The 72,089-nt window shown below is 36.7% G+C and overlaps 3 protein-coding genes across 3 annotated transcripts; 1 reads left to right on the forward strand and 2 right to left on the reverse strand.

Moving 5' to 3' along the window:
* The first annotated feature begins 7,768 nt into the window (after positions 1 to 7,768).
* LOC136813079 (CDGSH iron-sulfur domain-containing protein 3, mitochondrial-like) lies at positions 7,769 to 27,433 on the forward strand. Its single transcript, XM_067069605.1, has 4 exons — positions 7,769 to 7,919; positions 23,896 to 23,966; positions 26,181 to 26,300; positions 26,471 to 27,433. Exons 1-4 carry the CDS (start codon positions 7,916 to 7,918, stop codon positions 26,645 to 26,647), a joined length of 372 nt encoding a protein of 123 aa, XP_066925706.1. The 5' UTR covers positions 7,769 to 7,915; the 3' UTR covers positions 26,648 to 27,433.
* A 2,655-nt stretch (positions 27,434 to 30,088) lies between these two features.
* LOC136812914 (uncharacterized) lies at positions 30,089 to 31,369 on the reverse strand. The gene is made up of 3 exons (XM_067069431.1): positions 31,130 to 31,369; positions 30,470 to 30,564; positions 30,089 to 30,273 (listed from the first exon to the last, which is right to left on the reverse strand). Exons 1-3 carry the CDS (start codon positions 31,276 to 31,278, stop codon positions 30,194 to 30,196), a joined length of 324 nt encoding a protein of 107 aa, XP_066925532.1. The 5' UTR covers positions 31,279 to 31,369; the 3' UTR covers positions 30,089 to 30,193.
* Positions 31,370 to 34,877: 3,508 nt separating this feature from the next.
* On the reverse strand, positions 34,878 to 51,720 carry LOC136812979 (condensin complex subunit 1-like). Its single transcript, XM_067069485.1, is given in 33 exon segments — positions 34,878 to 35,563; positions 36,046 to 36,157; positions 36,327 to 36,510; positions 36,870 to 36,950; positions 37,089 to 37,183; positions 37,330 to 37,507; positions 37,904 to 38,007; positions 38,252 to 38,303; positions 38,480 to 38,603; positions 39,055 to 39,154; positions 39,745 to 40,022; positions 40,415 to 40,943; positions 41,073 to 41,157; positions 41,359 to 41,612; positions 41,805 to 41,929; positions 42,274 to 42,323; positions 42,603 to 42,809; positions 43,039 to 43,204; positions 43,937 to 44,036; positions 44,168 to 44,302; positions 44,484 to 44,495; positions 44,498 to 44,560; positions 44,692 to 44,814; positions 46,434 to 46,581; positions 46,676 to 46,799; positions 48,723 to 48,844; positions 49,070 to 49,215; positions 49,535 to 49,618; positions 50,057 to 50,148; positions 50,258 to 50,316; positions 50,678 to 50,753; positions 50,967 to 51,111; positions 51,454 to 51,720. Coding segments are annotated over 32 exon segments (4,428 nt in total). The 5' UTR covers positions 51,085 to 51,111; positions 51,454 to 51,720; the 3' UTR covers positions 34,878 to 35,261.
* Positions 51,721 to 72,089: the final 20,369 nt, after the last annotated feature.

Genomic DNA, 72,089 nt, shown 5'->3' on the forward strand with positions numbered 1-72,089 from the left:
GCCTAAAGTAATTACTGCCTCACTCCGACTATATTCGGCGTACTATGCACCCTTTCTAGCCTGGGCTATCAGTGAAAGTTAATATATCGTGACATGTTATGACAGAAAGTATGATTGATAAACTTGGTGGAGTTATCAAAACAAATTTGTTGTCAAAGAGATTTAACTTTAAAAGTGAAAATACAGGCCATATATCAACAAGTCCCATGTTGCGTACACTCGTCTCAAGTTGGAGCAGTTGACGGTAAAAGTTAAATACAGTCGAGGATTATGCCCTAAATAAGAGATATACTCTATTTAAGAGAAGGTCTCTTTTAAGTAGGAGATTTCTTTCTCTTAATTAGGAGACTATTCTTTCTTTGTTAATTTTTGGCCTTCTCATCATTTTGCGCAAGTTTTGAACTTCATAGTTCGACTCAGCACGTTTTTTTCTCCCTTCTAGCAAAATTTGGTTGAGTTCTGCTTTTGTTTCGTGGACCTACTTACTTTTGGATACTTTTTGGATGTGTTTGAGCGTACCGCTCTGGCAAGAATCTTTTGATCCACACCACACTCTTCATTCAATCCATAATTCCTGAAGGAAGAAATGGATCAGCAGGGAGATTTCATGTCTAAAATTGAGTTTGAGTCAACTCTCCTGCACCCTGTATAACCACGGATTTGGGGTTCATCGGGAATTTTTTGCAAGTGTTTGTCAAGTGCATTTTTGAATTTGTCAACAGTTAAATTTTTCAAGTTTCTAATGCTCTTTGGCATTGCATTGAAAAGTTTTGCTCCTTGTATAGTCAGGGTACTGTCGCGTAATTTTGAATTGTTTGGACCGGCGTATTTGCTAAAACACATTCGTCCTAATCTTGGATGGTCTTTAGATTTGAAGCAATCATTGATATTTGGCACAAGATTTTCCAATATTTTCCAGGTGTATATGATCCTGTAGCGTTCTCTCCTTCTTTGAAGTGAGTATATTCTAAGCTTCTTTAGACTTTCCCAATAATTTTGGTGTGTTCCTTTTATTTGTTTCAAGAATGATTTCTGGATCTCTTCAAGTCTTTGAATAAGACTAATAGTACTGGGGCTCCATAACGCTGAGCAATATTCCAGTATAGGGATCACAAGTGATTTATAGAGAGTGATCATGGTATGTGTAGAGCGGGAAGTGAAGGTGCGTAATATCCAAGAAATGATGTTTTTGGCTTTTTCAATTATTGATTCAATTTGATGTTTAAATAGACAATCATTGGACATAAGAACTCCCAGGTCTTTAACATATTCCTTTCCTTCAATTTTATCTCCTGATGGTGAGGTATAGTGAGATTCATTTTTGATTTCTGTATTTGAGCCATAACGTAGCAATTCAAATTTTGCATCATTCAATTTCATATTGTTTGCGATTGTCCATTGATATAAAATCTGAAGGTCTTGTTGCAATATTTTTACATCTTCAGCATTCTTTATTGACTTGGTTGTGCGAGTGTCATCTGCAAAGGACTTGACGATAGATTGGATAACATTCTCATCTATGTCTCCAATGAGTATCAGGAAAATCAGGGGTCCAAGTACACTTCCTTGTGGTACACCTGAGATAACTTCTTGGTTGTTTGATTTCACACCATTAACCACTACAGTTTGTTGCCTGTCTCTCAAAAAGGACTCTATCCAATTATAGATTTTACCAGTTATTCCTAGCCTTTTGAATTTCGACAGAACAATTGAATGATCCACTTTATCGAAAGCTTTAGAAAAGTCTAAGTAAACAAAATCTGCATTGGTCTCTTTGTCAAGTAAGTTTAATATAAGATCATGTTGTTCAACGAGCTGACTCAGACAAGATCTTCCACTTCTAAAGCCATGCTGATTTGGGTTGAAAAAGTTATTTTCGTCCATGTGTTTGACAATGTGTTTTCTGATGACTTTCTCAAAGATTTTTATAACGTGTGATGTTAAGGCGACTGGTCGGTAGTTTGCAGCCAGTGATTTGTTTCCTCCTTTGTAGATTGGGGTTATAGTTGATATTTTCAATTTGTTTGGAACAATTCCTTTTTCCAGACTGTTTTTCCATAGATGGCACAATGGGATGGTTAATTCTTCTTTACATTGTTTCAGGACTATTGCTGGGAAACCATCTGGACCAGCAGCTGAGGATGGTGATAATTCGTCAATGGCTTTCATTATGTCATTTTCAGTGACTACCATTTCTGATATTTCAGTGGTTTGTGTGTTGAAAGCTTGATCGTCAGGTGACATGGGTTCACTGAAGACTTTAGCATATTGATTTGAAAGGATGTCAGCCATTTCTTTATTCTTCATTGTAAGGTTCCCGTTTTTGTCTATTTAGTGGTCCAATTTTAGTTCTCACTTTTGATTTCTTCTTGGCGTATGCAAAGAAATATTTAGAATTCTTTTTGATTGATTCAATAGCTTTATTTTCCGCAAACTTTTTTGAATCTTGGAAGGATTTTTGCAATTTTTTTTCGATTTGCAGCAGCTCCTCTTTGATTTTTTTCTTTCGGGTTTGAGAATTTGTGAGTATAAGTTTTTTTGTGATTTTTCTCCGTCTTTTGGTTAAGGATCCGGCAAGTACAAAACGCCTACTACCTACTACTTAATACTTACTACCTACTACTTACTACCTACTGTAAAATAGCTCAAAACTGCTCGAAATTACCTTTAAAATATTCAGCATGTTAAAATTAGCAAAATCTGAAACTTTGGTGGTAAAAAAGTTAAAACTTCTTCTTTTATCGTACTTTGAAGACTTCAAAATATTTTCTCTCTTTTAATTTGTTTATGACTTTTTCCAGCGCTTTTTCTATAAAGTTTACAGACGCACTTCTTCGTAGAAGAGAAAAATATTTCCTTCGCACACTTACTTATTCATGTCAGTTTTATTTATAAGAATCGATCAATCTAAAAAGTTAAAATACTTTAAGTACATGTTTTTTTTATAAGCAAGTGTATGCCCCTTGGTCAGGCTCGAGTATGCTTAAGCTTTCAAAGCATCCAGACATAGAATATGCTTTTTATATGCTTAAGAATTATTATGCTTTTGATTCACCCAACCAAATTTTTTAATAAAATCTTTAAAATTTTGTTAATATTCGATTCAAAAAGCATTTAAATTTTTGAGCAGTGGAATGTGGCTAGCCGTGAAATGTCTTTTTTTACTTGACCACTTGCAAACCTTTTTGAATAGAAAGAGATTGACTACTTGAAAAATATTTCAGGCTAGCGTATATGCTTATGTTATGCTTAGGAAATCTGCAAATCTGAGCCTTCATATGCTTATAAGCGTTATGCTTATAAAAAAAAACATGTAATTAGAGCCCTATGTTTCACTGGGTACTTGCTGAAAATCCTTTGACATTTATTGACAAAATGACCCTTTTGAACCAAACTATTGACAGGGTCGTAAAATATGACCTTTGTAGACTTCATTTTATGTAGCAAAAATTCTTATTGTGCTCAATAAGATGCTTTCAGTATCGCAAGGTAGAAATTTTCAGTAGGAAAATACTACAAAGAGCTGTTTTAGAGGTGTCAATTTGACCATGTCAAAGTATTGACGAAATGAAATTTTTGATAAAAATATTGACACATTTATTGAATATTAAAAGCTTCGCAAACCAATTCCAAGAAATATTTTGGCACCATTTGATATGATGCAGATCATACAATAGGATAGAGATAGATTGACCCCCTATTTATATTACAGAGCCTTTTTTTAGACATTTACGTGTATTCTTATCCTCTTATAATAAGAGTTATAAGAGGGAGTATGTTTAGGAAAAAGGAAAGTTCTTATAATAAGAGTCATAAGAGAGAGTAGATTTAGGAAAAAGAAAAAATCAAGATAATGGCCTTTTGTTTTATACTTCAGTATACTTATATGAGGCGAAGAGAATATTTACTCACTACGTAAATATGCTAAATATTCTTTTAGATAGCATTTTTTTTCAAGTAAATATAAAGCAAAGACTTGTGTGTTAACATTCAGATATTACAAAACCAATTCTTTTAGAATAGAGATTTTGAACAAGCGAAGGAGAGTTCTGGTCTGTAAAGTATACAAACTGAGTAGGTAGTAAGTAGTAAGTAGTAGGTAGTAAGTATTAAGTAGTAGGTAGTAGGCGTTTTGTACTTGCCGGTTAAGGATCTACGATACCTTTCAACTTTTGATCTCCTTTTGCCTTCTATTGGTGTTCTGGTTGGTACATTATCTTTACAGATTTTGAAACACAGGGCATTTATGGTTTCCAATAATTCGTTTGGGTCGTCACTAAGTGTTTCCTTCCACCTGATATGACGCATGGTCTCTTTTATATTTTCCCAGTCTATTTCATCAGCAAAGAAGTTCAGGGTGCTAAAACCTGTACGAGGTTCTGGCTGCTCATCTTCATCTGATACAGTGTTAACATTAAGACAGGTTGATACCAGGACAATTTTGTGGTGTGAGGTACTTTGAAGGACAGGAACTGTTGAGCAGTTATGGATAATGTTTTCATTGTTTGTGAAAACAAGATCAAGTATGTTTCCATCTTTATGTGTGGGAGTTTTCACGTATTGAGAGATGAAATAATCATTGCAGAATTGATTCAATGAGTTTAGGATGATTCTTTCATCCAAAGGACAACCAGGTTTAGGTGAGCCATCTGGCCAGGTAGCTTTAGGTAGGTTGAAATCACCACCAAAAATGATGTTTGGGGTGGCTCCTAGCTCTGATATTGCTGTTTTTACTCCATTGAGTGGGGTGATAAAATCATTGGATGTCGATGGATTTCCATTGCTATTATCGTCTGGTTGGCGGTAAGCTACCAACAAAGCCATGTTTTCGGCTTTCGAGTAAATACAAAGGAGTTGTACAGTTTTAGAGGAGTAAGAATAGAGTTCTTCAAATGTTGCACCAATGTCTTCTGTTACGTAAAAACACACTCCACCTGTGTATCTCCCTCTGTTTCTTTTCTTTCTTGAAGAATCACATCGGAATAGGGTAAGATTTTCAATCTTAAGTTCTGCTTCCATATGGCCCTTATGAAGCCATGTTTCAGACAGTCCAAGAAACAGTAAATTTTTATTGCATATATTATTTTTTATAAAAGGGACTTTGCTCTGAACAGTTTGGGGGCAAAAGTCCTTGAACATTAAAGAATGCAAAATTGTTTATTGACACTGGATTGGATTTGAATTGGTTTTGATGTGGTAGATTTTGTAGATGTCTTGGTATTGGTATGGGTTGAATTGGATATTGTGTTGGAAATGAGGTTGGTAGAGGTGATTGGTACGTCTGTTGAATGTGTTGTATTTGATTCTGCATTGAGTCCATCTTCTGATTCAATGTCTCCAGAATTTCTTCCCTCAAACAGACGAACTACCTCTAAAAAAAGAGGCAGGTTCAGCAAGTTTTTTTTGGCATTTCGTCATTATTCATTAGAAGTTCATGGCCATGTGTCATATTATTCTTTATGCCTTGTGGTAGTCTTTTGGTTCCTTTAACATGGGCAAATCGGCAGTTTTCAGAGAAGCATTCACCTTTTTTGATTGAATCAAAACACATTTTTGGGTGAAAGTCTTTACATTTCTTTCCCCTGGTGCATCCTCTTTTGTTGTTTGTACCATGTAAGGTAAATTTTCTGCACATCCTCGGATGTAAGAATTTGCAGTCTTTTCCTTTTAAGCCATGCTTACAGTTTCCAGTTTTATAAAAGCGACAGATCGTTTTTCTCTTTCCTTTGTCATCAGTTTGATCAGAAAGATTATTAATTGCCAAATGATCATCTTCTTTCTCTACTTGATGTGTTAGTGTCAGATCGTTATTATTTTGATTTGGTGTTGTGTCTTTTTGTCTTGTATCATCTTCTTGTATTGTCGGTGTTGTTTTGACATGCTTTTGTTTCCTCTTGTTATCTCCTTCATTATCGTTGGGAATTGTTTTTGGTTGGCAAGCATGACAAACATAAAACAATCCAGGAAGGCTTAATGGGTTATAAAGACTCTTAAAAGTGTCAGCATCTATTGTGTCGGAAATATCAGTATTGTAATATGGAGAGATTGCTGCAAGGCTTAGCCAACATTGTTTGTGTACACCTTGTCCACATACTGAACATTCAAGTATTGGATCTTCTTCTAAACTGATTCTGTATCTTTTATCGCAGATCGAGCAGTCATCTGGTAGTAGATTTTGAATTTTGCACACAATAAGATGAGATAAAGGGGGCTCTTTGTTTTTATTGTTAAAATTTGGCACTTTCAGAAAATTTGCAGTTGCTTTCAGGGTATCATGACGTTCTTTAAAAATATCGTTCTCAATGTCTTGTACACTTTTGCCATACTTATATTTTCGCAAACAGAATTTAACTGGATCAGATGAGGTATTTAAACATAGTTCAGCAATTAAGTTTTCAATTTCTAATTCTTTTGTGTTTTCTGGCGGGGGTTGATCCTCCTCCTGAGGAGGATTGCTCAAATCCATGGTTCTGAGTGCAGGAGAGTATAAAGCAAAAGTTTATTAAGAAAAGTACTTCCTTTATATGTTATGGAGCAATTTGAGAGAGATTCATGATTATAACAAGTCGTGTATTGATGTGGTGTATTGTTGGGATTGTACAGAAAAGTAAAGCCACTTAGCTGAAGGCTGCACTGGGATGAGTGCAGCCGGGTATTGAAGCGTCAAAGTTGATTCTGTAGTTGTACACCCACGACTTCGGATTATGTGATTGATTTGAATGGATCATCCAGCCCACAACACAAGTTCAGTTTTGTTAATATTTTTTGTTTGTATTTGTATTACTTAGACTCAAATTTGGAGTTATGGTGTTTCTTTTTATTATAGAACTTATTCACTAATTCTTAATGGAGTGAATTTTTTTATCTGTCAGATGAATATCATCAAATCAAACTGAAGTATACTGAAGTAATTAATTATTATGAATATTGGAAAATGCGGGACACACAGGTCAGGGGCACAAGTGTTACGCGTAAGCCAAATCTATCGCGTATTACGAACAACCTCTAAATTGCCGATTACAGGAGAAAAAAAATCGACATTCAAAATGGCGGCCAAGCCCAACGCTGATAACTATCAAAAATCTTCGTTTTTCAATCAGCTATTGCAGCTCAATAAATCAATGAAATAATTTGAAATGAAAATTAAACAAACCTTTCATGAATCCAAATAAATTAAAGTATTCATCTAAAGTGAAGATTACATTTCAAAATAAAACGATTTCCAAACCAACCTAAAGTCAGTGTCTGCCAACTAAAAATTTCAAAAATGATCTGTATTACAAATACTTCCAAATGGATCCATAAGTTAAGAAAATAAAATTATCATCTAACACAGGGGTTTTGTTTTTAAAAACAAACTTCAAAATAAAATTGTTAATGAACTTGTTACTTAAAATATCACTTACTGTACTTACATAATTTATTTATGATATAATAACACCCCTTTCTTAAATAAATGGCCTCTTAAAGTCTTTTATGTTTGCCGCAAGAAGGGAGAAAAATTTAATTTGACCACCAGTTTTTTCTCTCTTTTTCTAACTATTTCCCGCGTGTTAATGTAGACACAACTTTAATCCGGGGAAATAAAGCGTTTTTATTGGTCTTTCCCCTCATCTCCGCACCAGAAAATCAGTGGGAAAATATAATGCGGGCCNCGATTTGATAAACTTTGGGCCAATCGGGTGCTTTCATTTCAAATATTACATCATCTTTTTACTCTTCGGAATAGGACCTTTCTTCCCCTCAATGATGTAATGTTATGATCACGGTGTGAGTCAGCACTTTTCAAATAAAAACAACTGATTCAAGATGGCAGACGGAAAAACACTGATTTTGGAGAAAAGTGAACAATGTTTGAAAAGCCCTTGTGACCAGTAGAATTGTTTTTGGATGCTAATTTTTGGTATATGGCTTCATGAGTAAGTATATATTGATAAAATAGTAAAGAAAGATTTTATAATTAACTTTCCCCCACTTTTTTTTGCATAGAAAGTGAAAAATGCCAAAAAAGTGACATTGTCGAAAAATGAGGAAGAAAGAGCATTGCCAGACGATCTCAATCGAACAGAATCGACGATCGAACCAGTCGAACCAAATCGAACGCAATCGACCGATTGAAATTCGATTGTCGAACGTAATCGAATCTCAATCGAACATCAAAATTCTGGGTAATATTCGATTGGTTCGATTGTTGTTCGACTGGTTTGATCGTCGATTCCGTTCGATTGAGATCGTCTGGCTTTATTCTTGCAGCTTCCCAACATCCAAGCTCTCAAACATCACAAGTCGAATGAAATTACTTTCGATTTCCCGTAGAAATTATGCGATGAACAATCCGGGGGTCAATGAATCGACGATCGAACGCAATCGAACATCAATCGAACGCAATCGAATATCGATCGAATCTGAAAATTGCGGTAATATTCGATTGAGATTCGATTGCGTTCGACAATCGAATTTCAATCGGTCGATTGCGTTCGATTTGGTTCGACTGGTTCGATCGTCGATTCCGTTCGATTGGTCTGGGCATCATTGGTGTATGTAAAGCTACCATTAACGTAGTGGTCTAAAGAAACGACTATTCTTTTTTAGAATCAACCTTACAATCTAGTTTTTATATTTATAAAAACTAGATTGCTGACGTGTGAAAAGGAATGTCGGCGTGAATGATCCTTTTGTTTCGATAATAACATCAAAGCGGGAACTAATTTTCTTCTCGTTTCTTTCATTCCTTTTTCTTTCTCATAAGTTCAAGCTTTCCCTCAGTCTCTTCCAAGCGTGATTAGTTCAAATGGTTAGACGGTTGTCTCAGAAGCATGGGTTTCCGAGTTCGATCCCTCTGGGTGTCAAATTTTTCAACTCTTCAAATTTCTTATTTTAATTCTCTTTCTATTAAAATGAAGGTCAATCAAACAGGTAACTAGCATATATTACCTCCGCTCTCTGTGTAAGGTTTAGATAAGCTATGATAGCATCACTTAATAAGAACTTTTTTAAGTTTTTTTTTTCTTCAATCTTTTTTTACCACAAGCGATTATTCAAGCCTGAGATATAGAAGAACGGGTATAGGCGTTTGCGCCTGCGTTTGGTGACTGACAGTTTCAGTTTCAGTTTCACTACTTTCACTTTCAGCCAGCGAGTGAGCGAGCATGATAATTGATTTCCGGGTCAAAATGTTTGACTCTTGATCCAATCGTTTGCTTATCTTTCTTGCGTGGTCGTCATTTGAATTTCAGTATTCAGTGCTTATAAAATACGGTTGTTATAAGGGTATCAAATTCCTCACTAAGAGGGAACAGATCATAGATTCGAATTGAACGCGTAATTACTAATAGCAATTAACATTACATAACGCGTCGATATCTCTTCACTCCCATGAAATGTGATTCAAAATTAAAGTGATGAGCACGAAAACAAAATCAAGAATTGGAAAATTTGACACCCAGAGGGATCGAACTCGGAAACCCATGCTTCTGAGACAAACGCTCTAACCATTTGAGCTAACCGCACTTGGGAGAGACTGAGGGAAAGCTTGAAGTTATGAGAAAGAAAAAGGAAAGAAAGAAACGAGAAGAAAATTAGCTCCCACTTTGATGTTATTATCGAAACAAAAGGATCATTCACGCCGACATTCCTTTTCACACGTCAGCAATCTAGTTTTTATAAATATAAAAACTAGATTGTAAGGTTGATTCTAAAAAAGAATAGTCGTTTCTTTAGACCACTACGTTCATTTAAGTTAGAATACTTTATGTGAACTTGTACCCAACCTAAACCAGACGTAATATTAATCGAACCAATCGAACGGTATTTTTAATCGAACTTTGTCGAACTTAATCAAACTTTGTTGGCCGATTAATGTTCGACTAAGTTCGGTTGTCGAACTTTAATCGAATACTCACAAATTTCTCAAAATACAAAGTTCGATTAAGTTCGATTACTGAAATCGAACTTAATCGAACTTTTTTTTAAGAGACCTCGACAGTTCGATTAGTTCGATTACATTAATCGAACTAATCGAACTTAATCAAACTTTTTCAAGTTTAATCGAACAAAAATTTGAGAAAACCCGAGCAACTGAAGGCCACTCCACTTGCGCGTAATTCGATCGCACTTTTTGCCGGCCTTTGACGACACTTTGAGGAACTTTGAAGCACCCCCGCTGGTGCAGGCCATGTACCTTCACATCCCCCCTGACCAGTGGGCACTGATCGAACTCCCCGGAACCCCGGCCGGGACCTCCAGGGGCCGTCCACGGTAGTACCCAAAGGAGGTCATTTTTTCCAATTTTGACCAATTTTCGCCAATTTTCAAGCCTTTCCGAGCCATTTAAAGGCTTCGGAGCACTGATGGAGGGTGCTGGCTTTGAGGAAGAGCAAGGCAGAGGGCATCTGAAGGGGTCCGAAGAGCTATGGGGGCTGTGGCAGGGCTGTAAAGGCCTCAATTGGTCTCACCAGCGATTTTTCCTGGTGAGAAAGGGGTGTAGCAGCCTCAATTGAGGAGGTCATTTTTGGCAATTTTTGCCGGCTTTTGACGACACTTTGAAGGACCCCCAACGGTGCAAGCGTGTACTCTCACATCCCCCTGACCAATGAGCACCGATCGAAACTCCCCGTCACACCGGCCGGGACCCCCCCCCAGGGGCCGTCCGCGGTGGTACCCAAAAGAGGTCATTTTTTTCAAATTTTGACAAATTTTCAAGCCTTTCCGCCTTTTCAAGCCTTTTAAAGGCTTCGGATGACTGATGGAGGGTGCTATCTTTGAGGGAAAGCAAGAAAGAGGGTATCCGAAGCAGTCAGAAGAGCTTTGGTTGGCTGTGGGGGGCTGTAGAGGCCTCCATTGGTCCCACCGGGGCTGGTACCAAAAGGAGGTCATTTTTCGCAATTTTTGCCGGCTTTTGACAACACTTTGAGGAACTTTGAAGGGCCCCCAACGGTGCAGACGTGTACCCTCACATCCCCCTGACCAGTCCAGTGAGCACCAATTGGACCCCCCCGGGACCTCGGTCGGGACCCACAGTGGCCGTCCACGGTAGTACCAAAAGGAGGTCATTTTTTATTGTCGAATTTTTTCGAACGGAGTTTTTTGTCGAATTTGTCGAACCTTTCTTATTGTCGAACTTTATCGAACGGAGTTTTTTGTCGAATTTGTCGAACATTTCTCGTTGTCGAACTTTGTCGAACTTAATATGTTTTGTCGAACTTAATCGAACTTAATATGTTTTGTCGAACTTAATCGAATACTCACAATTTTAGCGACTTTTGAAAAGTTCGATTAAAGAATTTAATCGAACTTTTGTCGTTCGATTAAGTTCGACAAAGTTCGATTAGTTCGGTAATCGAACTGTTCGATTAATTACGTCTGGCCTAAAAGGTTGGCAAACGATATCATCCACCAGGATGCATCCTCTCTTATTTTCCCCCTATTTTCTACTTTCCTATCTTCTATCCTGATTTTCTGACTTTTTCTAGTGTTTCTAACTGTTTTCTAAGTATTTTTCTGAAATTTGCCCGTACCGGTGAAATAGGTCTCCGACCCCCGCATAGTGTGCAAGGGGGTTCCAGGTCCCACCTGAAAATTCAGGTCCCACCTTATCCTAAAATTCCCACCTTCAGCCCAGACTCCCAGATCCCAGCTAAAAAGAAAAAAAAATATACTAATTCGAGGAACAAAACAAAATTTCTTTACCGTAATATGAAGATGAAATATATTGTTCGTCAATATACGATTATGATTGTTAAAAATAAGAGCAAAAATATTTCTTGCATATTGTTCACATTATGTAAATCTAGTTTTTATCATTATTTTACTGTGGTAATTATTCGTATATGTATAGTTCCATTTCTTACATTTTGGTGCTTCTCAAAATACCTTATTACACTTATATAACTACTCATGTTATTAATGCGAATTGCTTACCTCGCGTTAATTACAAATGTTTAAACAAAATTCGAGCCATGGTTATTTTCGAAAACCATGCCTTTCGCGTTAATAAATTCTCGCACTCATTTTAACCGCGTACTTTTACTTGACTACTCTCGGGTACCTAATAGCCGGGGGGTTTGGAATAAGCAGGGGGTTGGAAAAAAATCTCAAAATTTAATAAGCGGGGGGGGTTGGAATAAAAATGTACTGGGTGGAAAATGTTCGAAATGGAGATACAGCAGAATTAGGGCAAAAGAGGTAACTTTCAAAAAAAATTTTCCCAAAAATCAATAAGCGTTGGAATAACAATGTCTTGGGTGGAAAGTTTTCGAAAAATTAATTAGCGGTATTTATTCACACATCAAATGACCTGTAATAATAAAAAGGAAAGTTTAGCATGGTAAAAAATTATTTATGAAATATATAAAAAAAATATGTCATAAAATCTGAATATAAGAAATTTTACTTAAATTTTTTCCAAAACACCCAAGGACATGTTCATTAAAAAAGGCAAGTCCTGTGACATGTCAAAAAGTTGGAAAAATCGTTTTTTGTTAATAAATCAATAAATATTGTCTCAAAGTCTATGAAATTTGCTGGATAATTAGGTAACATGGTAACAAAGCCCCTGTAAAAGCGACACAAGCCAGTATCATATCATATATATTAAGTCTCTTTATTATAGGTCTAGTCTAAAAATATAGAACAAGATCGTTACACATGCACACTACTTGTACATGGGTGAAATGAAATATCTCTTAAAAATAAAACTGCTGTGAAACCGATATGCGGTCAGTCTGTGTAACTGTAAGAAAATAAAATATGTATGGCCGTCATGGCGACTAGTCCTCCTCAGCAAATCGTACTGGGGCTCTCCGTGGTCTCGTTGACCTACGAACAAAATCGTGTCTATTTGGGTGAACGTCCTCGTGTTGTGGGGCAGGGTTGGCGACTTCACCATCTCGTTGGAGGAGCACTTGTTGTGGTGGAGTTGGTTCCTCGAAGTCCCATTGCTTCTGCGTGTTTCTGTTGTCCTCATCGGCGTGTTGTTGTTGTTGTCGTTGATTCTCAGGTTTCTTGTAGATTTTCCATTTCTGCGCGTCTCTTGTGATGGTTCGATCTGGTCGTGATGCTGTGATTTGGTGTCCATTGATTGAGATGACTTCATATGGCGATGGGTCGAAGGGTGGTTTGGATTTGGTGCTCTTTTGTTTCAGGAGAACAGTGTCACCAAGCTGGATGTTGTGATGCTTGACGTATGGCTTGTTGTCTTTGTAGTGGGATTGTTTCATCTTCTGCGCGATCTCCTTTTCTCTTGCTTCGGTGATGTCTTTTCTGCTGGCTGTTTCATCTTGCTGTGGTAGACGTGAGTGGAATTTTCTGCCAAACAGGAGCTCTGCCGGTGCCTTTCCGGTTGTTGGGTGTGGTGTGGCGCGGTACATCTGTAGAGTCTTGTTCAGCTCTGCTTTGGGATCCTTCTTTTCGACGATGGCTGTGTGCCAGACTTTCTTGCAAATTTTCATGAAGGCTTCCGCAAGGCCATTTGCTTCCGGATCATCCGCGCTGAGCGTTGGTTCGTGACGAATACCTGCCCACTTGAAATATTCTTGGAGTTGGTGGTGCTCTTTTCCATTGAAAGGTGGGCCGTTGTCCGTTTTCAACCGTTTGCAATAACCGTGTCTTGTGAATATGTCATCAAACGCCTGGATGTTGTGTTCTGATCCTGTCCCTTTTACCACTGCTACTTCTGGATATCTTGACAGTTCGTCTATCACCACCAGTAGGTATATGCCGTCTGCTGTTGGTCCCCAATGGTCGGCTGAAAGTTTCTGCCAAGGTTCCTCCGGTGGTGTGGAAGGTGTGTTGGGGTCGCGATGCTTCGTCTCTGTTGAGGCTTGGCATGCCAGGCATCTTTGCACCGCGTCTTGTATGGCCTTGTCCATCAATGGGAACCACAATCTTGACCGCATGTATCGTTTCATCATGGTTTCTCCTGGGTGTCCTTCGTGTGCTATGTCAATGAGATTCAATCGGAGGTTGCGTTGTCCTGGTTGCATGGGCGTGTCTGGGACATAGATTTGACTCCCTCTCATGATGACGCCATTTTCGACCGATAGCTCTTTGTAAATTCTGTTGTTGACTTCTGATCCAGATGGCGGCTCTGATCTGCCTTTTGAGATGTCTTCTATGAGTTGTTGGTAGTGTGGATCACTTTGAGCAGCCTGTCTGATGGTGTCGATGTCAATCGCCGGTGTTGTGTTGTTGAGGTTGATTTTCCGTACTAGAATGGTTGTTCCAATATCGAAGCCTAGATCGTCTTGTTCCATTTCTGTGAGGTGGGATATCGGGTTCGGGTGTCTGCTGCCATAGTCGCATGGCATTTCTTTCCCCTTCAGGTAGCGGAGATTGAATTGGAGATCTTGAACCCGGTCTCTGTGGTTGCTGATTTTGCGAGATGCTGGTTTCTGTCGATTGTTGTAGATTGGAATGAGAGGTTCATGGTCTGTCCATGCTGTGAATTGACTTCCGACAACGTAGTAGCGAAACTGCTCCATTGCGAAACAGAGACCAAGACTTTCTCTTTCAATTGGGCTGTATCGTTGTTCAACATCGGTTAGAGCTCTGCTGTTGTGGTCTATCGGAACCCACATACCTTCTCCCCTCTCCTGGTAGATGCTTGCCTGGATTCCTACCTCTGATGAGTCCGACACCACGTGAGTCTTTTCATTGGGATCGTACGCTTGTAGAGTCGCTGGATCGTCTAGGATTTGCATCAGCGTCTGGTATGCAGTTTCCTCTTCTTCCTGCCAGCGGAATTTCTCCCCCTTCTTCAACAATTTGCGAAGCGGTGCGGTAGTGTCTTCATATGTTGTGTGTAGTTTGTTGTCGAATGTGAACTTCGCATTGTACTGGCAAGCCATCAACAAAGAGCGAACATCCTCTGTGTTTTCAGGTCTGCCACCGTCTTTGATGTTTTGAATCTTCTTTGGGTCCGCTGTCACGCCATTTGAATGGAACGTCCGACCAAACCATTTGATTCTTGTCTGTCCGAACGTCGATTTGGACGGTTTGAGGATTGTGCCATTCTCTTTACAACGATCCAGGAATGCTGCGAGGTTTCTGTAATGTTCCTTGTAGTCTCTTCCGTAGACTAGGATGTTGTCATGCAATGTGGTGACGCCTTGGAGGCCAGCAAATGCTTTCCGTATCTCGTTGTGGAAGACGCCGCTTGAGGCTGTGGGTCCAAAATACAGCCTCTCCATTCTGTGAAGGCCCTCGTGTGTTTGAAAGATGCTCTTGTCTTTGGATTCTTTGTCTAGCTGAAGTTGATGGTAACCCCAGCCCATGTCCATTTCACTGAAAATCTTCGCTTCCTTCAGGTCGTGGCGGATCTCCTGTGGTGTTTGGACGTGGAATCGAGTGCGCTTCATCCCCGCATTGCGTGGTGTGTTGTCTATGTTCATCCTGATTTGACCATTGCTTTTATCTGTTATCACCACGTTCATCACGCAGTCATAGCTTTCTCGTGGGTCCACATCCGTTATCACTCCCTGTGTTCTCAGAAATTCAAGGAGTTTGCTGACTTCGCCTTGATAGTGGATTGGAACGTTGCGAAATGGTGGTTGCTTTGGCTCGAATTCTTCTTCATAGTTGAGGTGGATGGGCTTCGTTCTGATGCATCCAATTTTGTTGTCGTCGAAGACTAGACCTCGGTATCCGTCGACAAGTTTCAGTATCTTTTCGATCTCTGTTGGGTCTGCTTCGTTGCTGTCTGGACGTGTTTCGACTTGTATCCCAAGGTTGTCTCTGATGAGTTGGGGAATCCTCTTGATTGCACTTGTGTCTTGTGTTCGGGGGCTCTTTCCTTCCTTGTTGAAGGTGATGAATCCTAGGTGTTCTGCGTCGTTGTCTCCGAGTAGCGGTTCTGGTTGAAAACCGTCCACAACATATACTTTGCTATTGATCTTGCTTCCTTTGGCGTTCTCGATCACAGTGTGAACCATTCCGGTGATGTTGAGATTGTTTGAAGATCCCCATGCCCTGAGTATGATGTCCGGCTCTTCCAGGGGTCCCATGGTGTTGCTATAGTGTTCAGGTGTGATGATGGTGTGCTGGCTACCTGTGTCTGCGAAGAGGGTGTGTTTTGTGCCGCCTATCTTGACATCGACCCATTTGTCTGCTGGCTTAGTCACCTTCTTTATGGCAGTGAGTGTAGTAGGTTCTTGGTTCGAGTCATTTCGCTTCAATGTTGTAAAGTAATCTGCGTTGATTCTTTTGACCGTCTTCTTTCCAGGACAAATAGGAGTTCTGGCAAAATGGTTCTTCCCACCACATGTGAAGCATTCTTTGCCATTTGCTGGGCATCTCCCTGACTGATGGCTGGAGTTGCATCGGTTGCAAGATCCTTTGTGTCTGTTGCTATACTTTCCTGCCTTTTTGAGCTTCATTACTTTCAGGGATTCAATCATCTCGTCTATCTCCTCTTGTGTCATACTATCTTGATTCATTTCGTGTCGAACACGTTTGACATGTGTTGTCTTGTCCAGGCTGTGGGCGTCGTCTCGGCCTGCTTCTCGTGCTTGGCCCCATCTTGAAAGTTTCTCTAGGTTTGGATCCTCCGCAAGCGCCTTCTCTCTCAGGCTGACATCATTCATGCCGAATATGGCAGCATCCTTTATAGCTTCCTCTGTGGTGTAAGGTTTCTTGTCAAAGTTCAGGGACTTGGCCTTCTTTTCGAGATCTAGAAGGAAGTCACCCCACGTTCGTGTTCCTTGTTTGGTCCCCAGAAGCTGGTGCATGGCCATTGTTCGATTGACCATACGTCTCAGATAGTAACGTAGCCGTTCAATAGTCTGCATGTAGGTGGGTGCAGCTTCTGGGTTTGCTTCTGCACCTTCCCCATTTGCTTGTGCACCTTCTTCGTTTGCTCGGGCTCCTGTGTTGAGGTGTGATCTCTCTGCACGAATCAACTCAACCATCTCTGGTCCTCCCCAAGTTTTCAGGAGGATGATCTTTTCTTTGTCTTCTGTTACACCAATGTAGTCCATCCTGTTTTCTGCATCATCGAGCCATTCGTTAAATAGAATGAGCTTCTGCATTTTGTCAGTGCCTAGGCTGCATTGTCGTATCGGCCCAAGTGCGGATGGATCATTCTTTGGTGGTGCTGCAGCTGCCGCAGCCGGAGCTGCTTGCTGTAGCTGACCGCCAGTGATAGCTGCCATAAGTGTCTGGAATTGTTCAGGACTGAAATTCATCTTGAACTGCGTTGTTCGTATTAGACAGGAAAAGGAAAGGTCTTACCTACAACGACCAGGGCACACCTGGTGTGATGAAAGTTTCAGTAAGACTATGACGTGTCTTTCTTCTTTTCCTTGATCACGTGTCTTGTGAAGTCGTCTCCTGTGCTATGTTGGCAGCGTCTTGATTCAGTGATTGATCAGTCAAATAGAGTATGGTAATAAAGTAAGGAATAGTCTTACCTCGAAGGTCCAGGGCAAACCTGGTATGACTGAGCTTTTGGTAAGACGTCCAAGTCTTTCTTCTGGATCAAGTCTGTCAGTGTGTTGTGTCTGTGTCCAGTTTCAGCTAGTGGTCTTGTGTGTATCACTATATGTATCTTGTTTCAATAGTCTCTTCGTTGCCAGTGTAAAAGCGACACAAGCCAGTATCATATCATATATATTAAGTCTCTTTATTATAGGTCTAGTCTAAAAATATAGAACAAGATCGTTACAGCCCCTGAAAGGACAAAATTTCACTTTTTGTTGTTAGTTTACCAAGAATGGATAATAATGTAACTTTTTAATTCACCTTGACCTGGAAAATGACTTTTTGAAGAATGCATGAAAATTGATTTAAATTTTCAAAGCTTAGTATGTTAACTATCACCTGTTGTTATTCGGACAGGTTTTGTTGAATGGTAACAAAGATATGGGATAATGAAGTAACATAGTCAGAAAATCATAATCTTTCAATAACTTCAATATTATAGAACATAGAAAGTCAAAACTTGAACATTATATAATAAACAAGGAATATAAGATATTGAAATCCCTAAATGACGCTAACATTTTCATTAATTGGGGCTTTTTGGATAATTTGTAACAAAACTGTCACCTATCATTACTAGCACTTTTGGTTGCAAAAACTAGAAATTTAGGTTTGCTATCATTTAAAGCATAGACAAATATTAAACAGATATAAGTGCTTTCAAATTTTTGTTTTTTATTAATGGGACATGGTCTGGATAACATGATAACATAGATAAAAGAAAACAGAATTTTTCGCAAACTTTGTTACTAAGTTATTCAAATCTTACCAAATAACACTTGATAGGAGGTCATATAAGAAGGTGAACTAAAGGTAATTTAAAGGGTTATTTTTGAGAGCTCAGTTCTAACCTTTTCATTGATTTAGACAGCTTCAACCTTTCAAAACCCTAATGATGGTCAATCGCTAAATCAAATAAAATTTGGGCAAATTATGACGTGAAAATGTCTGATCACGTGTTGATGATGAATAATTAACACTTAAGTTCAAGTCATTACTCTTTTGGAAACAATGTTAAAATAGCCTTAGATAGCCAATGAAAAATAAAGGCCTAAAAAGAATAGTTTTCTTAATTAATAGTTGTCAATGATTGGATAAAAAGGTAACAAAACTCCACATTTTTCACCCATCACGTTACAAAATTATCCAAAAAGTGCCTATTATATCAATTTTTTGTACCTTTTCTTTTGCGAAACTTAAGGTTTCTACTTTTAAAAACTTCTCTCTGAAGGAAACCTATGAGCTTTTAAAAGTATTATAGATATGGTGAGACATGTGAAGAGGTATGAATGACAGTTAATTATGCAAGCTTTTTCAAGGTAGCTTTTGAAAATGTTACATTATTATCCAATTCTTACCAAACAGTACTCCTTACTCTGCTAATTAATTTAAAAACATTAGGTACAATAAAAACATCAGGTTTTAACTCAAATGAAATGTTTTTTGATATCAATATCTGGATATTATTAAACAGCATATTGTGACCTTTAAGCTGTGTTACATCATTATCCAGTGGGTATTTCAACAAACTTTTGCGTGTCAAAATGATATCTATTATACCCTAAATAAGTTCTATAACTCAAGATATCTATAGGTTAAGCTGCTTAGTAGATCTAGAAATCATTATCCAGCTTAACTGAAAAAGTTGGTGTTACATCATTATCCAGCACTGTAAAAAGTTCAAAATAACATATCTTTTGTTCTTTTAAAGGGGAAAAAATTCTGTTACCAAATTATCCAAGAAGAACATTTCACCTTAACCATCAGAATAATCTGACCTTTGATAAGAAATGGTAAACCACTAAAATGGGTAATCTTGTAACATAGACATCAAATGTCACAGAAACCTCAAAAACTTGCCTTTTTTAATGAACATGTCCCCAAAGTCCCACCTAAAGAAATTAACTCCCACCTTAACTTGTTTCTCCCACCTAAAACCTGGAAAACCCCAAATCCCACCTGAAAATTTTCGACCCAAATCAACAAAACCCCCCCCCACTATTCTGGGGGGGTGCACACTATGCCCCGGCTCGAACCACCAAATACAAGCAACCTTAGTTTACTAGCCCAATGCCTAACTGCTTGCGCCAACGAGACACGGCAGAAAACTGTCATTCACAAATACTTAGGGGCCGTCGACAAACGATTTTCCTTTTTTTAACGGCTTCTGGCCGTAAGGGGTGGGAGGGGGTCACTGCAATGCCGTTAAAAAAGTTTAAAAAAAAGGGAAAGTCTCACTTACAAATTTCATCAGTCCAAAAAGTAGAAACATGTGAAAAAAGGCTAAGACCAAAGCAACCAGACGACATTCACCTTATTCCCGATCACCAATTAATGCTTCGACGAGAAAAATGACTGGTCACGTGACGAAAGTCGGCAATTTTTCCCTCCGCCTCAGTTGACTCCTTGCTCCACCCATCCCGCCCTGACTTGCTGCGGGGCTTGGAGTTTCAAAATTGAAAGGTCACGGCTCAAAACCACATGTTTATTCCGTGAGAAAAGAAGAACTTTGAGGATTACGAATCGAAAGAACATGGCGGCCATGGACCAGTGAAAGTATTTACTTTTGAAGAATTTTTTTGGCCGCTAAGACGTAGGGGGGAGGGGGTCTGAACCTTAACGGCCTCAGGCCGTTAAAAAAAGGAAAGTCGTTTGTCGACGGCCCCTTATAGCGTGTAATTTACAGACCTTTATTAAGAAAGCTCCCAACCCTACCGATGCCCCTACAAGGATCCCTACGGGATCCTAAGTTAGGTCACAGGGTACGGATGCCCCTAAGAAGGCCTTCGGCCTTATATTGTGACTCTCGAGCTCCAACCCTAACCCTAACTGATAATAACCGAACCCCCGTTAGGTCCGCAGATTGAAAAATTTCACTTGCATCCTGGTGGATGATATCGTCTGCCAACCAACCTAAAAGCTGCAAAACTTAATTAGCTTTTAAGGGATAGTTTACTTTTTGCCAAAAGATTTCTAGTTCTTGAGTTATGGCAAATTTCCCAAACCCCACGTTTTCTCAAAAAAAGTTGCGCGCAGACAGCGTGAAAATATAAAAAACAGCGCGCTAGAAAGGTTAAGACATTAAAATAATAACTGAATAATTAATTAGTTCCATCCTTCTAAAACCACTCTCTTATGTTTGGTGCCATTTGTTATCCATTCACACCATCCACATCACATTTTGTATAATGAATATTTTTCGTGCTTTTGTCAGCATCATATTTTATGATTTTGTCATTATTTTTGTAAGTAAGTGTCACTATGTCAAAATAGGTTGTTATTCTGTTCAATTGTTATTTTATAATATCTAAATAGCATGTATTACTTTTTTGTAATTTAATGCGCTATGTATTGATGTTATGTTATGTATATATTATGATCTTATTTTTTTTTCCGGTCTGCACTTTGTTGACCTGTGACCTGCGACCTGTGACCTGCGTTTTACACTAACCGTAATTTCCTTCCTAGATTTTGTAATTTCCCGCAAAAGTACAATTTCCATTTCTTGGAAATTCATCCAATCTTGTTTTTTAAATTTCTCAAACTTAGGGCCCCCTACAATATTTTTTCATTAGGGGTCCCCTAAATTCTAGGGGTCACCTAAATTCTCAGGGGCCACCTAGCACCTGCTTATAAGCGATGGAAACCAATTCCTGCCTAGAATCTTACTCACAATAAATTGACACATACGTTTGTTTCGTTGAAAGGCATTGTCTTGTGGTTCCGGTTAGCAGTGGTTACATGTTACTAGTAAATATAGTACAAATAATAATGATTTCTAATAACTAGTTGATTTATCACTTATTATGGGCTATTCTCCTAATAGCCGTGCAATTGTCACTTGTCTATCTGTCTGTCTTACTCTTGGCACATAGCCGGCAAAGCGTCTGTGTCTTGGCATATATCAACCGCCAAGTTTTTGAGCTGATAATAACGTGGTCGATATTCCTAAGATGTTACGCAATGTTCGATACTGTAAAGGCGGGTAAAGGGAACAGTGAGTGGTTCCTTCCGGAATGGAGAGTTCTCTTATAATCGACTTGAAAAATATTTATACAAAAATCTTTTAATTCCTATGGATGAGGACTGATCTTTTGTGATTGTCCTGATGCATAACTCTTGCCCTAAAGAGCAAAACAAGGTGTTCTCTGAGGAGCCAACGTAGAGAACGTGCAAGGCAAAACTGCTGCACCAAACAGAAGTTCCATCCAAGTTAGACTGGAGTCGTTTATAATGCGTATAATACTAATAATACCAATACTAATAATAATAATACGGGATTTAGTTTGTATAAACTAAAATCGTTCCATTCATTACTTTTTGCTTTATTTCTACTATGTATAAATTAGTCGTCTAGCTTGCTAGACTACATCCGAGTATAAATATGACAATTTTTATAACTAACAAAAATATAAAACTTCTTCTTTTGATGGTCTTGGCCCTTGTTTTATTGTATTGATGACATGTTCTTTTACTGCTTTCCGTATCTCGTAAGTCATCCTTTGTCGCATATTGTCGTAAACAAAAAAGAGATAAAATCAAATATAATTAAAATGGTTGCAAATATTTGCTAAGTATGCTAACAAGAGTCAAAAGACCGAGTGATCTGCACACGGCTTGTCAGTCCTTTTGAATAGTCCCAGACTCAATGCTTATGCATACGTGAAAAATATGTTTGCATAGGAACGGAAGGAAAACAATTCCAAACATCTTCGAACGTCGGAAATTTAAGTGATGTTGATAATTGTGGATAAATCTTCAAATGTAACTCAGGCCAGGGGGGGGGGTTCAGGCAGTTGATCCAGAACACTATGCCTGTTTTAACCGTGGTGGTCCATTTTCAAATTTCTATAAGGCGAGACCAATTTGATTGGTTGTTTTACGGGCCCGACCGACCCTGAAATTCCAAACGTCGAAATAAGAATAAAATTGATTTTGGTAGTACATTTTTATTTTCATAGCTTTATAGACTGCCAATTTTTCAAAATTTTAGTAGTTTTTCTAGGGGGGGGTTTCAGGGGGTACCCGATTCCGTAATTCCGCCAATTTTTTCTCCAATTTCCGTCACACAGTCTTTAAATTGAACCAAAATTCCGTCACCGAAAATTCCTTTGAAATTCAATATTTTTGTCGAAAATTCCGCAAATTTTGAAAATCTTTTACCAATTCCGAAATTCCGCGAATTTTTTTGCTAAATTCCGTTTTTCCGCACTAAAATTGTCTAATTTTCCGCCTCCGTCAGAGAACCCAATTTCTGTAATTCCGTCTAAATTTTCGCCAAATTCCGCCACTCCGTCCGAAAAAAGGGCCGATTCCGCTCCTCCGCCAACCATGAAACCCCCCCCCCTTTCTAAGGTTTTGAGAATTTTATGTTTAATTTTTCATTTTATCCGTGAATTCGACTTTTTGTGTCTTTTTAGTTTCTATTTCGTATTTTTGTCTGCTGCCTTTTTAGGAAATTTTATGGGTGAAATTCTACTTTTGGATCATCTATTCCAGTTTTAAAAATTCTTGAGGGCCTTTTTCATTAGCAGATATATAGGCTGGTGGCCAATTTCTTTTGTTCTCGGGATAAGAGTTTTCAAAACTATAAACTCTTCTTTATTTAGAAATCGTATTTTCAATACTTTGGGAGCACTCAGGGATTCTAGAATTCCAGTCTTCGACCAGCACTAACCTAGCACAGCCTAGCACTGCTATTTTTGGACATTTGTTTGAAAGAGCTCTATTTCTTGATAAATGTCATCGTGAGTGACTGTTTTGATTTTGGGTCACTTTGATATTACTGCATGCAGAAAACTCAGTTTGAAGACTGTTGGAGCGCTTAAGGATTGCCTATTCCATTTATTCCTACATTTACAAGGTTTGAAAATGGAACGTCTAATCCTGTAAAGCTTGTGATTTTGAACAATAAAATGCAAGAATACGAGAGAGTTGTTAATAATGAGTCGCTCAGCAATATCTTAGTTCTGAAAAAGAGCTTTTTAGGATAAAGAAAATACTTATTTTTTCATTTTCCTCAAACTTTGAAAGTTTTTTATTTGGAATTAGGGACAATATAATATCCTTGGAGATGATTGCCAGAGTCTCGTAATAGATAGAAACAGAAAATCTTTATTTTTGGAATATGTGATCCATCACTGCTCGAATAGAAAAAAATACATGTATACAATCCGATTTTGCATCTTTGTGGAACTTTTTATCCAATAATGCTGATTTTTCTTTCCGTCAGACCAAAAAAACTGTTTTTGACGAAAATTAAGTGTCAGGTTTTCGCCAAAAGTGTAAAAAATACCGACATAACACAACTTTGTAGTTTTAAACAGACATTTTTTTCAAAAATCAAAAATCAGTCCATGCTAAGCAGAGTAAACAGTATCTGCTTCAACATTATAAAATGGTTTAACTGACTTTTTCTAGGCCAAACAACAATGTCAACCAAAATTCTCTCCAGAAGTTTCATTTTTTCTATCGGAAGACAATGGTGTCAGGTATGGTTAAACTCCTTTCTTATTATAAAATGTTTAAGCAGGTAGACAGGTTTTTGTGAGGAGGAGTGGACTGAGTTCCATTCTCATATTGGTATTTCAGTTAATTTTCTGAACACACCTTAAGCCGCATTTTTACTGCCTTACGCAATAGTAGGTGATGCCGTGCATTGTGTTGTGTTAAAACAGAGTAAAACATCTGATAGTGACAATAAAAATGTACATGGTAAAGTCCATTGGATTCCTTTATAACATTCTCATGGTTATAAGTGGTATGAGTTTTATTTAGAAAGTATGGTACGAAATTGCGAGAATCTGATTGGCCTAGAGAAGTGCAACGAATCACTAATTGCTCTATTAAAACTTCTTGTTGTAAGACTGCATCCCTCTAAACCAACCAGAGTGACTCGAGTAATTCTGCCCAACTGGTGATTATCAAATACTTCTTCTAATCTCATGGTTGATTGAAATTCGATTGACGTTTTTGTTTACGTTAATTTGAAATTTCCCGCGAACTTGCAATTTCCCTCCTAGCTTTTGCAATTTCCCTCCTAGCTTTTATAATTTCCCTCCTAGCTTTTGCAATTTCCCTCCTAGCTTTTGTAATTTCCCTCCTAGCTTTTGTAATTTCCCTCCTAGCTTTTATAATTTCCCTCCTAGCTTTTGCAATTTCCCTCCTACTTTTTGTAATTTCCCTCCTAGCTTTTGTAATTTCCCTCCTAGCTTTTGTAATTTCCCTCCTAGATTTTGTAATTTCCCTCCTACTTTTTGTAATTTCCCTCCTAGCTTTTGTAATTTCCCTCCTAGCTTTTGTAATTTCCCTCCTAGATTTTGTAATTTCCCGCAAAAGTGAAATTTTCATCGTTTGGAAATCCATCACTATTTTCGACTTTCTTACTAACTTCAAAGGCTTAAGTAAATGGAATACTATCCAATTAAAACTCGATTCACGTTTCTATGACTTTTTTTAGACCTCTTTTTAAATTTTCAGATTGATTTCCTGTGTTAAATTGACGTCTTTCAGAATTGTTAGAATTTCAATCCAAAATGTGAGATTAACCAGGAATCACATGCTTGTTTTCGTGAAATTCTGGATAAATTACCCTCGGTCAAATTTCGAAATGTTTTAAATTTCCCTCATTGTACTCGGGAAATTTCAAAAAATTTCAAAATTGACCTCGGGAAATTTATCCCGAATTTCCCTTATAACCATGAGATTACTAGTACAAATTTTTGCGAAGCGAATTTATGAGCGAAGCAGTTTTGCTATATTGTGCACGTACCTTTAACTTCTATCCCAAGCGAAAATTTGCTATAAAATTTGCTATATAAATCACATCTTCAAACCGATGATTTTATCAAAATGACCTTGAATGGTTTGGCTTGAAGCCACGAAAACTTTCTCGGTTTGGTAGCTAGGACTGCGAAAAATGCCGTTTTAAAATGGTGTAATCTAACAGTGAACAGCAACAAAATTACCGGAAGCCGAAACACGGACTTAAAATCTGAAGTTGATCAAATTGCCGCGCGGGCGACATGCATCTAAGCAATCTAAGCAGTGGTTCTTCGGTTTTAAATGTTTATTTTGCTGTTAAATGGAAAAAAAATAGTTTGAACAGTAACAGAAAGGATCTTCATCATCCCTTGACTTTTAACAGCAAGTATCAAGTATCAAATAAGGTCAATTAATGAGAGGTTTTTGCAAGTCGCGCGGGCGGGCGGGAGGAGTGCTACCTTGCACTACCAAGTGGATATTCTATGATAAAGAAGTACGGAGATAATCAAATTTGTCGAATTTGTCAAGAAATAAATCAAAACTGCCCAAGAACCAACAAGCCATCTTTGTACATTTTTGTTTTTGTTTTATTTTTATGTTTTGATGATTTCGACAGACGATTCGTGATTCGAATAAAAATGTTCGATCGTTCGACGAATATCGTTCGATTTTATTAAGGTACCATTTACACTAGAATAACTAGAAGGAAAAAAAAAGAGCAATGCGCGGCGGGCGTTATGCCGCCGTGGATTATGTGGTGTGTTTGGGGCATTAAGGCTCTTACGACCCTGTCTCTATAGCGGCTTTATTAATTAGAGGGATTTTTAGAGTGTCTCTTATTTTGCTAGCAACTTGCGAAATGAGGTGGAGTCTGGATCGCTTCGCAACCCTTATACAATACGGCTAGTACTCTACTCTAAAATTTTTATTTTCGTCATCAGATTCGAAATGGAAGTACAAACATGGAGAAAGTGATTGTAGCATCAAAAGAACCTTTCTGTGAGAACTTAACCAAAGGAACTCGTTACTCATGGTGCACTTGTGGTTTAAGTCACAAACAGGTAAAGAGAATGCTGTCATCTTTTTGCGATTTCTAAATGATGGTTTTTGAGCCCAAAATACGACATCGCTCCTACTCGCTCTAGTACAGTATTTGAACAAACAAAAAATCAACATCTTATGACATAGCGCTCATTATTCAAATTTCAAAGAGTACTCTTTTTCGTTTCAGCCATTTTGCGATGGAAGCCACGAAGGTTCGGGAATGCGGCCACATCGTATGAAAGCAGAAGAAACTTGTGAAGTCTTCTTTTGTGGATGTAAACAAACCAAAACACCTCCTTATTGCGATGGCTCCCACATGAGTGATGACGTACAGGCTTGCGTTATCGGTTCCTCTTTATCGTGATTACTTTCACGGGTTGAAGAAACTTCGAGGTATTAAACTTTCCTCTCCCAAAGACTTAATTAATGAAATAGTTTTATATATAAGTTTCCAATTGAATATATTATACATATTTTTTAAATGATACTGTCCTTTATTAGTTTGCGTTTTTTTATAGATGAAATGAAAATTGATAGCGAGAAATTAAAATGGCTGAATGGTTGCTTCTTGCTCTATTGAATTTATCCCTCTACAATCAGACTTGACCGTGGGAACTAAAGGTCTTCATTGGACATTTTTAGAATACACACCCTTCTCACAGACCCGATGAGCCAGTGGGGCGGTAAAAATAACGGACCAAAACTCGATGGGGGATCGATATTCATATTCACATGTTTTTTTATGGCTGGGGTTGAATTCCTTTGTTTTCTTGCCAAAACATTTAGTGGGGATATAAAAAATAGAACAATATTTTGCAGCGGTGATTTGCTTTTCTGATTATCTTCATTGGGCTCAAAAAATAGAGTATAATTTTCCACTGGGGACAATATTTTGGCCAGTGGGTCTGTGAGAAGGGGGTGTTAAAATGTCATCTAGCTGCCGAATTTCAAATCTTGTGTATAGCATGGCGCTCTAAAATTGAAACTGAGATACTTACGCTCGGACAATTAGCAAGAGAATCATTTGCTTTAAAGACTCTTTCGAAAAATAGTTACTATAATCAGTAAATTTTTAATGATTATAATATAATTTTATTTCAATGATGTTTTTACAGAAAGAAGCACACGAAACAGGAGTTTCGGGTTACTGTATTGAATTTTGATTCTGAAATATATCTTGATTCCAGTTCTTGGTTTAGTCACGGTTTAGTCATCAGAATATATTTCACCTTTGACTTATTTGTATGGTTTTGAATATAGATGGTACCATTACCTCGCTGGAAAGATAACTAACAAGCCGATCATTTTGAAGGCTCACAAAACTAAATTCTTTTTTTACCTTTAACTCAAGGGTTTAGCTCCAGTTTAGATAGCCGACTTTCTGCACTGCCAATTTTAATTGTTAGAGTAAAGGCAGAAAGGAGGCAAAAAGTTGGCAGTTAAAACCTTTGCTTGAAAAAGGTTGAAAGAAGACACTGCATTGACGTCAAAAGAGGGCAATGCATTGACTTTAGACAGCTAACTTTATGGCCACTTTAATTCTCAAAGAGCAGGGTAGATGATTATCCTATCGTCTACACAAGATCACTAGAAAAGGGAATAGTTTAGGAGAGGTGTGATAAATTCGGGTGGAGTAAGCAGTGGCGGAGATGTTTACAGTAGCTCTGACGCCCTAACTCTTTCCCGCGTTTACTGACCTCTAAACGGACGATAGCATCGTCTAACAGCAGGGCGAAAACGGGCCGTCTAAACTAAAGCTTATATATTCTAGTTTTCATCGGTACCTATAACTCAATTCTAACCATTTCGTCGTGCTGAACCTGAGTTGTAGGGGTATACTCTTTTCTTATAAGCATACGGGGAAATCGGGTCGAGGCTCGATAGATTTAGCAAAATTTCATTTTCAGCCTCAATTTATACTTAGTCATATCATATAATAATAATAAAGCTTTACAGGTTTGCAGGCCACCGTGAAGACACATGGGCCTCTATAAACCGCTCGTACTTTTTACAATGATCTTTTTGAAATAGAGTTTTTTTCGCGGGCTCCCCCGGACTTTCCATTTTGTGTTGTCTTCTTTGATTTTAGCATTCATTTTTTCGGCTTCCTTACACCATTCTTTAATTATCTGTCTTTCATTTTTGGTCAAATCCTCTGTCACTCGGTAAGGAAAGCCTTTTTCTTTTGTTATTGTGTTATTGCTTGCAACACTGTGTTCTTGTCCTCTTCGTTCGTAAATGTGACTTTAATTGGTCGGTATCTCGCTTTATCCTCTCTTTCTTTCGTAAATTTCCCGATCCGCTGCGTCTCGGTAATCTTTATATTCCTCAGATGGAGCCGCTGACCAATAATTTTGTCATGGATAAATTCTTCGTCCTCGATTTTTGTTTCTTCTTCAGTTTCATCTGTCGATTCATCAATCCCATGAAAAATTAGGTTGCGTGCTGTAGATCGAATCAGCTGCTCCTCCTGTTTTTCTTTTCGAATCGCATCTCCAATGTTTTTCTCGATGTGTTTGGATGTGATTTTAGCGTAGCTCATTGGTGGTCTTTTCTCTTCTTTCTTTTCGATGATGCTTTCAATCTTCTTTTCAAGCGTGGTTATTCTGGTGTCGATAGTTTCTTTCATTTCGTTGACCATAACATTGACGTCTTGTGCTTTCAAATGGTTTATTTCTTCGTCTTGCCTTTTCATTATATTCTCACAAGCTTTGATTTCGTTTTTGAATCCTTCAATTTTTGATGTTTCATTTGAATTATACCTTTCCATTACCTGTGGTGCGATTTTGGTACAGTTTTGACACTGGAAACTTCTTGATTTGTATGACAAGCATATCTGGATCTGGTAAAGTGGCAGTTCTGTACAAAGATAATGGACTAAACGGTGGCACTTCCTGCATTGTAGGGTATCTTTTAGTGCGTTTTCTTCATTTATGATGCACTTTGACGGGCTGCAAAAGTCGTTTATTGATGGTGATTTTTGATTATTTTCTTGAATTTTTTCCGCCATCTTTGTGCATTTTTCAGACGACAACCGTCCAGTTTTGTATTTGACGTCAACTGAAATTCATAACATCGGCAATTTTGACTGATTTTCATTTTCACTTTTTGATGAGTTTTCTCAGCTTTTTAGATTTTGAGCCGTAAGTATGCTTGTAAACGTTTAGACGATATGTTATCGTTCGTTACTGTGATGGTAAAAGGCGGGAAAATATTATACGCATGGATTTTACAGCCGTTTTGGCGGTATATGGAAAAAATCGGCGGGAGAGTTTCGAAGAAACGGGTAAAGTCTATCGGCTGTAAACTCTTTTCGACAAAAAATTGCAAATTTTCTTCGGCTTTGAGCTTATTTCTTGGACAGTGATTTTTCTTAAGTAACTTTTTCCCTTAGGATTCGAGGTCAGTCTATCCAATCAGTTCCTTCTTTGTGGGCTCTTCCAGAAAAAAAACAGTCAATTTAGTATCGAGGGGGTCGACTTTGATGCTTATCACACCTCTGTATCACATCACAGACCTGGCGGAGCACCCAATCCATTGGAAAATTTCGTTCCCGGTCGGAAAAAAGCCTACAAATTTGGGGGATCGAAACTCGATGTGAAAATTGCATTTCAAAACCATGTTCACTAGATTTTTTGAGCCTGGAACAATCGAATTTCTTTCCCCATTATGATTTCGATATGAATCTTTATCCCTACTGGGAAAAATTCCACTAGGGCTTCAATACAATATAAAATAGCTTTGCCATTACTTTAGCCTTATTTTTGAAAGAGGGAGAAAATAGATTCTTTGTACTTAAAAAAAATTCTGTAATAAATATATTTCAAATGTTCTAAAAGCTTCTAAATAAATATCGACTTAACATAAAATTTTAAAAAAAGTTTGCACTGCACGACTTCATATTGTGAGGTTAAACAAGATTCAACTTGAAGCTTTGTCCAATACTTGTAACGTGGTCTTTGCTCTTCGATCGACAAATATTGTGAAGGTCTATAAATTGAAGAAGATTTATGCTAGACATGAGGGATAAATTGACTCTTTTCTGCTAAAAATGACTGTTTTAATAGCTTTAATCAAAAGATAGGAGCTTTTCAGCAAGAAACCACCATCTTGCCAAAATTAAGATAATTTCTACTATTGTTGCTATTTGAGCCGTACATTATCATGAGTAGAATTTGCATCTTACTTTTATCCCAATCAGCAATCACACCTAACGTTCTGTAAAAGATGGACTGACCCACCATAGAATTACATTGACAAGTGTTCTTATCCTCTTCAAAGCTAAAAAGGAGAAAAGTGAATTTTGTATAAGGTTAAAGAATACATGAGCCACGCAAGTCCCAGCATTAAATATTAAACATTGAAGATCTAATTAAAGACAAAAGGTATCTTCAACACATGCCTTCTACGTTACTTTATACTCTTGACTAGCTACAGTTGCTGCACTTAAACGACAGTAGAGTACAAAGTTGTACCCTAAGGATGCGATTGTGATACGCACGCAAAACGGTCAATCAAAGTGTCGGTAAAAAGTTAAACATTTCATGACACGAGCCTTCCGACTCCGAGTACTTGAAAACGTAACTCGATCTTTTCACTTCACTGTGTAAATGGTATCATCAGAGGACAGCCAACTTGTAAGGAAAGGAACTAATATTCCATTGCAAAATCAACATCATGAAATTTTATCGACTTGTTATTTACTTTCACATCGATTAATTAAGTACTCATAAAATTATAATCGTCTGTATGTATTGTAATTCGGAACAGCTTTGAAGGAAGCATTTTTTATCTCGAAAGATCTTAAAAAGAACCGGGTGGAGGGAATTTAAAGAAAACAACTCACCCTTTAGGACAGATCAAGTTGTAGATTGGTTTATTTTTACAACTTTTGCGTCCACAGACACATCTTTCTTGACAACCTTCATGTGAATACACTCCAAGAAAGTCTGATTTCCCTTGAGCGTTTTGCAAGTGAAAACATTCAATGACCATCTTGCTGGGTTGACATTGATAATTCTCTGGATTCTTTAAGCCACCTTGGCAGCGTGATGTAAACACAGTCTTAGGTGTTTGAATTCCTCTCTCGTGTGCTTAAAGCTGTCAGTACAGGTCGACATGCTGTTTGGCCAGCTAGTGTTGCGCGTTTTTGTACCAGTAAATATAATTCTGAAATTAGATAAAATAACATTATTTTCACGAGATGGTCATCCTGGACACAGGATATAGAGCCCTTTTCAGGGAGGAAAGTAACTCATTCACACTGTTAATGACAAACCTCCTTTACGAAGAAAATTGTGTTGATTGTACACGTCTGTTACGAGCAGGGAACATTGTTAAAAAATGAGGTACATTTACAAACCTTTGTCATCGGGTGTAAGATACTGACTCCAATACAAGGGGTTTCGACTGCTCATGTCCTGTCTTGTGTTCAATTGATCTTCATTTGTTGTAGAACCACTCTGTAAAACAAGCGAGTCCAAGCTCATAGTATGGACAACTGAGGCTATACAAGTCACAGTGAGCGAAATCAAAATTTGCGTCATTGATGCAGCCATTTTCTCCGTCTCAATTTGTTCTTCGATATTTCCGAATGATACTGAAGCACGCGTTGTGCGCTTTTACTAGTATAAGGTGTTGAAGCAATTGAAGTAGCGGAGACAGGTGACAGATATTGCGTCTCCTAAATCAACAAACAAAACCAATAATATCATCATCATCAATCAAAATTTCAAACATGTTTTAATGTTTTGTTTTTGTTAGTTTCGCTTAGCGAAAGTATTACGATAGGCTTCCGTGTATGTATGTGGCGAGACATTTTTTGGGGCGCAAATTATGCCGTGGGCGTTTGGCTGCGGGCGTACTACGGCCAATATTCTAAAGGTGGACTCACTCACAAAGATAAAAAGTGATAAAAAACAGGGCTTTTCTTAATAAATAAAATACGCTAGTGCAAGAAGTGTAACCAAGCCTTTGTAAACATTCATCGTGAGAACTTTTTAATGGCTGCTTGATTGCACATGCTTTTCTTTTGAAGCTTGCTGCTGCTGTATAATTTTTTATCATGTTTTCTGGTCTTTTGTAGAGTGTTTAAAGAGGTTTAATATTTGTTTACTACTAAGTATTTTATGTTTGTGTAGTGAAATCAGTTGTGACAAACAGTCAGTTTTAGCAAGTACCGTGAACTGAAGTCGGGTAACTTTATTGCATCAGTGGAGGGTAACTTGCATAGCATAGCCATCAAATGACTGACCATTCAAAGCAGCAAAATTTCAAAACAAATGAACTACGCAGCTCCGCTTGCAGCTCTAACCTACCATTTTTGTTTTGATTTAACTTTGTATTTTAATGACCAAACGGGTCATTCATTTCTTGAAAATCATGTCAAATTGAAATTCAGCAATCATTTTTGTATAGTCGAAACGACCCTGCCAAGACACTGCCGTACATTGTCATTGTACGGTGATTTACGGTGGGTAAGGTGGGGTGTACAGTACAGCAGATTTCAAATTAACCTATTTTCACCGCCGTACAAAGGACATTTAGATCCAGCCCACCATACACCACCGCACAATGTACAGCAGTCCCTCGTTAATGATGACAGTTTTTTATCCGATGAAGTTTGATTGGTGTTAGATGAGTTTGGTTAGTAAAAGTTCCAGCTTTTCCTTCCCGATGGGATGATAGATATTGGCTCGCTCTTTAAGCTTTAGCGTGGACGTCTGCTAATAAGCCGTCGGAATGTAAAAAGAATGGGCAACAAGGTAATAAATCAAACTAATCGAGCTTCAATCAAACTTCACCGATCTTGATACACCTTTTGCTAATTAGGATTTTCATTTTGAATCATGGTACCGTTGTTTGTATAAGATTCCCGTTTCCGCACTACTTTTCTGGATTCTTTCCTCTATATATTTTCCACGGGATGAACGGCAAGATATTGGGAAGGGTTTGTTTAATGGGATGCAGTTTAAAGCAGTTATGAAGGAGTCAAAGTTTAATCTCAAGGAGTATTATTTCTTTAAAGCTTAAAGTTGGCTAGTTTTTACCCTGCAATTTTCTAGTCCAGATAAGCTAGAGCTCAACTACTCAACTGCTTTTTGCCTTTAATTGGCTCTTCCAGAAAATGACCGTATATGGGGGTGGAGGATATAGTGTCTGGAGGGGGGTAGTGAAAAATCTACAAAATTTGCCTTGTCCTTGGGGGGGGGTAAACTTTCTCTCGATGGGATCAACTGATGCTTGTCCAGGGCGGGGGGGGGGGTAGACCTGTTGTCCGGGGGATCAAAAGTCACAATGTCCAGGGGGGGGGGGTGGGTTTCCAAAAAATGTTATACCCTCCACCCCCCCCCATATTCAATTTTTTTCTGGAAAAGTACAATGTGAAAGTGAAAGAAGTCTTTATCACAAGTTCCTTCAAAGCACAAAACGAGGTTTCTAGCATCAAAGAATGAAAAGTTCCTTTTTTCTTCTTCATTTTCAAAAAAATTTGAAATTATTTTTCTCAAGTATATTGCAGTTCTCTGAATTATTCTGAATTGAAAGATTTTGTTTACGCTTTATAGAATGGAATTCTTTAGTCGCATTTTTGAAGGAATCTTTTTTTTAATGGATTGAGATTTTTCATAAAAAAAAAACGGGTATCTATGACCTGTGTGTACAATACATTGTGTATATTTTCTGTAACGCTTCATTCAAAATGCATAGCGTCTTCGTCGTTGATGTTCGAGTATATGCGAAATTTTCGACTTTAAAGTCGTCTTGTTTGATTTTAATTGTTCATCAGTTAATGAATGGTCGAAAGGAAGGCCAATACACGAGACCTATAAAATGTTTATTGAAAGGCAAGTGTGAAATAAATGAGTCAAATGGGGGTTGGCTTTCTCTTTCTTACTCCTCTAAAAACACTAAAGTTTGTGAAATATAATTTTGAGTGGTTTAGCCCTAAAACATATACGGTTTAGGTAGTTGGCTGAAAAGACCGTTCTTATAATTACATCTGAAGCCCTTTAACACGTGTTTGAGTGCAATCGAATTGGTTTTAAAGTTGATATTGAACATTCTAACACTTCCTGTTTCAAAACCACACTTGAAGCAACAAAAGAAAAGTGAGGTTGAATTTGAACGATATCAAAATAAACAACCCAATGAAATACTCGAGTTTAAGCACTTAGTCTCCGAAATATCCAACATTTTCACAGTAAAAACATGAGGCGGATAAGAAAAAGATGAAAACGTGCTCACCTCGGCGGATTCTTGTTGACCATCAATTGCACACAAATCTCGCAAGTCTTTACCCCAAATAACGTAGGTTGGCAAAGAAATTAAAACCAAAGCTAAAAGACTGTTCATAACATCTAGAACAATCATTAATCTTCGTACATTAGCTCCAAAAACGAATTTTTGAGTAATTAAAGGATTTTTTGGGGAAAAATTGATCAAAATAAATGGCTCTAAGAATTGCGCTTACTTTCAATAAATAAGTCGATCAAGGTATTCCAAACGAAAATCCCATCTTATCATTGGCGATCTACTCTACTGTAACATAGCTGTAAAAAGGACCAAGTCGAATTACACTACACTTTTTTCTCAAGATTATTGATTTATTCTATCATTCTACGAGAGCATAGTTACACAAGCTTGCTCAAAAATCTCATAAGGTTAATAAGGTTATTTACAAAAATTGTAAAACTGAAAGTTAAAGAATTTTACAATTTACATAATTATATTTTTAGTACGAAGGAGGTGAATTCAATACGAAGATGCCAGGCGTAAAGCCTAAAAATCGAACCCTCGCAGTTTTATTAAAATGAAAATCTGCAAATTCGACAAAAACTAGATAGAAGCAGTATTTGTGGAAGAAATACCTCATTCTCGAGTGGATGACGTCTTCACTTGTCATTAAAAGACTTGTAGCCAACCACATCCCCGAATCTCATTGTTGTCTAAATGACGAGGTTCTAAATTAAATATAGATTCTATGTAAACAAATCCTCTTCATCGCTTGAGAATACTGGATTCAACCGAACCGTTTTTCGTTTCTTTTCCGTTGTTTTTCGTTTGCCACCCGGTAAGGCTTTCCGATTTTCTTTGTCTGAGAAATCGTCATCGCTCTTATCTTTGGTGGTTTTCTTGGTGACGTTTCTGGTGGATTTTCGGGAAGGGTGTTTGGGTGGTTCGTTGTCGTTCGTTTCTACGTCTTCCTCACTGTCGTCCACTTCCCACGGTTTTGGTTTTCGTGCGGTGCGAGTCGACTTCTTCCGATTTTTCGTCGTGTTTTCTAAGTAAGACAAGTTAGAAATAACGTAATTTTTATAAAAAAGAAATTTATTATAAAGAAGTTGCTGAATTATCTGAAGGTTTGCAAAAAAGAAACAACCTACTTTAAAAACAAATCATTCAATAAATCGCAAAAGTTTTTAGAGCGAAATACTTCGAAAAGCTCAATTCACAAATTCAAAAATTTCGCCAAATGTAGACCAAATGTAGTGAAAATATCACTTCGGATTTTGAGAAACTGTTTTTACGACCAATAATCACTTTTAACAAAAGGAATCTGAATAGACGATGAAGCAGCCAAAGTAAGATTATATCTGATAACAGTTCATTGCCCTAATGAAGTATACTGTTTCCAATGGATAACGAACAGAATAAGGAAATTGCCATTGCAGTCTTCAGTCAAATATTCAAACCATGAACCACTAGGAATACAAGCATGGTGCTCTGCTTTTCTTCTTCAAGAACTTTTGAAATTCGATTTACCTTGTGTAGCAGCTTGAGAGAGAACTTTTGCAGCTTTATCGAAATCAGCATTTTCTTCAACACCTTTATTATGGTATCCTTCTATGGTGCTTTCGAACTCTTCCACTAGTGTCTGAAAGGAAGAAAATATTCCATTATATTCAAGATCAATATAGCTTTCTAAGCCAGGTAAGCAAGAAATTATTAGAAGGGTTAGGGTTTCGTAATTTGTGACCGTGAAAATCAGTCGAAAAAAATGAGAAAAAAGTGCTAAATTTGACGGCATGATTTGAGAGAAATACCTTGAACTCTTGTTTGGAGAATTTCTTTGACTTGCTAATGATTGTAGTGAAACATGAATAGACATCGTCATCAGATAGTTTGTCATGGTAACAACGAATGTTCTCCATCAGCTTCTTCAACGTTTTCTCAGTGTATGGTAAGAGCGATAAACAAAATGATAAGTCGCGCCATTGACGATCCGTTCTAGGAAGAAATTAGCATGGAAAAAACTCAGTAATCACTGATGGAAGAATCTTGATTTTGAATCGGGTAGCAATCGACTAATCTCAATTCACTTGGCTACAGTATGCCATAGTTTTTAATCAATCCAGAAAGCTGTTTATTACTCCGGCGTGAGCTACAGTGAGACGAAGCTAACACATTTGCACATTAATTACCCTTGATGTCCTAAAGGGTGACATGTTGAGTTCTGTCTAGCCTTGCCCTGATGCAATGACATTTTCACTTGGGTCGTGGTGGACCCCTCTATCAGGGAATTGGCTCCTAAGCTGAACGTGAAACTTGAAACTTGAAAGTATCCTCAAATTAAAAAAAAGTAAAACCTTGTAGCTCTAAATCGATGACACAGCTTCTCCACCAGAGATTCCGCTTGCTTATCCTTCTGAATGAACTGCAATATGTATCTGTTGGAGAAGAGAATTATTACCTGCGAAGATTTCTTTGTTATAGACTGCAGCTGAAAAATTTTTGTGTAAGATTATCACCTGGCTTGTAGTAAAGTTATGAATTGAATCTATGGCTAGATGTAGAGGAGGGCTTACTTCATGATGATCCGGAAGACACTTTCATCGACACCAGTGTCCGGATCTGAGAGACGACTGATGATGTCCGGTGCTATGTTGTACAATGCATTGCCCTGAAAAAGAAATGTTTTTAGGCCAATTCTTTTAAATTGATGATCAAATAAACTCTGGTGGAGAAAAGGTTGAGGAGATAGATGCAGATTTGAAATGAAAATACGAAGAGAAATGTTAACTTTTGCGATTACAAAGATATAAGTACCTTTCTAGCCAGTTCAGCGAATAAGCTTTTAGCCGAAGAAGCGATTTTGTCTTCTTTATCTTCCAAGCAGATGGCCATTTCACTGATTAGTCCTTTGACTTTCAACATATCGTTCAAAATGAGATGTGTTAGTATGGTGACAGCTGTCTTGCGCACTTCCACTGATTCATCACGAAGTCTGAAAAAACAAAAAAACTTCTAGTTGTACGTCTAGTGCTAGTGGATATAGTCTTTCATCGGCTTCGTTTCGTCTTTCGACTATCGTTTTTTTTTCTCAAGAAAACATACCGGGTGTTGATCACCAGGCTCGTAAAATATTTGTCAAATTCAAAGGTCAGCCAAGGTAAGAATACATTGGTTTTCAACCTCGTTCGCCGCATATTGTTCAACTTTTCGATGCTTACTGATGGCGCCGGATAAACATATTATCTGATGTCCATCAGTAAATTGAATAAAGCCTAGAAACACGGTGACATTTTTTTAATGCCGAATTTGGTTTCACGGATAATCTCTAATATTTTCTCATTTTCTTAGATACAGCCGGTTGCTCAGTAGAAATGTAAGGTGCGATTACCTTGCATAGAGATTTGGTGTCCATGGTTCGATGAGGTTGGGAAAGCGGAAACACAGATCGCCCAAAGTGATCATCATGTTGGAACGCACGATCGCAAATTCAGACTGAATGAAACAGATATAATGCAAAAAGTTTCTTTCGGGCGTTTCCAATCTATATATTAATTATTCTTTTCGAGATTTCTACGAGGTAAAATTAACTTAAAAAGATATTGTTCAAAATTCCTTCTTTAGCTCTAACTCTTCTGTATGGCCTTCTAAAAATAATCCACTCGGGAAAGTTGATAAAAACCGTACTACACAGAAAACATGTTTTTGAATTATTATGTTTTATGGTAAAACTACGAACCTTTTCCAATATGGTGAAAACAAGTTGCAAATGCTGATCACAAAATTCAGAACTAAGTGTAAGAAAATACCCAAAATCAAGTTAGTATCATGCTTTGTCACAACAAATATGAGAACCAAAATATAGCTGAAATATCTAGCACGCAAAATATAAAACTATTTTTTCGAAGAAGGTTCCAGTGGGGGCAATTAATCAAAAGATGAGCAGCAGTACAAAAGCAATCTATACCTGACCATCATAAATCTGGACAAAGCCAAAGCAGCGCTGGATCGTAATTCAGTATTTTTGTAAGCTGACGGGTTTTTGCAAATCATCACTGCAACTGGAGCAAATACACTCAATAGGTTGTCACCTAAAACAACGATCGACTCTTTAATCTCCTCCAGTGAAGCAGCAAGTAATCTTACTGGCTGTTTATGGACTAAATACATGGCGTTCTAAATTAGTAATTTAGAACGCCATGACTAAATACTTACTTATCGTTTATTTAAATCATATTTTCGATGCAAAAATCGTCTAAATTGTTCCATTTTGCCACCTTTAAGGCCATTTTCAGCTGCTTAAAAACTCATTCGCAAAATTAAATCAACACGAAATTTTTCAAAACATTGGCTGGCGAAAACAAATCCAGAAACTTGCGACTTTTTGGCTCGCGAAATTAAATCTCCCGAAAATTAACCCAATTAAAGTGACTGACTGTACATTTTTCCTAAAGCATTATTTTGTCAAAAAAGTAACTTCCCAGCAATAATCAAATTTCAAATTTCAATTTCAATTTTGAAGAAATCAGATAACATTCATACCAGTGACGATTTCTCTTTCGCAGATCTTACGAATATATTCCGCCTCTGCATCTTCTGCGGCCGCCCCTCCAACGCCCATCTCATCATCAAGGCCTGAATCCTGTCAATTTGAAATTAAGATATTTTTTTAGATTGAGCTATAAAAAGTCTTTGCTGTTTTAGGTACAACAAAAACAGACGATCTAAATAGAGAGAAAAGAAGATAAAAGACTTTTATGGACCTACCTGGTTATGCATTTAACACATATATAATTGATATCTACGTGAGCGTGACCGTTAAAACAATCAATCAGAACACAAATAGTGACGATTTATTGAAATTCGTCGCTTATTTTCATCATTGATTGTCCCCTTGTCCATTGGATGGTATTAAGGGAGGCGCTTGGAAGGAAGAGAATATCTACCTCATCAAAAGATTGAGTAATTTGGCCAAGAACATTAATGTATGTATATAAATAGTGTTTCTTATAGATAAAGGTTCGTTTTTTGAAACAAGATTTTTTTTGTTGAAAATCTGCTTGAGCTATCTTTTACCAATGACGGTACCCTACTTTTATGCAAAAAAATCAAAAGAGCCAATCTCGAGAAAAGCTGGTAACGAACAAAGGAACGAACTAACGAGCGGGTTAATTTATAGGACCTCAGGTAGGTCCAAAAAAGCCAAAATATCAACTTTAAGCTTTACACTACCTTATGTATGCTGCTATCACGAGCACCGCTTTTCCTTCGACTGCCACCTGGCGTTTTGCCGTTCTTCTTTCCTTTTCTCTCCTTCTCTTCTTCTTGAATGTTGTGACGTCGCTTCAACTCACTTAATATGCTGACGTCCAAGTGATAGAGATGCATGAGTGCAATGTACCCTGCGATGGAGAGTACTCTAGCAACAACACGTGGGTGTGTTTTATTGTTTTGTTGTGATGATGATGGCGGTGCTTGCGAAGATTGCTTGGGAAATACATCGTCCTCATCTATAAAGTGAAGTTATAAGGCCGTAGTAAAATTGTGGTAAATATATGGGTCCGCATGGGGCTGTACCAGGTACACCATAAATAAGTATACAGGTTTGTTAAATGATCATTAGTTTACGGATAAGAATTTTCTGTTGATTCATTATTTATTGTAAGGAAGTTTTATACACAAGAATTTAAGTGAGGCTTTCTTTTGTACAATAAAAAATGAATAAACATAAACTAACAATAATTTAACAAACCTGTATACTTATTTATGATGCACCCGGTAGACTTCCCGTTAAACTTGGCCCCCCATCGATTTTTTAGTCTCCTAGGTCTAAGTATTGCGGTAATCCAAATGAAAACTAAACCGACAGAAAGAGCCAAGAGATGAATAGGTTGAAAAATACCTTGTTGTAGGGGTTGGTCATTAGTTGGAGGTCCACCGAACAGTGTTTGCACCAATGCCTTTAACAGGCGACCAGTAATGACGTCAGGTTGTTCGGCCAATTGATAGATGACTGATATTGCATCCTCACTGAATGGAACCCACGTCATGTCATTCAACTGTGCTAAACCTTCTAAAATCATGCTCTCTAGCTGCATGAATACGCCGTGTTCGGTTGGTAACCGGAAAGGCTCCTTGTTTTCACCCAGCTTTTGTTTTTCTTTGATCTTCAGAATGGCATTACACGTATCGCGAGCTAGAAGGAAATTTGATTTATATTTGAGACCGTGTTCAACAAGGACGCTCAAGTTGGATTTGATGATGTCTTTTTCAGCGCCTGCTACCATGGAAAGAATGTTCAAAGCACCACGGTGTTCCTTCTCTGTTGTTTGCGGTAGTTTCAATGCAAAACGTTGCCATAACAACGGGACGCAATTTTGAGGAATCAAGTCTTGTTTCATCAGTTCGCATAGATGAAATGAGAAACATAGCTTTCAGAAACTGATGATGTCATGTAAATGTTATGAATGGTATTTCATGCCACGTCTCAATGTAACTAGCAAATGGGAATTTTGAGTTCTCAAAATAAGTTAAAAAGTTAATAATGGTAAAATAAATACCAGCTCCTCGAGGGAAGTCAATTCACCAAGATTTGCACTCGTTATAAGCGATGTTAAACTGTTGACAATTAACGTTGGTTTATTTCTAAAGTAGAAAAATGAAATAGTTAAGTGTGTAAAAATAGAAATGCGAGAGACGGCACATTCGTAAGATATAATTCCAACAAATTGCTTTGCAAATACCATGGAAATGTTAAGTTTCATAGAAAATGTGAAGCAGGCTTAGAAGACTTCGTAGAAAATGTAACCTTCGTTAGCAGAAAACAAGACAAAAACAATTACAAACCTTGGATTATCGCATGCAATGTCCAAATATAAACGTTCGAAAGCAGTGACCACAGCTTTCTTTACGATGGGATCACGTGACCAGACCAGGTTGGCCATGCGGCGAATGCCTTCTTCAGAATGAGCCAATCCGAACTCATGGGCAGCAATGAAGAAGTCCATGGTTTCCAAAACGTCAGAGTTTGTTTTTGAGCCCAAGTGTTGGCAAATGATTGGAATTGCTCTTCGCATTTGATGCGCGAAATTCACACAATCCTGTTCGTGGGATAAGGAAGGAGAGCTTTACTTTCAGAATATTTTACACACAACCCGAAGTCATAGACTTTGCAATATTTAAAGCGAAATAATTTCCAGTTAGAAAATTTCCAGTGTCCACTTTTTTTAATTCGCATATAAAAAATAATTAACCAGTCGCACAAGTACTTATTGGAACTAAAAATGATCAACCTTGAGGTAGTTGACGAGAACTTTTTGTTGTTCAAGTTGAGTATTTTTGAGGATTTGTTCTTCAGTGGGTTGTTGTTGAGAGACAGCGTCCAAATCAATCTCCATATCATTACCACTGGCATTCACTACATACATTTAAAAGAAACAGAAATCTTCACTTCATTCGAAACCAATAGATCATTTAAAGGGAAAAGAGACTATTTAATAGTGAATTGAACGTTTTGTTTCATAGAGGATTTAAAAACGTTTCAAGCGTTTTGGGATAAGTCCATTAAATCAAATGAAAGGGAGTGCGCCTCCTCTTTACGGAGAAAACGTTGAGACTCTCGCTAAAAACTTGAACGGGAAATCTTCTTTGTTCGAATCCCAGAGAGATTCAAATATAAGAAAGGATTTTTAATAGCTAAGAAGTTCGAATAAGCGTGAGCTTACTGTTTGTTGGTTACATCATCAAATAGAAGAAACTTACAGCAATATACTTTCTTCAACAGGAACAGCTTTTTCTTTAATTTCTTCTCCCTTAAAAGTAAGAAGATATCAGAACATGAAGAACAAACGGTATTTGCATCCGAGAGAAGGAATATCGAGTATCTGGATCTCAGTTCCCAAACGCGTCCGTTGTAAGGGAATCGAAGATTTTTTAGCTTTATCACATCCTGAATGCTGAGCTATACTATGACTACATTCCATTTCGTAGTACACAAAACAGAACGTTCAAGATCTAGATTAGAGGTATAGGTGGGAATTCCTGCGTACACCATGAAGGTAACCACTTAAACAGCCAATCACCATATATACCGTGATTGTTTATCTTCTGTTTCTTCGGAGTCCTCTTCATCTTCATCCTCCTCAACTTCATCGGAGCTTTCCATCATCTTTTGCACATCTTCATCAGACACTTGCAACTCCTCTACATCTCCCCACACTTCAAGCACCCTGCTCAACATCTTGATCGCCTTGTCGTGTAATTTCTCTTTCAGAAATCCTTGCACTTTCAATAAGGCTCTGTAATGAAAAGGAAAACGAGTCGAGTCAAACGAATGATTGAACCTTTTTTCCATTTCATTCTACTTTTTAGGAGAAATCTTTTTCTAATGCTGAATTCAAATTAAGCCTATTTGATACCTAGCAAGCTTACAGAATCCTGAGAGACCGTGAGATGAACAGTGAAGACAATAACAAAGTATATAGAGCGGGAAAAACCGACAGCTAGGATGACAGATAGAAAACGCACTTATCTAAACCATCCTCGTCATCTTCATAAATTTGAAATGCTTCTTCATCCTCTCCTTGGTCTTCCTCCATCTCCTCATCTTCTCCGCTCGTTTCTTCTTCATCTGACGTCTTTGTCAACTCTTTCCATAAAACTTTCTCCAATTCACACCATTCTCTATCAAGTTCTGTGGTGTGAGCAAAAGTTCGAATACATGTCAAAGATCATTTATAGTACCTTGGTTAAAACAAAAATCTTTTATCGACAACAACGTGTAGAAAATCTTTTACAGCCTACATGAGTCGATCACCTAAACTATATTGAAAGATAATGTTTTGAAAATCGTCACAAAGTAATATTAGAAAAAGTTTTCCGAACCGATGTCAATCTGGCATTTCATGTTATTTGATTCTAAAAAGCAGGCCACAAAAGCTACCAGGTGTTTCAAAAGTGACGTTGTGAGAAAACTAAAATATTATAAATCTAAACTTTTCCCCATCAGAAAGAGGAAAAGACTAACTTAAATTTTGAGCTATCATACTTTAAATCTGTTTCACGTGTTCAAAGTGAAGAAAATTCGAATAACTCTTTCGAAAAAGCATCATTTTTGTGAAAAAAAGGGGATCAAATTCAAGCTTGCGAAAAACACAAAAACACGCTTTTTTCTTGTACGAGAGAAAGAAAATTGAAAAATTTGATCCCTTTTTTTCTCAAAAATGACGTTATTTTGAGTTTTCTTCATAACTTTTGTTTTTGACTACGTTAAGCAAATTTTAAAGTATGGATAGCTAAAAATTAAGCCTTTCCTCTTTCTGCTGGTGAAAAGTTTAGATTTATAACATAATTAGTTTTCTCACAATATTAATTCAAACTTGAACACTTTCTTTTGAAACACCCGGTACAAAAAAAATAAGAGTACCATTGCTGGAAGCGTTGTCTTCGTTCTGTGAACTTGTGTCCATCTCTTTCAATTTGTCAGTTTCTTTTTCAAGACTTGACGTCAATTGTTCTATCGGTAGCTGCAACAGATCGATTGGTTAGGTTTGTAAATTAAAGTAACTATAAGTTTTGCAAGCAAAAAAACCATAAACATAATATTGAACCTTTTTGTAAATTTTGTCTTGAAACCTGTTGAAACAATTATACATACTTTTGCAGCGAAGGGGTTTCCGATTAAACTTGCTTTCAAAAATTGGACAGCATATTTTCGAACTTGACTGGACTTGTCCAATAATCTACCCAAAATAAGTTCGATGATTCGGCTCTGCCTTGAAATGGGTATAGCCTAAAGTAAAGAAAAATTGCCTTTCATTAAATAAACTCTTAGCCATCGTATTGAGTTGAATAAAATACTTATACAGGATTGCTACAGGTTTACCAAGCTGAAAATTCCAGACTCTTAGTTTCAAAAGCCACATTGGTCCAAATTTTTTACCTGAAAATGCATGTTTGCAACAAATGAGTACCTTTTCTTGACATATAGACGAAGCCATATTTGCAAGTCTTTGCTCCTCACAAACGCATGTACGTCATGTATATGCTCCTAAAACAATTGAAAATCGGAGAAGGATATGTTACAAAAGGGCATTAAATTAAGTTGAAAGAGAGCAAAATTGGTTCAATTGGTTCAGAACAATTCAGAACAATAGTTCTGAAAAACATGTATTTATTTACTTCTAGTTTGTCCAAGAAACTCTCTCGTGATTTCTTCATTGATTCATCCAAGTCTTCTTTACTCAACACCTTGATGACAATCTCACCAAAAACACCCAGCACACCATTGCGCATTGTGTACGACTAAAGAGATAAAGAATAAAGATATTACTCAGGAAAGGTCTTTAGGAGAGACAAACTCTTTAATTGTCACATTGTCATCTAGATCTTTATTTCATAAATGTATATAAGAGACATATTAATATATTTTGGATTTAACACAGGTTAAATTGCGGTTTAACTTTTATTTGATAAGCGCTATATACAGTATTCGAATGGCTGGGTGGCCGCCCTCCGCCAACTGAGTCTACTTTTCTAATAGCCATGTGACGTCATGTTCAAAATGGCCATCACATCTCCCTGTTCAAGTCGACGCTCTAACTGAAAGCTGACAGGATGAAATATTTTACCTCCCTCCCTCCCTGCAGTTATGGTTGTAGGCGATCCTCATTTATTCATACTAATATTGCAGTTATGGGGACAAATTTTCCCCAAAACTTTTATTCGAGGATTAGCCATAATTTCATGCCGAACTTATATCTAACGACTCACACTTACTTCTAAGCCGTCTGACTACTTGATTGGTTTCTACTCCTAATGTAGGTCATAGGCAAATGGAAAGTTAAACATATGTAGTATATTGCATCTTCATATTACGGTAAAGAAATTTTGTTTTGTTCCTCGAATTAGTATATTTTTTTTGTTTTTAGCTGGGATCTGGGAGTCTGGGCTGAAGGTGGGAATTTTAGGATAAGGTGGGACCTGAATTTTCAGGTGGGACCTGGAACCCCCTTGCACACTATGCAGTAAATAGAGGATTAATCCAAAGGGATTTGATATAAATACCGGGTGCGCCACAAAAAAGTTTCTCTCTTTGAAACTGATTTTCTCAAAGTCTAAAAATTTAAAAATAACCAATACTTTTTCATTGGAAAGAAGAAAGATAAACTTAAATTTTGATGGGTCATTTATCAAATTCGATTCATTAGATCAAAAGTCATGCTCAATCAGGCTCAATTAAATAAAAAAGTTACTTTCGGAAAGTGCTCAAAAACGTTAAAAATCGACCTATCAAATTAAACAGAAGCATACATCAGCAATTTCGTTTCAGTCATTAAAAATGATAATTAGCTGTCTAAATGACTTTTTGTTTTTTAAAGGAAGGTTGAATTTCAATGAAAAGAAGGAAATTCGTCGAAAAAGGCCAAAAATTCTGATAAAATTCATAAAAATACATCAAATATGGGTTTCGAGGTAGATCCAGCCTTACATGGACTTTATCCAGTCTAGAACCAAAAATCGGAGAGAAATTTTGGTAAAAATAAATTAAATTGATTTTGATGAAGATTTAAAACCTATTCGACCCTTCATTTTCAAAATTTATGTGTTATATTTATGTTTTCGAGCACTTTCTGAAAGTAACTTTTTTTTTTCAATTGAGCATAACTTTTGATCTAATAAACCAAATTTTATAAATGACCCATCAAAATTTAAGCTTATCTTTCTTCTTTCCAATGAAAAAGGATTGGTTATTTTTAAATTTTTAGACTTCGAGAAAATTCACTTTAAAGAGAGATACTTTTTTGTGGCGCACCCGGTAGGTTGGTGAATTCAGAAGATCGGGCTATCAGGCCATCTATTAACCCCTATATTGACATTTTACATTTTATAAGCCAGTTGAAAAAATAAATCACAACACTTACATCACCATCGAGATGAGCCATCAACAAACTGATGTTTGGGAGCACTTGGTTTGGTATTTTATCAGCTAATTCTACCAAGAACTGTGAGAAAGCTCGCGTGCCACTCGTATCACGTGATAAGTCCGACGATTCCATTCGACCAATCTCCCTAAGAAAAAAGTACATAAAAATACAAAGAATAGTAAGTAAGAACAACAACAAAATAAAATATTCGTCCGGTGCCTTTGTGTAATAAACCCTACCTAATGACATCACTGACAAGGTTTTTGGCTCCAAAATCAGTGACGAAAGTGGTGATAGCTTGTGCAAGAGGCGACACCAGATGCTCGAAATGTTGCAGCAGCTGAATCATTTTCATACTGGCACCTGAAATCAAAATGGCTTAAAATGTTACCTTAATCCCATTAATTTTTGCTCACTAGGCTGTGCGAAGTGTGCGTGAATTAGTGATTATTATGTGTTGGAATGCATCTTAGCGCTCTTTTTAAGAAACGAGTCCTCTAATTAGGGTAAGCCATAGATTCGCTGGATTGCAGGATTGGGATTCAAGCGTCTTTTTTTGGTTTCAATTTGTTTATACATTGTTCATACCATTTCTGGTGCTATAAATAATTCCAAGAACTTGAAAAAAAAACAGAGAAAGGGAGTTTTTTTTACAATTTGTGATCTTCGTAAACTTAGCAGAAAAAAAAAGACTTTTGCAATATAAAAATTTAGTGAATTCATGTAACCTTGCATTCGTTTTTGGTTTGGGATCGTTAAAAATTGATTTCCTAAGTTTCTAGAACACCTAGCAGTCTGTGCCACTAACTCGATCGGGAAGATTCTTCCAAAATTGGAAGATTCTTCCGTAATGGGAAGAATCTTCCCGAACGGGAAATTAACTTAACACCCAAACGGGTTAACGGACTTCCAGATCGGGAAGAAACGAGGAACTAAGGAAAACTCGATCGGGTTGGAACTTCCCGTTTGGGAAGTTTACGCAGTTTTTTCACAATTTAACAAGATTTCTACGGTAAAGTCAACTTTTCTTTCGGTGAAAAACCTTAAAATTTGATGATTCTTCACCTCCAAAAAGTTTCAACTTTCGCCGGTCATCGTACAGCTTCGCCAAGATTCAGTCAATTTTCAACTTCCCAAAGAGGAAGAATCTTCCAAAACGGGCAGAAAAAAATAGAGTAAGCTCTAGTTTAGACGGCCCACTTTTTGCCCTGCCTATTCTAATTGCGAATTAAAGAGGGCATAAAGTGGGCCGTCTAAAGTGATGCATAGCCCTCTTTTGACGTCAATGCAATGTCTTCTTTCAAACCTTTCCAAGCAAAGATTTTAACAACCAACTTTGTGCCCTCTTTCTGCCTACTCTAACAATTAGAATAGGCAGGGCAGAAAGTCGGCCGTCTAAACTAGAGCTAAGTTCTTCCCGTTCGGGAAGGTTCTTCCCATTTCGGAAGAATCTTCCCGATCGAGTTAGTGGCACAGACTGCCTAGTCCATAAGATCCGGTGTTTAAAATTTGATCCAAATACAATGAGGGGACTGGGAACCAGTCAAAGTGTGCAATATGCTGGCAATTTGAATCCTAAAAAGGGGAAATTCCCAAATTAGCATCAAGGCCTTGCCCGTATTGATAACGGTTTTTCTTAAGATTTGCTTTATGTTATGTAATCTTTCAAGATCTTTTGGTTTGAAGTCAATATCTTCTTTCAATTTTTTTTACAAAGCTTTTTTCGAATCCTGAATCCGAATCTGAATCTTTGAATCCAAATCCTAGAATCCAGCGAATTTACCTTAAATATATGCCTGGGATGTAAGAAATGGTTAAAATGCAAACTAAAAGTGAGCAAAACTCCTGATTTCATAGTTTTTTGCCCTCTTTAACTACGTTTCTCATCAAAAACACTTAAAAAAATTTCCCAGAAATTACAAGATGCACAAAAATTAAAGAATATCCTAAAGGCGTGAAAATAAAAGGTAAATACTAAGGTATTGCATTATCGATTAATGCCCTTGCTCTTTCATACATAACGTTTGTAAAAACCACTATTTGTTAAAAATGGTTCAAATGTTCAAGAGTATTGCATTCAGTGCAAAAGGTAAAATGATCTATATTAAATTCGAGCCCAAAATAAGCATAATTTTTGGAATCAGCACTTAAATAATGTCCAAAATGTACTTGAGGAACACTGGAGAAAGTGAAAAATGAAAAATGAACATCATCCTACTCTGGTAGGAAGTAGACGAAATGTCCTAAAATAGATGTACTGGATGCACAATTAATGTTGTCTCTAACCTAGTTGATGTTTATATCGTTTGATGAGCTGGCCGAGGATGTTGATCACCAATTCTTTATCTTCTTTTTGACGAACCACGACAGGATTTTCCAGTATTTTGTAACATACGGAACTGAACAAACTGAAAAAGAAATTAGAAGAAGGTATTCCGGATATTCAACATCAATATTTTATGTCCAACTATATAAACTATACAACTTTGTAATCATATGTTAATAAACTTTTTAATAAGCAGATAATCGCTGTGTCATTACAGAGCCTTATAGCATAAAACTTTTCTTTAAACGAAACCTTAAGATATGAAATCAAAAAGGACATGTAGAAGAAAAAGTGAAAAACAAATTACTTGGCGAATTCTTCTTCTACAATGGGTGGATCCCACAATCTTTGGAGTTCAAGTTGCAAAAATTGGTTGATAACACTCAACACCTGATTCCTCTCTTTGGACCAGTCCCATGATTGATGCGACTTCTTCTTAGATCCTTTACCTCTCTAAAGTAAAGAGTAAAATCTGATTGGTTTGAACATTTTTAAAAGCAATTTCCTAAAGAGATTAAATAGAGGTTATTGTTTACATGCAAACAATGCCCCCCAAACAAACAAAAAAACAAATCAAATAATATGAAAAAACATCACCATGTATATTATATTGACCCTACGGGCACCCACATCATCTTTTAAAATATTACACATTTACAGAGTTTTAAGATTTTAATCTCATTTGGTCAAAAGCGAAAGGTACTAAAGAATGTACAGAACCTCAAAAATAATTAATACACACATTGAAGTTGAGAACAAAGAGAAAAATCACCTTTGTAATATCGGTATTCATGTCAGGTTTCGCAGCTTCACTTTCAAATTCCTCAATCAATTGCGTCAAAATATAAATTTCCATCTGAAATTCTAAAGAGAATCAAGTCAAATAAAATAAAATGCAAATAAATTGTGGTGATTCATGATTTGTTTTGAAAAAGGGATCAATTATACAGGAAGACAACGAATATTTTGAAAATTACAATAGCTTTAAATAAAATACTGTACTCCTTTGTATTAGTTGAGTGGATTCCCTTGAGAACGGACCGAGGCCGAAACATGTAGGGGAAAATCAAAATATAATAAGCCGCATCCTTTTTCACTGTTCAACATATTAGTACTGGCGCTACATGAAGATTTTCTAAGCATAATGAGCCTCAGCCAGAAATTAATGTATGTTTATAAAGCAAAATTTAAATTGTCTTTTTATTCACTTATTCTTCTTCAAACAACCGCTTTTTGTGTTAACTATAGAATGTCTCTAAAAGTACTTTATGCCTTGAAATCTAATTATCATTACCTTGACTGTATTTAGATGACTCTTTCGTAGTTCAATATCCATACCTTCTGGATCAAGAATCATTGGAAGAGAATTCATGTGTATTGTAACATCTAAATAACAATTGAATGAGCTAGTAAGTATGAATGAACATAAACACATTGTATAATGTTGTGTCCTATCATAACTTTATCTAAATCTCTAAAAACAAGGTCAACATACTCTGTAGCACCATCTCCCATGCTTGTTGTTTGATTTCCTCTTGAAGACGTGTCAAATGGCTGAAAAATAAAACAGAAGTTTGTTACTTTTATAATATAATAAAATATACTACTGTAGACCTTTTTATTAGAGATCAAAAGTAAAAAAGAAAGAATTTCGGCTGATTTTCATTTCCACTTTGACTTTTTTTATGATTTTAATAAAAAGGTGTACTATACACTACCTGTAGTGCAATTATAAAATGAAAACAAAAATTTATTCAGTGTCCAAAAAAAATCTTTACATATTTCTATTTCTGAAGTACAATAACAGTTTTGCATATATTTTGTGTTTTATGCAGTTTTTTTTATTAAAATTTCATCCGACCTTGCTCAAATTTATATTGAGAAACAGTTTTTCCAAACAGGAATTTCAACTTACTGTAATACACTGTAGAATACATCAAATTGTTTGAGAATTGCAGTGGGGCCATCATTTCTGTAGTCAATGTTACAATCTGAGTTTGTTAAAAAAAAAAAGATTATCAGATTGACAAATGATTGATTGATACCATAAAAATGTATTTTTCATTTTCTGAATATAAAAAGTAAAAACTAAATGTCATGATTCATGAATGACCATATTTGTAGATTAAAAATAAAGAATCAGGCTTTTAAATGCAACATTGATGAGAAGAGCTCTTGCGAGCATTACAAATAACATCTTTTACCTTCCAGTTTTTCTCCAAGCTTTGCAGGTTCATATATCTTTCTAACTCCATAACCATCTGCAGCTTGATTGCTCAAAAGATGTTCTTTGTTCAAAGGTATAACAAAGTCACAATCCATTTCAAATCATTCAATTAACTTTCTTTCCTATAATACAAACATTTAAAGTTTACAGCTAAACAGCTGGAAAACTTATAAGTGTTGAGCCCAGAAAAAATAAGTATATTATTAAATGGATACTGGAGTTTAGGTTGACTTGTATTAGCCTAGTAGATATTTGTTCAACATTAGATAACAATTACAAACAAAATGGCATTGGGTCACATGCCTCTAAATAGGCGTCAGTCATCAGTCAATGTCCAACTGAAAAAGCCATCTGGCCGACTGAAAATTTTTTGTATTGGTCATGATGTAAGAATGAAAAGAGGAACACCCCTGTCTCTTACTCTATTCTTTATCAAAGTGATTTCTGTAAAATTGGTTACTCACCATTTATCATAGTTGGACATCAACCAACAGGATCACTTCTTTATTTAATTATTCGACTAGAAGAACAATGTTAACAGCTTCCGGCCGGACGAATCTTGTATTGATCGACATATTTGTGATCCAGTGTTGTACGTAGTGTTGTAACATAACGTAACGAAACATAAGTGTGTGTATCTTGAATCTGAGACCAAATCAATCTCAAAAGTGTTTCTGCAGCAATAACATAATGTCAACAGAAGTTTAATGTTCAATACCAACAATATTTACACTATATACATTTGGCGGGTCTTCTTATTGACTTGGAAGGCCAGCTTCACCAGCCAACACCTTCATCAATAAGGCAGCAGATGCTGTAGATTTTGTTAAGCAATCTGCCAGTTGTTTTGAGGCAGGAACCCATTCAATCGTAATGAGTTTGCCTTGAATCATTTCTCGTAAACAGCAAAGGTCAATCATAAGACCTTTATCTTCAACAACTGTAGATGTGTGAACAGTGTCTCTCAGTGATTTACTGTCTGTTATACAAACAGTCGGAAATGTTGATTGTTCTGAATCATAAATCTCACAGAGTAGTGCTTTAATTAATGCTGCATGTTCCACTGCTTCCTGTAGCGCAAGAGTCTCAGCAGCAAGTGGACTTTTCACAACACGTTTTACTTTCTTTGAAGTCCAGACGATTGGCGCAGAGTGTCCATTTTCACCTTTAATCAGGATAATGAAACCTCCTTGAGACTTAAATCCCGGAAGATTAGCGTGTGATGCGTCACTATAAGCATACAACGTTGACTTTGTAACATCACCAATATTAGGTAAGTGGATCTGAGCAGTTGAATTTTGAAGCTTTCGAAGATACTTGTTCGCTAATCGTATGTCATCTGTTGTACCATCTTTAACACGATTACTTAAATCACACGACGCAAAAGCTAAATCAGGGCGTGTTTGTTTTGACACCCATTGTATCTGACCAATTAAAGCTTTCAGTTGTAACTTTTCCTCTTGAGTAAGATTACGTTTTGATGTATCTTTCAATTCAATAGGTTGAAGTGTCTTAATGTAGTCATTCTGATGCATTGCTACGAACTCTCCTGTCTGGTTGATGTCCAATCCTAAGTACTGGAAAGTTGAAAACGACTCTTTGCTTAAATCAAATGATTTCTGAACATGTGATACAATTTTCTCATGGAACAGGCGTGTTCCAGCGTAGAAGAAATCGTCAACATGACAACATAAAACACCTTGAAGCTTTCCTTTGTTTCTCCAAAAGAATAACGCTTGGTCATATTTGCTTCTTGTGGCACCAGCTTTAACTAGTTCCTCAGCAGCTTTAAGATACCACGAGCGAGGGGCATCATTTAAACCGTAAACAGTACGTTTTAATTTCCAAAGTTTTGAGGTATTCGCCTCTCTTGGCGGTTGAATGAAAACTTCGCGATTAATTGGACACCCTTGCAGAAAAGCAGCTTTAATGTCCATAGAGTGTATTTTCCACGAATTGCTCACGGCAATTGTTGATACGAGACGAAGGTTTTCCTTACAGATAGTTGGGGAGTCGGTACGAATTTCAGTAGTGATTTCCTCAAAACCACGAGCGACTAACCTTGCTTTCACGGTGTTGGTGTCCTTGTCAGATTTCTCGGTAATAACCCATCTGGTCGATACTGTCTCTTGACCTTCATTGTCAACCTCCTCATAGACATTGTACTCGATCCATTTCTCTAGTTCCTTTTGTTTAGCTGCTAATACGTGAGGGTTGTTACTGGAACTGTAAAGGACTTCTCCTTCAAGTGGCTGCCATTCAATATTTTCAAAATCAACGCACTTAATAACACCCGACACTAAATTTTTAACATTAAACCAATGTTTATTCTTGCCATTAGCTTTTCCAGCTCGATTAACAGCGATAAACTTTTCTTCCTTATTGGTATCTGGGTCAATGAACAAAATCTGCTGTCCAATACGAGGAAGCCGAATTTGTTGAGAGTTACTTTTATTTCTATGATCAGTCTTTTTCTTATCTCCCACCGGTTGTGTTGTTTCAACTGTTTGGATCTCTGATATCTTTTTGTCAGGTTTAGGAAGCTTAGGCTCTGCGATCGGGTTTTCAACTGGAATCATAACTGTTTCATTACTAACAATATCGATGTCGAATAGCTCTGGAATGGGTACATGTGGTTGTTCATCTTCATCTGGTACGATAAGTATTTCCTTTGGTGATGATCCCGACTTTTCCTTATTTGCTTTGGTCAAATGGCATGGACTTACTCGTAAAACATTTCCTCCGTGACGCACAACAACAACTTTTCCGTCAATTCCGATAATGGTACCTGGACCATGCCAATCCTTGTCTGAATTTCGTTTGTAATAGACTGTATCTCCATTATTAAACTCCTTGCTCGTTGTTGTTCGTGTTTGACGTGATAACGCTGTTTTGATTCTTTTACTGGATTCAGCTTGGATAAATGCCCTTCTAGCAGAGTGAAGAGCATTCAAATGTTCAGCAACAAGTTCACTTGACGTTTTCGTTCGAAGGGCTGGTAACTGAGATGTTAACGTGGACGGAAGATTTGGGTTACGGCCGAAGACTAACTGATTAGGACTGTATCCCAAGTTGTTGGACAAAGCATTTTTCGCACTTACAGCCCAAACAAGTGCATTCTGTATGGAGCACTGAGTGTCAGCAACAATTTTGTGGATCATGTTTCCTAGAGTGGCATTATGTCTCTCGACTACCCCATTTGACCATGGTGATTCAGCAGCTGTAGAAGCTATCGATACATCTAAAAGTTCTGCTACATCACGAAGCAGTTCATTGTTAAACTCTCCTCCATTGTCAGCAAAGATTGATTGTGGTGAACCGAAAATAGCAACCCAGTGTTTCAAGATTTCGTCAACTATCACCTCCTTGTGTTTGGATTTGATGACGGACGCCGCAGAGTAGCGAGTAAATAAATCGATCATATGAAAAACAATGTACTTTTTATCGTTAATGGTGATGAACTTTAAATCCATTGCAAGGCAACCATTAAATTCTTTGGAAAGCGATAACGATACGACAGGTCTGGCTCTGGCTTTTCGGTAACGGGTACAAATGTCACATTCCTCTGTAACTTGATCGATAAGTCTCAATAACTCGTCATCTTTGATTTCTGCATCTTTTACGATAGTTTTCAGTTTTGTGGAATCAACAGGATGTCCAAACTGTTTATGTAGCTTAACAGCAATAGACTTTTTCTCCTCTTTCGACTTTGTGTTTAAATCATTTATTGTAAGATATAACTCGATTGGTGCTTCAGGTGCGATATTACGATTGACAAGAATCTGCTTTGGCGAAATAGGAATACAATAATGTCCGCTTGAAGTGTGTTGAAGTTTTATCTCTGTACCGAAAAGAGTTATCGTGTCTTTAACAAAATCAAGTTGTCCACCGGCTTCCTTTATACTATGCTTGGAAAGTAAGAGAGGTACTTCACAGTCGACTACATCTGTAAGGATATGTCCTGGTTTTCCACCGATGTTTATGGGAATGTTTACTTTCTTCAATGATTGATAAACTTGACTAGGACCGAATTGATACGACTTCTTACTTTTTGTTTCTGTTACATCTTCGCGATTTGGTAACGAATCGAGATAGCAATTTAACCAATTCTTTCCGCATACATTCGAAGGGCACCCTGGATCAATAACTGCACAACTTAATGTTTCTGATACCATCTGCTCAAGAAAACATAACTCGACTCCACTTTCTTGCGTAAATAATTGAATTTTCAAATGTTGTAATGATAAGTCCTTTTTATCCGCATCCGGACAGTCGCGATAGTAATGATAAATTGAACCACAAATTTTACAACGAGTAGGGTTTCCATTTTCATCTGGACAGTTTCGATAACGAGTTGATGGCTGTGCTTGAGGAGCGCGACTGTCCTCTTGACGGGATCCTCGATAATTTGCTCCTCCACGTCCACGATATCGACTACCTCGGAAATTTCGTCCTCGATTAGCATAATAATTGTTACGAGAATAATATGCTTGTTCATTTTCAACTAAAATATCTGACGTATCTTCAGTTGTTTTATCATCGGTCGTACACGAATCGTAAATAGCTTTAATCTGCCGTTTCATGTCATCATACTTCAGTTCTGCAATAGTGGCTCTGGCTAAATCACGTTTACTTTTTGGTAAATTAGCGTTTTTCAACAATTGATAAGCTAGTACTGGCGATGGTAACTCAATTTTATAAGTTTTCAGTTTATGATTGAGTTGTTCAAACTGATTGATATATTCTGCGATATTCATACTCGTATCTCTTTGAAACGTTTCGAATTGTTCGTATGCAGTAAACATTGCCTGATCTTTTGACACTGCATAGAGTTCTCTCAATTTGGTTATAAGCACATCTAAACCCTCTTCGACATTTAGCTGTTCTTTCGTTAATGTTGCACATGCTTGGCGAACCTTTGGGGATAAACTGAGATACAACACAGGTCCCTGTTTTGTTTTAGCTAAATCAGTTACTAACTGCCACATTTCAATTTCATGTAACCAATGTTCAAAGTCTCCATCTTCGGAGAACGGGGGCAATCCATACTTTTGCCCTATCGAAACAACACCTGCCATTTTCAACAATTAACCACTTTAGTTTATACTTTTATAACAACCAAAGTTCATAAACTTTATCACACTTTAGTAACCAACCAATAATATCTTTACTGCAAACCACCGAATGCTGCTACCATGTAAAATTGGTTACTCACCATTTATCATAGTTGGACATCAACCAACAGGATCACTTCTTTATTTAATTATTCGACTAGAAGAACAATGTTAACAATTTCTTCATAACTTTTAAGAGTGCTTGTAAGATCACTTTTATAAAACCGTTTTCTTTGTAACTTTTAAGAGTGTTTCAAAGATCACTTTTACCACATCACTTTTTTCATAACTTTTAAGAGTGTTTCTTAAAGGAATTATACGGTGTTATATACACCAGACTCGTCTGAAACTGATGTCAGCAAAATTTTAATAAAAGACTCCTTTCAAATTTGTAAATAAAAGGAAGAAAAAAATCTTGCTCCACATTTTTCTTTATTCATTACAAAAGATTCTATTTATTTCAATCTGCTGAATCAACATACATTATAACTATGTAAAAGGTCAATGGCTTTAAGATTAATTTATATCAAATTGCTTTCTTCGTAACTTTTAAGAGTGTTTCTAAACAGTTAGTCACACTAGCGCCCGCCAAAATGTGTATCAAAGATCAATGCTGCCAAATGGCTCTATCGTTTACTTGACTCACAACAACAACAAAATGCGCCGTAAAACTTCAGGATTCATGAAAAAACAAACTGGTGCTTATTTAATGAAAAATGAAATTAACATTTTCATAAACTATATGAGAAATGACCTTTTGAGCCATGGATGAAAATAATTTGAACCGAGCCAACTTCCAAAAAAGATTGATGGGACAAAGAAACCAAACTACATCCGCGCATTGCTGACCATAAAATTTTCAGATTCAAAAAAATAACCGACCAATATTTGGGTGATCTATATCTATCCTATACTGTTTGGTTAATGTTTGTCCTAGTTATCTTTTAGAACAATCATTTTCTATCTAGAATTTTAATGTATTTTTAATAAACTAAGCTAAGCATTTTTAAGGTATAATTCCTAAAAAGAATGTTAGATTCGTACCTTTTTCAAAACATCTCAAAGAAAAGGTAACTTATCTGCTACCTATGCAATCATTCAAAAGTATGGCGCGCCAAATTACTTTTAATAAATTACCATACCAACTTTTTTCTTTGACATCGACTTTTATTTTTGACACCTAAATTTTTTTTGACACAAACTTTACACAAACACTCTACATCCTATGTCATGTATACAAGGCACACCTTATAAGGATGCCCTGGAGCTTGCTTGTGGGGGGTGAGGCAATAAAGTCAGTTGCACTTGCAGTTGGCTTTTGGCAGGCTAATGGCTGGTTAGCCTTATACATGATTAATACGTTAATCAGATTAAATTTAACGAGTTTATAAATTTCTGACTAATTATCCCCCTCTAGCAAGCAAGTCTTTACGAGGCCAAGTCAAAAGAAAAATGACAAATTGGTCACAATAGGAGCGAATTCATACACTATGTATTAAACAGAAGAAGTATAGACTAGGAGTCAGACTAGGGTAATCTCTGATCAAAAGTGCAATGTGCATGCTTTTTTCCCACTATATAATATAAAACGTAAAGGGGTTTTTATACCGGGTGCACCAAAAAAAAGTATACAACTTTGTCGAGATATTGTGAGCTTCAAATCAGGATTTAGATTTTTTGTTCATTCTTTTCTTTATTGTATAGAGGATGTTTTAACTTGAATTTTGAGCTATCCAGAGCTATCACACATTAAATTTGAAAGAGTAGTTCGAAAGTTATTTAAAAAAACTTTTTTTCCAGGTCAAAATTTCAAAAAATCATTAAACAGCAATCACGCTATAAATAAGACAAAATGACAAAAACACAATTTCATTGTTTTTTTATTCCTTTTTCTCTTATCTTATATTTTGCCAACAGTTTCTCCATCTTATTTGCATGTCATTAACATTTCCAACACCAGCAAACTAAATGCAGACTCAAGTTCTTTTAATTAATTGTCTTTGGATCTTGAACTTGATTCAAGTTACTCTCATATCCTTTGTTGATGACTGGTGTTGTTTTTTCTTAAAGCTTGATTTCCAAGTGTTACTACTTTAATGTGTTCACGTACCTTTAACTTCTAACCCAAGCAAAAATTTGCTATATAAACCGCATCTTCAAAACGGTTATTTTGTCAAATGATTTTATATGACTTTGATTGCAGCCAAGGAAATATTTTAAAATGGTACCCGTATCCGTATACCCCTGGCTTAACTTATGTTTTACCGTGCATATTTTTTCAGCGCCGTGCATATTTTGTCAACATCCTTTTCATTGGATAAATGCCACTAAAATGTACAAGATAAGTAAACATAAATTTATCTCCCACGAGAGTGGCTTAGCTGAGCACACCTCTCTTATTCATTATCAAAGAATTGAGGCGGGCAAAGATTACAGCGCGGGCTGATGGCGGACAAAGGTTATTTGAAGATATTTTCAGTTATAATCCAAGGTAGAACAAACTAAACATAGAAAGGGGGTATTTTTTAGTGTTCTATACAATGATCGGTATTTTTTTGGAATTCTATGTTTAGATTTTTCTACCCAGCCTCGTTGCTATGTATGAGCGTCCTGTTGCTAAGACTTTCTTTGAAATCAAAAGCGAAACCAAAATAATTTAGCGCAAACTGCTGTTCACGTAATATAGATAAAGTGAAAGGAAGTCCTGACTAGCCACGGTAAATTGTGAGATCTGTTATCGACACTCAGTAACTTTGACATGTCAATCAATTGCGCAGGCTGGAAAATTAAGTCTCTAGAAAAAAACAACAACACAAATGATGTCAAGATGTGAGCAGCGTGTGTGTGATTAAATTGTTAATTAACTTCTTCAAATTATGTACCGTGAGATCGGGTAACTTGCATCAGTGGAGGCTAACATGCATAGCCCTCAAATGAATGACCTAGCTGGTCATTAAAAAATACAAACTTAGAACAAATTAAAAATGGTAGAGTAGAGAAGAGCTGCGAGCGGAGCTGCATAGATAATTTGTTTTGAAAATTTGCTGCTTTGATTGATCAGTCATTTCAAGTCATTTCAGCCTGAAAATCTTAAAACAAAAGTGAGACTTAGCAAGATCACAAAAACAAACCAAGCTAAGTGAGAAGTGGTCTATCAGTCTTTGCTTAAACTCCTACCGCTAACTGCTCTAACTTGGGACGATTGGTCGAAACATGGGACTTTTGATATCTGGCCTGTGTTTTCACTTACTGTTAAATCTCTTTGACAACAAATTTGTTTTGATAACTCCACCAAGTTTATCAATCATAGTTTCTGTCACGATAACTTTCACTGATAGTGCACCCTTTCGGAAGTTGATTGGAGGATTGGAGAACGCCCGCGGCCTAACCGCCTATCGCCTGATGATGGGATTAACAAAAAATGAGTGTGTAACTAGCTGTGCGAGTGACATTCCAGTAGCTCCATCGTTTTGCCACTAATAATTGTTCTTCTTTGTTCCAGACACTCACGTGTGTTCCACTACGGATTTTTTTCATATTTCGATTTAAAAGCCTATTCGGTGCGAAAGAGAAATCATGTATTTTATTACGCCGTTCATTGACTCAAATCAAATGACTTTGAAAGTTTGATGAAATGGTGAGCAAATTGCTGTTCCATATTTGGAGTGCAGGCCAATTTTACTTTCATTTTCAGTGGTTTCACTTTCGATTTCAAGTCAACATCTTATCTTAGCAACTTGCCCATAGTTACATGGGTTTGTGCAAAAAACCAAACATAGAAAGTTTTCCAAATCCCATTTTTTTTGCGCAAGGCACTGAGAGGCCAGTGTGAAATGCAGCAATTTCATTGGCAGGCTAGCCCTCAAGCTCTAAAACAGCATCTTATAACATGAAAACCAGAATATGATTCTTCAATGGGAATCAAAACTATAAAGTGCACTTACAAACATCAATTTGTCAGATCTAACAAAATTAATAACCGCACTGTCATCATCGACAATAAAACTTTTTGTCAAGAGTCTTGTAAACATTCCAACAACTTCCATTGAAATGATCTGTCACAGCTAGGTCTACCATTTTTAGCGCGGTTCGAGGATTGAGCCGAGAACACTCACAGAACGCCCACGCAGTGAAAACTTTTATCTTCTCAAGCGAAGAGTATGCCAAGCGATTCTAGCTTTACGATAGTGCCGCAGATCATCAGTGGATAGTATTCAATACACCGTTTAGTAGTGTCGACTGCGCACACGTCCAAACAATTTTCCATTGTTTTGATTTTAGCGACTGCTCTTTCCCGCTTGAAAAAACGGTAGGTAAAATTCCGGTTCTCGACAGGAAACCTAGCAGAGAAACGGTAGGTAAAGAACTCTTTTTAATCATAACTTCTTTTCCTCTATATGAATTTTTGTGTAATTTTCAGGAGAGATTCATAAAATTATCATTGATATCATGTTCAAATATCTAAATCATTCTCTTTAAAGGAAAGAAAGAAATTGACAATGTTTATATTCCTCTAACCTTCCACAGTACTAAAGTGTGCATTTTTACCTACCGTTTTCATGGTGGAACACGGTGGAGATAGCAAGACTCCTAAACGGTGTATTATACCTTTATTTTCATTCCTGGAACTTTTGCAAAAAAATGGAAAAATAGAAAAGTTCAGGGTTCGAATTATAAATTTTAGGAGCTTCGCTATTTTTCCGAGCAAAGCGAGGTACATTAACAGAGGAGCGTCGCAGGCGAAATTTTTTCACTGTTTGCGAAACACTTTTAGTATTTTGCGATGTTGTTTGGAAGAAAATGCGAAAGTATCGTCAATTCATTTCTCAAGAAAAGCGAAGTTAGATTTGAAGTAAGAGATTATAGACAAAGCAAAGTATAGTGAAGTTTTGAAGTATTAAGTTTTAGATAAAGCAATGGATAAACGAGTGAATAAAGTTGCGAGTTTATAAAGCAATAGATAAACGAATGAATGAAGTAGCAAATTGACAAGTTGATAAAGCAATAGATAGACAAATGAATAAAGTAGCAAAGTGGCAAGTTTATAAAGCAATAGATAAACAAATGTGTGCGTAGCAAAATAGGCATTTTCTTATAATTTTTTAACTTCGCATTTTTGAGTTTGGAAATCTTTTTGGGTCGCTAAATCTACTTCGCATTTTGCGAAGTGCGAAACTATAATTCGAACCCTGAAGTTGTATTTTTTACTGCTCTATTCATCCTGAGATATCTTTCTTATGTGGCGTATTTTTGCAAACTTCAAAAAACTGATTTTTGTCCCGCCTTTGCGGGACTTTAGCTTAAGTGCTTGCAGTGCTTTAGGGCGCAAAGTCCAAATTTGAGTTTCCTGTAAATTTTGTATGAAGAGTTAGGTCTATACTGATAGGGATTTTAGGAACAGATCGTGCTGATTACCCTCTTAAAATGTGCCATAGGTTATAAAAACTTGAAAAAACATCAATTTTTAGGGTAGGAACCATTTTTGGTTTCCCTACCTGGGCTTTTAGGGTCCACCGACGGCTCAAAGGGGCAGCCCTAGGAGTGATTTTTTTATTTGTCAAAAAATAGTCATGTGACCCCTCATTGGAAAGAGAATTTCATGCAGATTCCAAAAAAGGTCACAAGTAGTGGCTAAAAATGAGGTTATAAAAAGTTATGCCTGCTAAAAAATAACGATTTTGTGATTTTCCCTCTAAAAACACATGTTGAGTATATTAAGCTCTTACAATCATTTACCTATCAAAATCATTAATCTTTGATCAATACTTTCAAAACAATCATACTTTACATTTACAATGAGTAAATCAGACTTTTTGTCATAGGATAGCAGTATTTTTTCAAGAGCTCAGTAAGTATATGTATGAAGAAAATGGTACTCAATAAAAAGATGACATTCTTGAGCAAGCAAATCCAAATAACTTAAAAAAAATTTAAAACCCTCCAAAGCAGTCCAAAGAAGTCAAGGTAATTAAACTTGAATAGGCTGATAAAGTCAAACAGCAGAAAACTGAAGCCTTTACTGAAAAAGAAAAGGCAAGTTTGAGTGAAGAGTCAAAAAAGTACTCATTATTGGAGACTTTAAAAAAGGAAAGTATCCCAGGCCCATTTACCTCAGAAGAAGAAATTAAGAAGTATGTAAAACTTGGATGATAAACTTAAGATCAAAAGGATGTATAATATGCTAAAATTACATGCATGTCTTGTCTCTCAAGCGAACAGCTGCAGTCTTTAGTTTGAAAAAAGATTATCGCAACCTCTCCACGAAAGAGTATGTTGAAAACTTGAGCTCTTAACTGCACGTTGTTGCCCTTAGATAACTATTGGAGATCTTAGAAATGTTATGCATGGAACTGTGGTTAAGAGGGATGATAGTAAATCACTAAAACTGGAACTCAATTCTCCTTTATAAGGTCAAGGGGATGAAGCAGTACAAAAAGACAAAACTTGTGATATCACCTTTTAGCGCGAGGGTAATGAGACAAAATGGCATTTAGGAGTAGTAGAATTTAAAGTTCAACCATTAACAGTTTCATACATGACACAAACTGATAAAAGCAGAAACAACTGGGCATTCCCTGAAAAAGCTGAAATAAATAAGACATCTGTCGACCAAGTAATTGCGACTAAAATCAAAGTCCAATGCAATATCTTGGAACTGCGAGGATAAAATGTTGTCAAAAAATGTTTAAAATCTAATAGCAAAGGAAGTACCCTTCAAACTCAGTAAAATATCTTTTGGATGAAATCCTTTTATGCTAAACAACATGTTTTCAGTATTAAGGTTTGAGAGGTTGACGGACTTTCTAACTTCGCTTGTTCTTGATTAGAGCAATGAAATTTCTTATTTGTCAAATAGCTCCTTTATCCTTACTTAGTTTTTGAATTTTTATAATGATCCTGTAGATTCAAAATGTATAATATCAGTAGAAAATAAGCACTTATGTTTATTTCATGTAGGTCTTCCAAAAAATGTAATGAAAGCATGAATTAATTACGAAAGTATGAATTTTTAAGACATTACACGGTTACACTAAAAAAGCCTCTTTCAAAAGGCAATATAATGTACTCTACAACCTTATCACTTCATTTTTGCTGCATAGTCATGATGTTTTTCTTAATCTACATTAAATTACCTTTCGAATGAGGGGTAACTTGATAGGTTTTTGAGAATTCTTTTTTTAGGCCACCTAGCAGTGAGATTCTGAGGTGGGCGTGGCCATAAAGGCCCGGTAGGGAAGTCAAAAAAAGTTTCTACCCAATTTGTTCTACTTTTTATGAAATTATACATGTTTTGGCACATTTTGAAGGGGTAATCAGTTGATGATTCCAAAAATCCATTTTTAACATAGATCCCTAATACTGATTGGTGGAAATTTTATAAACAGCTGCAATGCAAAGGGGAGCACCGGGAAGCAATCAGTAAAATAGACCACTTTCATTTTTGTTGCAGATTTTGATATAAACTTCTCTCACACAGGGATTACTTGTCAATGTGTTGTGTCAACTTGTCAGCATTGGGACCATTCCAGAAAATTTTTGTTAATCCGCCCTTCTCTCGGACGGCGTGTGTGTGCATTTTTTAATTTTTTCTAGCCTCTGAAATAATTTTTCTTTTCCAGTGGTGGTCAGGAAATTTCACTCTTTTTTGCCGTTTTTAATTTAATTCCCTTGGAAATTCATACATTTTCGAGAGAACTCGCCTTGGAAATTTCGGATTTTGGGGAAAACTTTTGCCCTGCCTCGCCTTGGAAGACCCTCGACATGGCCCGAGAATTCTCGGGCCTCTTCCGGTCATGTTTGGGCCGAGAGACCCTATCGATTCTTTTGGCCCGAACATGACCCGAGTCCTTCGGGCCATGTTAAATGTTAAATTGATTCAGCATGTCCAGTCAAACAAAGGGGCCATTTGTTTCTTACCTCAAAACTTCCACTTTTGCCATCTTTCCCCCAAATGCCACCATCGTGTGAAACAAATGGAAACTGTGTTAAAAATGACATTTGGCTAAAGCTTCAGATGCATCCGGCTGGACTTAGAATTTTTTTCAAGTTTGAATAGTGACCAAAGGGGGTCTCGAACCGGGAACCTATAGGTTCCGAAACCAATGCCCTATCCACTAGGCCAAACCGGCTGCCGAAAATTCGTTATTTGGGGTTACTTATACGAAAGTCTTAGTACTATATATAAATAAGTCTGACTGACGAGTTGAATTGAATTGAATTGAATTGAATATATTTTCGCTGCAACACAGCAGGATAACCCCTTACAAAAAAAAAAAGATTTCTCTAATACAATGGGGAACCTAGAACAAGCCCGGCGGAACAACTGTTAAAGTGGGGAGGCTCAAGGCTCAAAATGAGATAAAATTCGCTAGGAATTCGATCAGAAAATCTCATTTGCTCAAAAGTGGGGAGGCTAAAGTCTCCCCAGTCTCCCCGCTTCCGCCGGGCTTGTAGAAGAAACTGAAAAATTATTACAGAACTAAAGAACAAATGAATAAACGATTATCATAATATTAATAGTGACACAAAATAATGAATATAAGAAATATTTTTACTTTTATTTTATGAAAATTTCTTTGAGTAGTTTTATCTATAAAGTTCTTCCTGTTACACGACTCACCCCCTCCCACCCTGGGAAAACACACTAAGCTCATGCACACACAATTACGCACACACACACACACACACACAAAGATTATTCGTTTTCAGCTTTGTATTTGTCTAAATAGAATTTTGTAGCTAAAGATTTTAGTTCATCAGTATCAGGGTTGTGAAAATCAGTGTCAGGATGATTTATTAGTAACTCATTCCATTGTTTTGACGAAAGACGAGAGAAAGAGTTAAGTCCAAAATTTGTGGTTTTGACCGTTGAAAGTTTTAGTAGTTTAATAGCTTTGCCCCTGGTGCCAGTTTTGTGATCAATTTCATCAAAATTAAGTGTTGATAGGACATCAGATGGAAGATTACCCTGGAGGTATTTTTGAATAAATAAGATATTCATTACTTTCACCTGATCAAAGATTTTGAGTAATTTAAGTTCAGCAAACAGGGGAGTGGCAGAAGTTCTTGGTTCACTAAAGGTCATGAGTCTTAGTGCAGTGTTTTGAAGAGTAAGAATTCTATGTGTGACAGTATTGTCACACAGTCCCCAGAGTTGACTAGCATAGCGAACATGAGAAGCAAAAATTGCATGATAAATGTTTAGAAGGATGTGAATTGGAACATAGTGACGAAGTTTGGATATTGCCCCATTTGCCCTTCTCAATGTAGCAGCAACTAAAAAGTATGAACCTTCCAGTTTAGATGATTGTCAAGGTGAACACCCAAATACTTCACACTCTTACTTGGTGATAGAATTTTCCCGCAAAGCTTAATTCTTGGAATACAGTCCATCTGTCTCCAAGGGGAACGAAAAATAACAAACTCAGTTTTGCTAGCATTCAAAGAAATTTTGTTGGCATTAAGCCAGCTGACTAAAACTCTGAGATCAGCATTAACCCTCCCACAAAGACTCCATACAGTCATAGTTTGCAGAGGGGTATGAACCCCCCTAGGTTTATTTCATCCCCCCCTATATACCCATCCCCCCCTTTTGTAATGAAATCTTATCCCCCCCCCTTTTTTTTACAGAAAATCGGTTTCGAAGGAAACTCGCTTTCCCACCTACCAGCAAAATTATCAACAAGAAAGAGTATGAAGTATTATAGTCACGAGCCAACAATGACAGAATATAACTAGCGTTTTTCATTAATCTTGATCATTTTAAAATCTAAATCAAAACAATTTGTATTTGATTAGAAAATTGACCAAAATTTCCAAACCCCCCTTTTTTATTTGATCCCCCCCTACATTCCCATCCCCCCTAGTTTTTTCGGCAGATCTCGGTACCCCCCCTACAAAGGCCCTCCAGAAAGTTGGCATCCCCCCCTATTAAAAAGGGGGGGTGCAAACTATGACAGTTTTTGAAAAATTTAGTAAATGAGTATCATCAGCAAAATGATATGTTTCAGAGGTTCTTATACAGCGGTGAAGATCGTTTATATACAACAAGAACAGCAGAGGACCCAAGACTGAACCCTGAGGAACTCCATGATTAATAGATTTTAAAAGGGAATTTGAGCCTGAAAGAGAAACATACTGGGAGCGGTTAGTGAGGTAAGATCGAAACCAGTCATTAACAATGCCTCTGACTCCGTAGTGATCGAGTTTTTCAAGTAAGATTTCGTGATCAACTGTGTCGAAAGCCTTTTGTAGATCGACAAATACACCACAGGCAAACCCACCATTGTCAAGATAGTTTCGGATACGTTCGACAATATTAATGAGTGTATGCTCAGTAGAGTGAGCCTTACGAAAACCAAATTGTCGAGAGTAGATTTGATTATGGTTTTCAAGAAAATCAGAAAGACGTGAGTACATCACTTTCTCAAAAATTTTTTCAATGTTAGATAAAAGTGAAATTGGCCTATAATTAGAGACTTCAAGGGGAGAACCTTTGTGTTTGAAGACAGGCACAACTTTGGATATTTTGAGAGTAGAGGGAAAAATACCACTGAGAAAGGAGTAGTTTATCAGCGCCGATATTGGCACAGAAATATCAAGTCTTAAAAGTTTAAGGATTTTTATAGGAATACTATGAGGACCACTTGCTTTATTTATTGAGAAAGAGCCAATCACCTTCGCAATTTCTTGATTAGTGGTTGGTGCTAAGAGGATGGAATGCAGATTTGGATCTTTCATGAAACTGCTGAAGTGATTGTAAGAAGGCGGCATTTTTTCACGAATAGAATCAGCTATAGTAGTGAAAAAATCATTGAAGGAATTGGCTACTTTCTCAGGATCTGATGTCAAAGAGTCACCTGTGATGATTGAAATGGGTGATTCTGAGTTAGCCCTTGTTTAGATTATATCGCGAACACCAGACCAGACTTTTCTAGAGTTTTTAGAATGGAAATCAAAATATCTGATGTAGTGGTTTTTTTTACTACGTCTAGTCAAAGTGACTATCATATTTCGATACCTACGATATAATTCATAGAGTCGATCTTTGGACTCCTTAGTTTTAGCCTTAGCGTGTTTTGTTTGGTAGTGGTCACGTTTTTTGATTGACTTCAAAATTCCTGGCGTTATCCATGGTTTTGTTTTTGATCTATAACTTGACGTTTGGTAAGTTTGACTGTGGGTAGATGTCTCTCTACAAGTACTTTCATTCTGTCATTAAAAATATTGAAACAGGAGTCTGGATTATGACCAAATCTCAAAAAAAGGGTGTCCCAATCAACTTCAAGAAAATCCAGAATAAATTCTTCTCGGTTGAAACGAGACCAGTCTTGCTGAAAAAAAGTATTATCTTCACCGGGAAACTTACCTTCAAATGATGGAAAGAGACAAAACTGGGGGAGATGATCTGATATGGAAAAGCATATGTTGCCAGATACAGTTCCATTATCAGATGGGCTAGAAATAATATTATCAATGAGAGTCCTTGAGTCCTCAGTTATTCTTGTTGGTAAAAGGATCTGTGGAAGTATAAGATTAGAATCGAGGATATCCATGAAGGACATTATTTCTGAATCATCCTCGCATTTTAAAAGATTAAGATTGAAGTCTCCAAGAAGGAGGAGTTGCTTTTTCTCAGAAGGAATTTTACTAAGCAGAGGTTTTAGAAAATCTTGATTGAAGCCAACCATTTTTGGATGGCGATATATAGTACCAACAATGATATTGGTACTGTTTGGTAGGATAATTTCAGCAAAGCATGATTCAAGACTACATGAAGAATAGCAAACTTGGTCTAGGTCTGTCCTAGGTTTGTAAGAGAAAGAGTGTGAAATATATAAGGCTACTCCACCTTTAGAAGATTCAGTTGGTGGGCGATTTGCGCTAAATCTGTACCGTGTCCCGTCCGAAATCATGAAAAATAAAGTTCATTATTTAAACACAACTCTACTTTTCTATGACAGTCTATAGCCTATATTTCATGGAAATGTACCTTGACACCACCTTTTAAGGCCTAATAATAAAGATATAGGGGCTCATGGAGCTGTTAGAGCGTATGAAAATGGTAAATTTGTGGTAAAAAAAATCAAAACTAACTTGCACTGGAGAGAGTATCACATATTATAAGGGTTGTAACAGGTGATATTTAAGTATCACTAAACTTAGGTGAAATCCTTTTTTTGTTGCATTCTTTTGATTGGCATGTAGATATCGAAAATGATTTCGGACGGACAAAATTTGCAAAACGAAAGGCTAGAATACATCAGAAAAATGTATTGAGGAAGTAAGGAAGCTGTAGAACAGCCTGAAATTGTTCGTATAAAGGCCTTCCTCAAATTAGAATAGATCTTAAAAATCTGTATCACCTTTTTCATCTTTTTTCAGGGTGATTTGCACTAAATTTTTCCTGTCCCGTCCGAAATCATTTTCATAAAAATCTGTTTTATTTCAAGTTTTGCTAAACTTTTTCTTTCTACATATTATCAGTAAGTATACAAGTAAATATACTACTATTCCAAATAGAAAATACTTGAGAATCTTCCACTCTTTTTGTTCCAGTAGTGGTTTTAATACAATACCTATTTTTACAGGAAAATTGTCCCGTCCGAAATCAATTCCTATTTTCAAGGTTAAAATAAAGGTATAAAAACTTACTTCAATTGGCCTGTTTGAACATTTTTCTTACCACTAGGTCTTGCTAATAACTTCCTGAATGTTAAACATTCATTTTATTACAAATTGAAACATATTTGAAAAGTTATGATTTCGGACAGGACAAATGATTTCGGACGGGACATTTTTTCTAGTACCCCTGGAATCAAATCTGAAGAGCTTTGAATCTTAGATTTACTCAATTAAAATACGCTCTATCCTAGATTACAATATTCAGCCATTCAAATCTTTCTACCCTGCAGAATTTCAGAAATATTGTCAATCTTATTGTGATTTCGGACGGGACATTTTTTGGTGTCACTTCCAATCACCAATGCACTGGGACCTATAGAATGGTAATGGTAAAATCATACTTTTTGACAGGTTTTCAAACACATAAAGATTGAGCTTACTCTCAAACTTAAAAAACCTTCAATAAACACTCTTAAAATAGGGGCAATGTGCAATGATTTCGGACGGGACACATTTCGGTGTCAAAATGGACGTAAACAGAAAATCACTGCTAGAGCAAGATGGAAAAAAGGTTTCAAAACACTTTTTTTGTAGAAAAACACATGAATAAATTGCCTATATGGAAAATCAAAATTCCAGGTCAAATACCTTCCTGGAAAGAAAGTGCTACCATAAAACTGAAGCACTTTTTTGCTAAAAATTGCAAAAACGAGGAAAAATTGACACAAAATTTATGTTTGCAGACTAATGATAGACAGTTAAAACATGAAATTTTGCAGAAAGTGTACCATTACCAAGCTGTATGCTAGCAGTGGGCTATAGAGACCTTTTTTTTCAAAATTAAGTTTGCATAATTTTTTTTGGTTGGTTGGGACCCAAATAACATAAATCTAAGATATTTTTGGATATTTCCAAAAAATGGCGGTTCTCCGCCCTTTTTTATGCCCAAAATGGGCCATTTTCGGGCCATTTTGCTTGGAAAAAAAATCTAAAACCTGCTGTGTTGGTGCTACAACCATCAAATTAGGCTCAAAATGATCCTTGGAAAAAAGAAGGATTAGAATGTAACAATTATATACCTCTGGCATATATATAAACTTAAAAAATTAGGTTTTTCGGCCAAAATTGACCAAAATTGCGAAAAAACAGGGTTTTGCCTGGAAAAAGATCTAAAATCTGTTCTGTTTGTGCTACAAGCCTCAAATTAGGGTCAAAATATTCGTTGGAAAAAAGTAGGATTAGAATGTAACAATTATATACTTCTACCATATATGTAAACTTCAAAAAATTTGGAAATTGGGCCAAAATTGACCGAAACTGGGGAAAAAAGGGTTTGCTTGGGAAAAAAATCTAAAATCTGTTCTGTTGGTGCTATGAACCTCAAATTATGCTTAAAATATTCCTTGGAGGAAAGTAGGATTAGAATGTAACAAATATATACCTCTACCATATATATAAATTTAAAAAATTAAGTATTTAGGCCGAGATAGACCAAAACCGGGAAGAAACTAGGGTTTGCCTGGAAATAAAACCTAAAATCTGTTCTATTTGTGCTACAAACCTCAAATTAGGCTTAAAATGTTCCTTGGGAAAAAGCAGGATAAGAATGTAGCAATTACATACCTCTACCACATATATAAAATTCAAAAATTAGCTATTTAGGCCGAAATGGACCGAAACCAGGAAGACACTTGTTTTTGCCTGGAAATAAAACCTAAAATCTGCGTTGTTCGTGCTACAAACCTCAAATTAGGCTTAAAATGTTCCTTGGAAAAAAGCAGGATAAGAATGAAGCAATTAGGTACCTCTTACCATGAATATAAAATTAAAAAAATTAGGTTTTCAGGTCAAAATGGACGGAAACCGGGAAGACACTGGGTTTTACCGGTTTCCTTCCATTTTGACCTGAAAACCTAATTTTTTTAATTTTATATTCATGGTAAGAGGTACCTAATTGCTTCATTCTTATCCTGCTTTTTTCCAAGGAACATTTTAAGCCTAATTTGAGGTTTGTAGCACGAACAACGCAGATTTTAGGTTTTATTTCCAGGCAAAAACAAGTGTCTTCCTGGTTTCGGTCCATTTCGGCCTAAATAGCTAATTTTTGAATTTTATATATGTGGTAGAGGTATGTAATTGCTACATTCCATTCCTGCTTTTTCCCAAGGAACATTTTAAGCCTAATTTGAGGTTTGTAGCACAAATAGAACAGATTTTAGGTTTCATTTCCAGGCAAAACCCAGTTTCTTCCCGGTTTCGGTCTATCTCGGCCTAAATACTTAAATTTTTTAAATTTATATATATGGTAGAGGTATATAATTGTTACATTCTAATCCTACTTTCCTCCAAGGAATATTTTAAGCATAATTTGAGGTTCATAGCACCAACAGAACAGATTTTAGATTTTTTTCCCAGGCAAACCCTTTTTTCCCCAGTTTCGGTCAATTTTGGCCCAATTTCCAAATTTTTTGAAGTTTACATATATGGTAGAAGTATATAATTGTTACATTCTAATCCTACTTTTTTCCAACGAATATTTTGACCCTAATTTGAGGCTTGTAGCACAAACAAAACAGATTTTAGATTTTTTTCCAGGCAAAACCCTGTTTTTTCGCAATTTTTGTCAATTTTGGCCGAAAAACCTAATTTTTAAGTTTATATATATGGTCAGAGGTATATAATTGTTACATTCTAATCCTACTTTTTTCAAAGGATCATTTTGAGCCTAATTTGATGGTTGTAGCACCAACACAGCAGGTTTTAGATTTTTTTCCCAAGCAAAATGGCCCGAAAATGGCCCATTTTGGGCATAAAAAAGGGCGGAGAACCGCCATTTTTTGGAAATATCCAAAAATATCTTAGATTTATGTTATTTGGGTCCCAACCAACCAAAAAAAATTATGCAAACTTAATTTTGAAAAAAAAGGTCTCTATAGCCCACTGCTGTATCTGATGAAAAAAGAAAAAAATCATTAACACTTAACCTTAATGAGATATATGCAAAAAATGATTTCAGACGGGACGGTACAGATTTAGTGCAAATCGCCCTGGTGTAAAAAACTTTTCGTAACCTGGTATAGCAAAGTCCTCTTTTTTTTCGAGAGGACTTTCTGTTTCGGTGTCAACAAGGCTTTTGGTTTCTGAAATCCCTATGACACTAAATTTAGAATTGAGGAGGGCAAGCAAATCTTCAAGGTCGTCAAAATGTTTTGAAAGTGAAGCAATGTTCAGGTGAAAGGCAGAAAATTTAGATGGAGTGTTGGCTGCAAGCGATTTGAATTCATCGCAGTCAACATATCCAGACGATGTCAATCGAACGGAATCGAACGAAAATTCCAATCGAATCAATCGAACGCAATCGA

Source organism: Clytia hemisphaerica, unplaced genomic scaffold, assembly GCF_902728285.1.
Source record: "Clytia hemisphaerica strain Z4C2 unplaced genomic scaffold, Clytia hemisphaerica genome assembly, whole genome shotgun sequence".
NCBI classification, from domain to species: Eukaryota; Metazoa; Cnidaria; class Hydrozoa; order Leptothecata; family Clytiidae; genus Clytia; species Clytia hemisphaerica.

Bases quoted from the DNA above. Each gene is read 5' to 3' on its own strand.
- LOC136813079 (XM_067069605.1), top strand. The intron at 23,967-26,180 runs GTATGGTTAAAC...TTTCGTCATCAG, and splicing joins TCGGAAGACAATGGTGTCAG to ATTCGAAATGGAAGTACAAA. The intron at 26,301-26,470 runs GTAAAGAGAATG...TTTTCGTTTCAG, and splicing joins GTGGTTTAAGTCACAAACAG to CCATTTTGCGATGGAAGCCA.
- LOC136812914 (XM_067069431.1), bottom strand. From the start codon at position 31,278: ATGGTCATTGAATGTTTTCACTTGCAAAACGCTCAAGGGAAATCAGAC. The intron at 30,565-31,129 runs GTGAGTTGTTTT...TCTCCTTTTTAG, and splicing joins AACTTGATCTGTCCTAAAGG to CTTTGAAGAGGATAAGAACA. The intron at 30,274-30,469 runs GTAAGATGCAAA...TTCAATTTATAG, and splicing joins GATTGCTGATTGGGATAAAA to ACCTTCACAATATTTGTCGA.